At 40.2% G+C, this 72089-nt stretch overlaps 1 pseudogene; it reads left to right on the top strand.

Annotated features, from left to right (window-relative positions):
• Gm17820 (predicted gene, 17820) lies at positions 42998 to 47083 on the top strand (annotated as a pseudogene).

Here is a 72089-nt window from a genome sequence, read left to right as displayed (position 1 = left end):
GCAAAATTTGTTATTTGGTTTTATCCCCTTAACCAAAAGGGCTGGGTTTATATAAAAAATTTTAATTTTTTTTTTTTTGCTGGTGGGATTGCAAGTTGGTACAACCACTCTAGAAATCAGTTTGGTGGTTCTTCAGAAAATTGGACATAGTACCACCAGAAGATCCAGCAATATCACTCCTGGGCATATATCCAGAAGATATTCCAACTGGTAATAAGACACATGCTCCACTATGTTCATAGCAGCCTTATTTATAATAGCCAGAAGCTGGGAAGAATCCAGATGTCCCTCAACAGAGGAATGGATACAGAAAATGTGGTACATTTACACAATGGAGTACTACTCAGCTATTATAAAACAATGAATTCATGAAATTCCTAGGCAAATGGATGGATCCGGAGGATATCATCCTGAGTGAGGTAACCCAATCACAAAAGAACACACATGATATGCACTCACTGATAAGTGGATATTAGCCCAGAAACTCAGAATACCCAAGATACAATTTGCAAGACACATGAAACTCAAGAAGAAGGAAGACAAAAGTGTGGATACTTCGTTCCTTCTTAGAACTGGGAACAAAATACCCATGGAAGGAGTTACAGAGACAAAGTTCGGAGCAGAGACTGAAGGAATGACCATCCAGAAAATGCCCCACCTGGGGATCTATCCCATAAACAGCCACCAAACCCAGACACTATTGCAGATGTCAACAAGGGCTTGCTGAAAGGACTCTGATATAGCTGTCTCTTGCGAGGCTATGCCAGTGCCTGGCAAATACAGAAGTGGATGCTCACAGTCATCTATTGATGGAGCACAGGGTCCCCAATGAAGGAGATAGAGAAAGTACCCAAGGAGTTGAAAGGGTCTGCAGCCCTATAGGAGGAGCAACAATATGAACTAACCAGTACCCCCAGAGCTCCCTGGAACTAAACCACCAATCAAAGAAAACACATGGTGGGACTCATGTCTCTGGCTGCATATGTAACAGAGGATGGCCTAGTTGGCCATCAATGGGAGGAGAGGCCCTTGGTCTTTAAAAGATTCTATGCCCCAGTATATGGGAATGCCAGGGCCAGGAAGCAGGAGTGGGTGGGTTGGGGAAGAGGGGGAGGAGGAGTGGGATAGGGGATTTTCAGAGAGGAAACTAGGAAAAGGCATAGCATTTGAAGTGTAAATGAAGAAAATATCTAATAAAAATATATTTTAAAAAAGAAAATAAGCAACGAGATCCAGAATCTGGAAGTAATTACTTAAGCTTCCCCAGACACATCTAACAAGTCAGTTAACTTTTTGTGAAGACCTGTATGTTTATAGCAGCCAGCCGGGGGGGGGGGGGGTGGTAACAATGGAAAAAATAAGAAAATCAATAACACCAGGGTTTATTAACCTTAAAAATATGTTTTTTAATTAAAAAATAATTAATAAATATTCATGCTAGCCATCACATGGGCTTAGTGTTTCCTTTTGTTCATGGTATCTGCAGATTCAATCCACAGTGACCCATCCCACTGGTTAGCCATATGGGAATACATTAGACTCTGGGCAGGGCTGGAGATGTAGCTCAGTTGGTAGAGTATTTGCCTAGCCCCAGGTTCTGTTCTCAGCACCACATAAACCATGCAATGGTGGAGCATGCCTGTAATCTCCTTACTGAAAGATAGAGGCAGGAGGATGGGGAGTTTAAGGTCAGTCTGGGCTATATGAGACTATGTCTAAAAAGACAAAAACAATATGCAAACTTCATGGTGGTAGGAAAGGACTGTTTAGTTTATGGGGGTCAGAAAGGAAACTGAGAGAGGAAAGGACCAGAGACTCAATATCCCCTTCAGGGACATGTCCTCAGTAACTGAATTTCTTGATCCACTAGGTCCTGCTTCCTAAATCTTCTACTTCCTTCCAGTTCTGCCATGGTCTGGCTCTAAGCCTATCACATAGGCTTTTGAGAGACAGTCTAGATCCAAGCTGAAGCAAGGGAGGAGGAGAGCCTTGCTGAGTCGAGAACCCTTTGGGGAGGCTGAGAATCTGTGTATAGCTCAGATTTGGACAAGTCCTCTTCCAAGCCTCACCCATGCTGACTGGTGATAGCACAATAATCATCCTTATTTTCTGTCTTCTCTGCAATCCTATCTTGCATGAATTTCTAACTGGTCCCACTGCCTGCTTCTAGGCAGGCTCCCTCCTTTTGCCCACTCTGCATGCAAACAAGGGAGGGGGGTCTTCTAGCTACAGGGATGACTGCCATTCTAGCAGTACTTGACTAAAACTGCTATGGAACAGGCAAAAACATCTGTAATGTTTCCAGACATTGCTGTGTACTCTGGCAACCTTGCCTACTCCCCTTTCAAAGGTCTGTATTCCAGCCAAGCCTAACTATGCGAAGATCCACCAAAAGCACCTTCTGTGATGGTTTGCCTAGGGAGTGGCACTATTTGGAGGTGTGGTCTTGTTGGACTAGGTGTGTCACTGTGGGTGTGGGTTATAAGACCCCACTCCTAGCTTCCTAGAAATCAGAATTCTGCTGAACCTTCAGAAGAAGATGTGGACCTCTCAGCTCTGCCTGTACTGCTGTACTGTGCCTGCCTGGACCCTGCCATGCTCCTGCCTTGATGATAATGGACTAAACCTCTGAACCAGTAAGGCAGCCCCTAGTAAATGTTGTCCTTATAAGAGTTGCCTTGGCCATGGTGTATGTTCACAGCAGTACAACCCTAACTAAAACACCTTCCTCATGCTGCCCTTTTAGTCTGGAAGCCTTTCCTGCCCGGTCTTCTCCAACATCATGGGATCTTGCCTCAAGAACTGAAGGCTTCTCTTGCATTTCTCTTTATAAAGGTGCCCTGCACTTTTTTTTTTTTTTTACAAGAATCCTCTGACCCACACCACAGCATTCAACCCTGTCATTTTTGTAGGATACCAACAATTTTACAAAGATTATGTCAGGACACACCCACACATCTTGCACTATGAAATGTGGATGCTAGTGTCCACTTGCCAGGTCTGCTGTAGGGTGCTTCAGAATTAAGATTAAAACTTGAGTGGTAAGTTCGTAACTGGATTAGGATTCCAGATCTACTACCCATGCGTGGATTTGCATAAGTTTTTTGGCTTTTTTTCTTGGTTTCTTCCTCATGTAGAGAGCTGAAAGCAATGCAATATCATTTTCTTATAAGAATTACATGAGGTAATTTTCAGGAAGAACTGAGCTCACAGTAAATAAAGACTTTGCAAGTGAGAGGCAGTCGCAATACATACCAAATATGATATATGTGGTTCACCTTGTGAAATGTTCACAGAAATGAAATTTAATTTCCTTCTATATAGTTTAACAATCCAGATAATTTGCAATATGATTGCTCTGTTAATGAACAGCATTTTTGGAGGCTATATATGTTTTGAAGGTTTGCGTCTTTCCATCTGAAAGCTCCTATTTGCTTCCAACATTGATCAGAATCCTGGGTAAGATGCATCTAGTTGTTTCCTTCCTTGCTACAAAACACATGTGCCACCACTCTGACCTCAAAAGATTGAAACAGAATTACCAGACACTAACACCTCCCCAATACCTTATCACAGACTCCTAAAAATCCCCCCAAAACCCAAAGGGGTATTCAAGAAGCTGTGCTTGTCCTGGTAAAATTTTAGCTATTTTACTTGTCAGAGTCAAGCAACACTATGCTGGTTACAAAGTCATCACAGGGCAGCCATAGTCCACAGGAATGTATCTCTTGGTCTAGCCTCCATGTTTAAAGTCACATGGACCACAAGCCTAAGTCACCTAACTGTGGTGGTTTGAATAGGTATGGTCCCCATAGACTCATGTTCTTGAGTCCTTAGCCATAGGAAGTGGCACTATTAGGAGATGTGGCCTTATTGGAGGAAGTTTGGCCTTGTTATATGAAGTGTGTCACTGTCATCATGGAGGTAGGCTTTGAGGTCTTAAATCCTCAAGCTATGACCAATGTGAAACACATACACCCTCCTGCTGGCTGCCTTCAGATCAAGATATAGAACACTCAGCTTTTTCTCTAGTACCATGTCTGCCTGGATGCTGCCATACTGTATTCCAGACATGATGATAATGATAACTAAGTGTCTGAAACTGTAGGCCAGCCCCAATTAAATGTTCTCCTTTATAAAACTTTCCTTGGCCATGGTGTCTCTTTACAGCAATAAAACCCTAACTAAGACATCTAACCAATGCTCCTCCTTAGCTATATCTAGCATCTTAAATAATTTTCTTTTTTTCTTACATTTTACACATGTATATTTATGATTTGCACACACACACATACATATATACATATATATCATATAAATGGCACAAATATTTGTGAATGTAGAGGTCAAATATTGATTTCAAGGATCATCTTTAACAAACCCAGCAGCCGTGAGCTCTACCACATCCTTTTGGAGCTCCATATTTGTTCAGGTCCACAGCTCTTTCTGCAATCGCATATTGACACCCCACTCCCCAGCCCACAGCTCTGCCTGACTTCCAGAAGGCCTGCTTCCACCCAGGACAAACAGCTCAAACTTCTGGTACACATCTATACCTGCAATTGAGTATTTGCACTCCACACTAGCCCACAGTTTTGCCTGCCTTTTGGGAGACCTGCTGCCATCTAGGACAACCAGTCCCAGAGGCTTGCTACTTCCAGGGACTACCAGGCCAGCCAACACCCGAGACAATCAGATGGCTAAAAAGTACAAAAACAATATCAACAGAAGCCAGTGCAATATGGCACCATCAGAACCCAGCTTTCCTACTGCAAGAAGCCCTGCATATCCTAACACACTTGTAGAGCAAGACTATAACCTTAAACTTCTTCTTATAAAGATGAGAGAGGCCTTTAAAGAGGAAATGAATAAATCCCTTAAAGAAGTACAGGAAAATACAATCAAACAGGTGAAGGAAATTAATAAAACCATTCAAGACCTAAAAATGGAAATAGAAGCAATTAAAAAAAAAACACAAATGGAGACAACCATGGAGATAGAAAACCTACAGGCATAGCATCTATACAGACATCTGAACAGAAACTACAGACATAGCATCATCAACTGAATAAAAAAAATGGAAGAGAGAATCTCAGGTATAGAAGGAACTGATACATAAGTCAAAGAAAATGCCAAATCTAAAAACTTTCTAACTCAAAACATCAAGAAAATTTGGGATACTATGAAAAGACCAAATCTAAGAATAATGGGAATAGAAGAGGGCGAAGATTCCTAGTTCAAAGGGCCAGAAAATATTTTTTTAAAAAAATTGTAGAAGAAAACTTCCCTAATCTAAAGAAAGAGATGGCTATAAACATTCAAGAAGTGCACAAAACACCAAACAGATTGGACAAGAAAGGAAAACCCTCTCACCACATAATAATCAAAACATTAAATGTGCAGAACCAAAAGAGAATAGGAAAAGCTGCAAAAGAAAAAGACCAAGTAACATGTAAAGACTGACCTATCAGAATTACAACCAACTTCTCAACAGAGACTCTAAAAGCCAGAAGGTCCTAGATAGGTGTCTTGCAGATCCTAAGAGACTACAAAAATCAGCAAAATCTACAATACCCAGCAAAACTTTTAATCACCATAGATGGAGAAATAAAGACATTCCATGAAAAAAGCAAATGTAAACACTATCTTTCTAGTGATCCAGCCCTACAGAGGATACTAGAAGGAAAACTCCAGCACAAGGAGGGTAACTAAACCTAAGAAAACACAAGAAATTAGCCATCTCATAGCAAAACTAAAACAAGATGCACACACACACACACACACACAAACACACACACACACACACACACACACACACACATCAAAAGGACAGGAACTAACAATCATTGGTCATTAATATTCAAAATCAATGGATTTAATTCACCAATAAAAAGAAACCTAGACTAGATACATAGCAAGACTAGATACATAAACAACTAACAGACTAGATACATAAACCAGATCCATCATTTTGCTGCATAAAGGAAACACACTTCAGCCACAAAAATAGACACTACTTCAGAATAAAGGGCTGAAAAAATATTTTCCAAGCAAAAAGACCCAAGCAAGCTAGAGTAGTCATTCTAATATGTAATAAAATAGGCTTTCAACCAAAAGTTATCAAACAAGATGGGGAAGGACACTTCATATTCATCAAAGGAAAAATCCACCAAGAGGAAGTCTTAATACTAACAATCTATGCTCCAAATGCAAGGGTACCCACATTTATAAAAGAAAAGTTACTAAAGCTCAAATCACACATCAAAACTCAATGGATAGGCCATCAAAATAGAAACTAAATGGGAAAACAATAAAACAAACAGATGCTATGAAGCAAATGGATCTAACAGATATCTATAGAACTTTTCACCAGAAAACCAATATACCTCCTTTTTAGCACCTCACAGAACCTTCCTCAAAATTGACCATATAATCAGTCATAAAGCAAGCCTCAACAGATACAAGAAGATTGAAATAGCTGCATGCATCCTATCAAAACACCACAGATTAATGCTGGACTTGAAGAACAAAAGAAATAACAACTTGTGGAAACTGAACAACTCACTACTCAATGATCATTTGATCAGGGAAGAAAGACAGAAAGAAATTAAAGATTTTCTAGAATTCAATGAAAATGAAGGCACCACATACCTAAACTTAGGAGACACAATGAAAGTAGTGTTCAGAGGAAAGTTCGTAGCACTAAGTGCCTTCATAAAGAAATTGGAAAGATTTCATACTAGCAAATTAACAACACACCTGAATGCTCTAGAACAAAAAGAAGCAAAATAACCCAAGAAGAATAGATGGTAAGAAGTAGTCAAACTCAGGGCTGGAATAAACCAGTTAAAAACAATGAGAACAATATAAAGAATCACCAAAACAAGAGAGTTTTCTTTGAGAAAATCAACAAGATACACAAACCCTTAAGCCAAACTAGCTAAAATGCAGAGGGACAGTATCCAAATTAACAAAATCAGAAATGGAAAGGGAGATATAACAACAGAAACTGAAGAAATTCAGGAAATCATTAGGTCAAAAGCCTGTACTCCTCAAAACGGAAAAATCTAAATGAAATGGATGATATTCTAGACAGATACCACTTACCAAAGTTAAATCAAGATCAGGTAAATTTTCTAAACAGTATCATAACCCTTAAGTAAATAGAAGTCTCACAACAAAAAGGGGGGGGGGAGGCAGATGGTTTAGCACAGAATTCTACGGGACTTTCAAAGAAGTGCTAATATCAATACTCCAACTATTCCACAAAATAGAAACAGAAGGAACACTGCCCAATTCATTTTATGAAGCCACTGTCACTCTGATACCTAAACTACACAAAGACTCAACAAAGAAAGAGAAATTCAGACCAATTTCCCTTATGAATATTGTCATAAAAATACTCAATAAAATAGTTGCAAACTGAATCCAAGAACACATGAAAAACCTCATTCACCATGATCAAGTAGGCTTCACCCCAGGGATGCAGGGATGGTTCAATATATGAAAATCCATCAACACAGTTCCCCATATAAATAAATTGAAAGAAAAAAAATCACATGATCATCTCATTTGATGTTGATAAGCCTTTGACAAAATCCAACATACCTTTATGCTAAAGGTCTTGGGAGATAAGGGATACAAGGTGCATACCTAAATATAATAAAAGCAATATAGAGCAAGCTAATATCAAATTAGTTAGAGAGAAAATTAAAGTAATTCCACTAAAATCAGAGACAAGACAAGGCTACCCACTCTATCTATTTAATATAGTACTTGAAGTTCTAGCTAGAGCAATAAGAAAACTAAACGAAATCAATGGGATACAAATTAGAAAAGAAGAAGTCAATGTGTAACTATTTGTGGATGATATGATACTATACATAAGTGACCCCAATTATTATACCAGACAACTCCTACAGCTGATAAACATCTTCAGCAAAGTGACTGGATACAAACTTAACTCAAAGAAATCAGTAACTCTCCTTTATATAAAGGATAAACAGGCCAAGAAAAAAATTAGGGAAACAACACCCTTTACAATAGCCACCAATGATATAAAATATGTTGGTGTAACTCTAACCAAGCAAGTGAAAGACCTGTATGGCAAGGACTTCAAGTCCCTGAAGAAAGAAATTGAAGACGATATCAGAAGATAGAAATGTCTTTCATGATCATGGATCAGAAGGATTAACATAGTGAAAATGGCCATCTAACCAAAAGCAACCTACAGATTCAAAGCAATTCCCATCAAAATTCCAACACAATATTTCACAGACCTTAACAATCCTCAACTTCATATGGAAAGAAAAAACAAAATCCAGGATAGCTAAAACAATTCTCAATAATAAAAGAACTTCTGGAGGAATCACCAACCCTGATCTCAAACTGTAATACAGAGCATTAGTAATAAAAATTGCATGGTATTGGTATAAAAGCAGATATGGTGATTATTGAATTAAATCAATGATCTAGGAATAAACCTACATACCTATGGACACTTGATTTTTTTTACAAAGAAGCCAAAACTATACAATGGGAAATGGAGAGCACCTTCAACAAATAGTGCTGGTCTAACTGAATGTCTGCATGTAGAAGGATGCAAATAGATCTATATTTATCACCCTGTACAGAACTCAAGTCCAAGTGGATCGAAGACCTCAACATAAAACCAGATACACTAAATCTCATAGAAATCAAATTGGGAAATGACCTTAAAAATATAGGTACAATACATTCAGGAACAGAATACCAATGGCTCAGACTCTATAATCAACCGTTAATAACGGAACCTTATGAAAGAGAAAAGCTCTGTAAGGCAAAGGACACCATTAATAGGACAAAAATATAGCCTACAGATTGAGAAAATATCTTCACCAACCGTATATCTGACAGAGGGCTAATATCCAAAATATATAAAGAACTCAAGAAGATAGACTCCAACAAAGCAAATAACCCAATTAAAAAATGGGGTACAGAGCTAAACAGAGAATTTTCATCAGAGGAATCTTGAAGGGCTGAGAAGCACTTAAAGAAATGATCAACATCCATGGTCATTAGGAAAGTGCAAATCAAACCTTTGAGATTCTACCTTACCCCCATCAGAATCACTAAGATAAAAAACTCAAGTGATAGTACTTGATGACCAGGCTGTGAAGCAAGGGGAACACTCCTCCATTGTTGGTTCCCACCAATGTGCAAACTTGTACAATCACTCTGGAAATCAATCTGACAGTTTCTCAGAAAATTGGAAATAGTTTTACCTGAAGATCCAGAAAATGTGGTTCATTTACACTATGGAGTCCTATTCAGATCTTAAAAACAAAGACATCATGAATTTTGCAGGCAAATGGATGGAACTAGAAAATACCATTCTGAGTGAGGGAATCCAGACCTAAAGTACATGCGTAGTATGTACTCACTGAAAAGTGGATATTCGCCATAAAGTACAGGATACCCATGATACACCCCACAGAACCAAGGAAGCTAAACAAGTGAGGAAGCTTGAATCTTACTTAGATTTGGGAATAAAGCAGTCACAGGAGTCAGATTGAGGGAGGGAACTGAGTTGGAGAGGGATGAAGAGGGAATATGGGAGTCAGGATCAGGTGTTGGGAGAGACAGCTGAGAGGGCCAAAGGGCCAGGAGAATGGATGAAAATTTGTAGCTGCTGCAGAGATTATGAGAAGATCTCTAGGAAGTGCTAGAGACCTGGATCGGGGAGGCTCCCCGGATTCAATTTGGGTGACCTTAGCTGAGACTCATAACAACGGGAATATGGAACCTGAAAAGGCCACCTCCTGTAGCCAGGCAGGTTTTCCAATGAAGCAATAAGGACAGCAACCCACACACAAAACTTCCAACTGAAAATTTTTCATGTCTAAAAGAAATTCAGAGACAAAGATGGAACAGAAGATGAAGGCATGGCCAACCAATAACTGGACCAACTTGAGATCTATCTCACGGGCAAGCAAAAATCCCTGACACTATTAATGATACTCTGCTATGTTTGCAGGCAGGACCCTAGCATAACTGTCCTCTGAGAGACTCCACTCAGCAGCTGACTGAAACAGATGCAGAAACCCACAAACATCAGACAGATGTTGGGGACTCTTATAGAAGAGCTGGGGGCAGGATTTAAGGCCCTAAAGGGGATAGGAATTCCACAGGAAGATCAACACAGTCAATTAACCTGAACTCTCGGGAGCTCTCAGAGCCTAAGCCACCAACCAAAGAGCATACACGGGTTAGACTGAGGACCCCAGCACATATGTAGCAGATGTGCAGCTCAGTATCCATGTGGGTCCTCCAACAACTAGAGCAGAGACTCTCCCTAAAGCTCTAGTCTGGCTGTGGTATCCACTCCCCAGCAGCTCTGCTTTGGCTGACCTCAATGGGAGAGGATGTGCCTAACCCTGCCAGAGGCTTGATGCTAGAATGGAAAAATACCCAGGGGATGCCATACCCTCTCAGAGGAGAAGTGGAGGGAGTGGAGGGGTAGGGATTCTGTTCGGTGTGAGTAGGGGAGGGATAGTGATTGGGATGAGATAGATAGATAGATAGATAGATAGATAGATAGATAGATAGACAGATAAAAATAAAAGATAGACAGATGGATAGATAAAAAGAATCACCTTTAACCACATTTCCACCTTGTCTGGGTTTCTAAATCAGACCCAGAGCCTGACAATATGATGAATAGCTCTACCCAGCTTTCTCTGGGGATCCCTTATTTTTACCGCCTGAGACTGGAATTACAGACCGGTTGTCATGCTTACATAGTATTTGTTTGGAATTGGCCCTGAACTCCCAAAGCGTTTTTATGCATCTTTGTTGTCACCTCTTTCTTGGCCCTGAGAAAGAGCCCATTGGATTTGGAATATTTCTTACAATGAAGGGTCTGGGGAGGGATGTGTTTTGATGAGTATCTGTTATCTTTCTAAAAGGCTTTACTTTGAGAAGAGGAAAACTCATATTTCCCCAAGTGATCCAAAGCCCATGTACAAGCTTCATGTAAGAGGATTCAGGCTTCCTCTTGAGCCTTCGCTGAGTCTCATTGAAAGGATGCTACATAGGAAGACCAAGGCCTCCTTTCCTGATTAATCTGGAACAAGATATAGAAAATAATCATAATGCTCTATTCAGAATCTCCTGGGGTGGCAGCATCCAGCTCTGCATGCCTAACCCAGGAGGCTCCTGACCTCCTCTGTGAGCAGGTGATACCAACAAGTCCATGTAGTAGCTTAGGTAACTCAGCATCCTCATTCTTGACTCTTGCTGTTATGTCCTTTTTGTTGTTATGTCACTAGCTTCCACATGGTGATGAGAACAGGCCTAACCTGCCAGTGACACTGTCTTGATAACATGATTGACAGTTCTAAAGGTAGATGCCTGCCTAGCCCCCATTGAGTACATCCTCCATTTTTGAGTCCAACCAGAACTGAAGACATAGGTTACCCCAGGAGCAATCTGCTGCATGATATGATAGTACAGAAAGGCGCCCATATTATCTGATGGAAGAAGAAAAAGTGATGGTGGAAAAGGGGGGTCAAGCATGAGACAGAAGGTACAAATGAGGGAAGAGTAGAAAAGAATGCCCAGAAAGAACAGAAGAACAGGAAGAACCATGAGACACTGCTGCTGGCAACTCAGTACTTACTTAGATCTGTGGCATCAGATTGTTCAGATGGAGTTGCTCTAGTGAAATCTTACTCCCCTGCCTCATTGGAGGACACCAAAGGCTTTGAGCTTCAGCAACAGCAGCCAGAAATAAGCAGTGAGCTAGACTAAGCATTCTTTCTCAGTTTTATTTTTAGTGGAAGGCACCACACCTGTGAGGCAGCAGGACGCTCCAGATGACTGCCTCCCGATGGATCTGGCTTGGTTTCCATAACCTGGCCTTCCCTAACTCTGCCAGGATGAACTCTTCAGCATGTATTTCTGGGGTCTGTTTCTGGGTCTGGTCTCAGCCACTGTGACAGGTTGCTCTGCTGAAGGGGGACTCCAGAATTCTGCTAGCCAAGACTCAGCAGCTATTTTTGGTAGCCCTGGATTTGATCCCAGGGTTTCTCCTTCTAATGATCATTCTAAATTGGGTTACTTTTCTGGGTCTGCTCATATTTTTAAAAATATTCAATTAGTATTCTCATGATCCATCCTCTTTTAAAAATTAATTATAGGTATGTATATGCATACACTCTTAAAAACATGTGTTCAGGAGCCTGAGAAAGACAGAGAAGGTCATCAGATTCTCTGGATCTGGTGGTTGTGGGTGCTGGGAAATAAACTCATGTCCCCTTCAAGAGTGGCAAGTACTTGTAACTGCTAAGCCATTTCTGCAGCCCTGATCCTTCTTTTAAATCCCCGTTCTTCCTGGCAGAATGTATTTCTTATAGTCTTTCATTTCTTGCCACTGCCCCTAAAGAAACATTGGGAACTATAAATGTAATGACAAAAATTATCATGGCAGCAATATTTATCTAGAACCTTCTCTCTGGCAGGCACTAAGCTATGAGTTTTCTAGCCTTGTGCATGTTCTTCTCTCATAGTCTGGCAATGTTGTCTGGAGACATTCAGTTCTCATAATATGAGAGAACACCCTGAAAAGCATCTTGTCATGATGCAACTAGCAGTGATTTAGAAAAGCAAGTCGCTTTTAAATGCAAATCCCAGCTGATGAGAAGAAGAAAGAATGGCCATGGAGTAAAAGCCACTATGGCAAAGCTGAAATCCACAGTGTCCAGTGCTAGTGGCTTTGGCTACCAGAACCTGTCCTCAGATCTTTCTAACCAAGGCATTTGGAAATTAATAGCCACTTAGAAAAAAATCTAAGCCATTAGCTCTCTTTTTGGGTAAAAAGGTGAAGCTTCAATTCCAACTTCAGTATATTAAATAAGAAAGGACACTAAAAATTCCACAAGCTGAGTGATCATGTTGAGAAATGAGACAAGGAACAACCAATGAAATCCAAGGAGAATTGAAGAAAAGCAATAAAGAATAGGCCAACAAACATGAGCATGCCTTGTAGAGCAGCAGACTTTGAAGACACACAGTTTCAGTGAGAAGAGAAAGCTAGGAAACAACAACAACAACAACAACAACAACAACAAAAAGTGTCCTTGCTAAGGGAGTCTGCAAAGAAATTGACCTGTTTTGACCAAATTCTGGGTTGAGGACAAGAGACGCCCCTGGGATTTATAAACACAGGTCTCCTCCTAATCATATTCAAGCTAACAAGACAACTAAGAAACACAAAGCCCCAGCTTGGAAAGATACTTGGAGCACATGACAAAGCTTTGGACAATGGACACATGCTACATGGATCTATGCCCACTCACTGTCACAAGATGAGCACAGATAGCGGAGGCCAGTCATTCCTGTGCTCACAGCAAGCTCCACAGCCATCCCTTGGAGTACTACTCCTCAAAGCACGGTGGTGGAATCAACCAAGAAGCATCACCCGAGAGACCCCCAGGAACCACCAACTCAGGAACTCTGCAATGACACCCCCAGACAGGGAGTTAAGCTCTGCAGGTGACTTGTATTGGCATTTAAACATCAGAAAATTCTTCTCTGGTAAGCTGTAGATTGTACTTTATCTTATGTTCACCAAACCTTTTGTAAGGCATTTATGAGCTGCTCAGTGTGGACTTTGAGAAGGGAACTCAGGGCCTCTAGAAAGCATCAAGTGCTCTTAACTACTAGCCCATCTCTCCAGTCCCAAAAAGTGAAAATTTTAGAACACCAAAGTCTTTTATTTTAAAACACTGAAATGTCCATATTATCAATATCCTCTGGTTCTTTAAACAAGTACAGTTTTAAATAGAAAATGAAATTCTCTCAGCGATTACTTATAATCTATTTACATGATAATTAGCACAACACTAAGAGATACTAATTACTTTCACATGAATAGGGCTTGCATTTGCATAAATTATAATGCTAATAATCTTCTATTATCAGTCCAAAATATAGAAATGTGTGTGCTGTATTTTTTCTTGAGTAGAAGGAACCAATATCTTAAACAGAAAAATGATTGATCCTGCTACTTTGGTGGCATGGGTAATTTCAAAATTAGGTCATTTTGCTTGGAACACACTAAATCATTTGATCACCTTTGATTCTTCACACTCAAGTTTTAAGGTCTTACAGTTTTTTTATAGTCAACTTCATACATGTCTAAAATAGGAAGACTTGTTATTAAGATAATAGTTATTTTATAGCTTATTGTCACTAGAATTTAGGAGGCATCATGGCAGAGTTGCTACTTGTTACCATAGAAATTGGGGTTCCATTGTAGGGTTCTTAATGTCATTAATAGAAAAATTCAAGAATCAGCAGAGGAGCCTTGTGGGAACTCAAGAGCATCCTGCTTCCTCCTAGAGTTCTACAGGGCCCAAGAATAACCCAGCTTGAAAAGCTACCCTACCAACCCCCTTGCAGTCTGGTCCACTAGAGCTCAGCAGGCAAAGATGAGGTACATGGGGTTCCCTGAGCTCCATTAGCTAGTATTGGGCCCATCCTTCAGTTCTAAGGAACCTTACAGGACATCAAAAATGTTCTGCTTTCCCCTGGAGATCTTCAGGGCCCCCAAAATACCCAGCTTGGAAGACCACCACACCAATCCTCTAGCAGTCTGGTCTGGTGGAGCAAAGCAGGCAGATTAAGGTCCACGTGAGGCACAGACAACAGAGTTGGGTTCTCTGACCTTCATTGTCTGGCCTATGACTCTCCCTGCCTTCTTGAGAAGTCCATCATTGGGACCATCCAGCTAACACCAAGGAAAAACAGATGCCTAAAGGGCAGCATAAAAACAAAATCAACAAGAACCAAGGCAATATGGCATCACCAGAGTCCAGCTAACCTGCTATAGAAAGCACTAGATATACTAAGGAAACTGAAGCACAAGAAAGATCTTAAATCCAGTCGTATAAAGTTGATAGAGGCCTTTAAAGAGGAAATGACTGAATCCCTTAAAGAAATACAGGAAAATACATCCCTACAGGTGAAGGATATGAATAAAATGGTCTAAGACCTGAAAAAATAGATATAGAAGCAATAAAGAACACAAACTGAGGCAATCCTGGAGATGGAAAGCCTAGGAAAGAGAAGAGAAACTACATATGTAAGCATCACCAACAGAATACAAGAGATGGGAGAAAGAATTTCAGGCATAGAGGATATGATAGAAGAAATCAATACAGCAGTCAAAGAAAATGCAAAATATAAAAAGTTCATGACACAAAATGTCCAGGAAGTTTGGAACACTATAAAACCACAAAACAATCTCACACCAGTCAGAATAGCTAAGATCAAAAATTCAGGTGACAGCAGATGCTGGCGAGGATGTGGAGAAAGAGGAACACTCCTCCATTGTTGGTGGGATTGCAAGCTGGTATAACCACTCTGGAAATCAGTCTGGCAGTTCCTCAGAAAATTAGACATAGTATTACCTGACGACCCAGGAATACCTCTCCTGGGCATATACCCAGAAGACTTTCCAACTTGTAATAAGGACACGTGCTCCACTATGTTCATAGCAGCCTTATTTATAATAGCAAGAAGCTGGAAAGAACCCAGATGTCCCTCAACAGAGGAATGAATACAGAAAATGTGGTACATTTACACAATGGAGTACTACTCAGCAATTAAAAACAATGAATTCATGAAATTCTTAGGCAAATGGATGGATCTGGAGGATATCATCCTGAGTGAGGTAACCCAATCACAAAAGAACACACATGATATGCACTCACTGATAAGTGGATATTAGCCCAGAAACTTAGAATATCCAAGATACAATTTGCAAAACACATGAAACTCAAGAAGAAAGAAGACCAAAGTGTGGATAATTCAATCCTTCTTAGAAGGGGGAACAAAATACCCATGGAAGGAGTTACAGAGACAAAGTTTGGAGCTGAGATGGAAGAAAGGACTATCCAAAGATTGCCCCACCCAGGGATTATTTCCATATACAACCACCAAACCCAGACACTATTGCATACACCCCAAGATTTTGCTGACAGGACCCTGATATAGCTGTCTCTTCTGAGGCTATGCCAGTGCCTGGCAAATACAGGAGTGGATGCTCACAGTAATCTATTGGATGGAAAAAAAGGGCCCCTAAAGAAGGAGCTAGAGAAAATACCCAAGGAGCTAAAGGTCTCAACAACCCTAGAGGAGGATCAACAATATGAACTAACCAGTACCTCCCAGAACTGTGTCTCTAGTTGCATATGTAGCAGAGGATGGCCTAGTTGGCCATCAATGGGAGGAGAGGCCCTTGGTCTTGAGAAGATCATATGCCCCAGTACAGGGGAATGCCAGGGTCAGGAAGCAGGAGTGGGTGGGTTGGGGAGCAGGGCAGGGAGAGTGTATAGGGGACTTTTGGGATAGCATTTGAAATATAAATAAATATCTAATTAAAAATGAAATGTTAAAAAAAAGAATAATAGGAATAGAAGATGATTCCGAACTACAAAGGCCCAGAAATGGCCATAAATGTACTAGAAGTTAATAGAACACCATTAGACCAGAAAAGAAAATCCTTTCACCACATAATAATCAAAACACTAAATGTACAAAGCACAGAAAGAATATTAAAAGCTACAAGGGTAAAGGCCAAGTAACATATAAAAGCAGACCTCTCAGAGTTATACCTGACTTCTCAACAGATACTATTAAACATAAAAGTGCTTGGGCAGATTTCTTGCAGATCTTAAGAGACCACAAATAACAGTCCAGACTATTATACCCAGCAAAACTTTCATTCATCATAAATGGAGAAAACAATATATTTCATGAGAAAACCAAATTTAAACAATATCTTTCCATGAACCCAGACCTACAAAGGATACTAAATGGAAAACTCCAATCCAATGAGGCTAACTATACTCAAGAAAACACAAGAAATGTTTTCCCACAATTAAGACCAATAGAAGAGAAATTTGCACATGTGCGCACATGGGCACACCCACATATATAACCACTATCAACACCAACATCAAAATAGCAGAAATTAACAATCATTTGTCATTAATATCATTCAACATCAATATGCTCAATTCCCCAATAAAAGACACCGGCTAACAGAATGGATGACTAAACAGAATCCATCATTCTGCTGTATACAAGAAGAACATCTCAGCAGCAAAGTTAGACATTACTTCAGAATAAAGGGCTGGGCAAAGGTTTTTCCAAGCAAACATACCCAAGAAGCAAGGTGCAATAGCCATTATAATATCTAATAAAACAGACTTTCTACCAAAAGTAACCAAAAGAGATGGTAAATAACACTTCATACTCATTGACAGAAAAAAATCCACCAAGAGGATGCTTCAATTCTGAACATCTATGCCCTAAATACAAGGGTATTCATATTCATAAAAGAAACATTACAAATCAAACCAAACACATTAACAATGGTAAACTTCAATACCCCACTCTTACCAGTAGATAGGTCATTGACACAGAAACTAAACAGAGAATTAATGAGACTTACAGAGGTTATCACTCAAATAGACCTAAAAGATATCTATAGAACATTTTACCCAAATACAAAATAATATACTTTCTTCTCATTACCTCATGAAACCTTCTCCAAAATTGACCATAAAGTCATAAAGCAAGCCTCGACACATACAAGAAGATTGAAATAATCCCATGCATCCTATTAGATCATGATGGATTAAAGCTGGATTTCAACAATAATAGAAACAATAGAAATCCTAAAAATTTATGGACACTGAACAACTCACCATTCAATGATCACTGGGTCAGGGAAGAAATAAAAAAACGAAGACATTCTAGAATCTAATGAAAATGAGGGCATAACATACACACACTACAGGACACAATGAAAGCAGTGCTAAGAGGAAAGTACATAGCACCAAATGCTTTCATAAAAAAATTGGAGAATTCTCAACTAACAAATTAAACGTACACCTGAAAGCTCTGGAGAAAAAAAAAAGTAAATGCATCAAAGAGGAGTAGAAGGCAGGAAATAATCAATCTCAGGGCTAAAAATAATCAACCAGAAAGAATACAAAGAATTAAGAAAACTAAGAGCTGTTTTCTTCCTTCCTTCCATTCTCTCTCTCTCTCTCTCTCTCTCTCTCTCTCTCTCTCTCTCTCTCTCTCTCTCTCCCTTTCTTCCTTCCTTCCTTTCTTTCTTTCTTTCTTTCTTTCTTTCTTTCTTTCTTTCTTTCTTTCTTTCGAAAATCAACAAGATAGACAAACTAACTAAAAGGCAGAGAAACAGTATCCAAAATAACAAAATGAAATGGGAGACAACAGACACTAAGAAAATTCAAAAAATCATTAGGTTTTACTTTCAAAAGCCTGCACTTCACAAAATTGAAAAATCTAAATGAAGTGGATCATTTTCTAGACAAATACCACTTACCAAAGTAAAATCAAAAAAAGGTAAACTATCTAAATAGTCCTATAACCCCTAAGGAAATAGAAGCAGTCATCGAAAGTCTCCCAACCAAAAAGGCCCAGGGCCAGTTGGTTTTAGAGCAGAATTCTACCAGACTTTCAAAGAAGAGCTAATGCTAATACTCCATAAACTATTCCACAAAATTAGAAATAGAAGGAATTTTGCCAAACTCATTCTATGAGGCCACAGTCACCCTGATGCTTAAACCACACAAAGACTCAACAAAGAAAGAGTATTTCAGACCAATCTCCCTCATAAACATTGACACAAAAATACACAATAGAATACTTCCAAACTGGATCAAAAAACAAAGACAAAAACAAAACAATAAAACAAAACAACAAAAAACCAAAACACATCAAATATATCATCTACTGTGATCAAGTAGGCTTTATCCCAGGGATACACATGAAAATCTATCAATCTAATCCACCATATAAACAAACTGAAACAAAGCTACATGATCATCTCACTAGATACTTCTTGAAAAAGCCTTTGACAAATCCAACACCCCTTTATATTATAAGTCTTGGAGAGATATTCAATACAAGGCACATACCTAAACATAATAAAGGCAGTATACCGTAATTCAATAGCTAACATCAAATTAAATGGAGAGAAATTTAAAACAGTTCCACTACAATCAGGAACAAGGCTGCCCACTATCTCCCTGTCTATGCAATATAGTACTTAAAGTTCTTGGTAGAGAAGTAAGACAAAGATCTAGGGGACATACCTTGGAAAGGAAGAAGTCAAAGTATAGCTATTTGTGAATGTTATGGTAGTATACATAAGTGACTCCAAAATTCTACCAGAGAATTCCTACAGCTGATAAACACTTTGAGCTAAGTGACTAGATACAAAATTAACTCAAGGAAATCAGTAACTTTCCTTTAAACAAATGATAAATGGGGTGAGAAAGATACTAGGGAAACAACACCCTTCACAATAGCCACATTTAATGTAAAATATCTTGGTGTAGCTCTAACCAAGCAAGTAAAAGACCTATATGACAAGAACTTTAATTTCCTGAAGAAAGAAACTGATGAAGATATTAGAAGATGGAAAGATTTCCCATGCTCATAGACCAGTAGTACTGACATGATGAAAATGGCTATTCTACCAAAAGCAATTTACAGATTCAATGCAAGTCTGATCAAAATTCCAATACAATTATTTACAGTTCTTGAATGGGAAATTCTCAACTTCATATGGAAGAAAAAAAAACTCAGGATAGCTAAAACACTCTTGAACAATAAAAGAACTTCTGGAAGAATCGCCATCTCTGAATTCAAGCTATACTACAGAGCAATAGGAATTAAAAAAAAAAACTATATTGGAATAGAAACAGACAGGTAGATAAACGGAATTGAATTGATCACCCAGAAATAAATCCATATAGCTATGAGGGCTTGATTTTTGACAAAAAAACTAAACCCATACAATGGAAAAGGGAGAGCATTTTCAACAAATGGTGCTGGTCTAACTGATATTTGCATGTAGAAAAGTGAAAATGGACCCATATTTATCATCCTGCGCAAAATTCAAGTCCAAGTGGATCAAAGACCTCAACATAATACCAGATACACTGACTCTAATAGAACAGAAAGTAGCCTTGAATGCATGGTTACAGGAGACAACTTCCTGAACAGAGCAGCAATAACTCAGGCACTAAGATCAATTATTATTAAATGGGACCTCATGAAACTGAAAAGCTTCTGGAAGTCAAAGGACACTGTCAATAGCACAAAATTACAGCCTACAGATTGGAAAAATATCTTTACCAACCCTACATCTGAGAGAAGGTTAGTATCCAAAATTTATAAGGAACACAAGAAGTTAGGCACTAACAAAGCAAATAACCCATTTTTAAAATGGGGTACAGAGCTAAACAGAGACACTTCATTAGAGGAATCTTGAATGGCCAAAGTGAGGATGCTTGAATATCACTTAGAAGAACGAATACAATTGTCATAGGTGACAGAGATTTTTTTTACTTTGTTAGTTCTTTTATGTAAGACAGAAACAATGTTCCTTTGAACAGCGTATGCCATGACTTGCTTAGGGAGCACAAATAAAGACACCGTGTAGGTATTCAATGAGCATAGAAGAAATGAGTGACTGATCTAAGTAGGAGAAGAAAGGAATGTGTTATCTAGGCTAACTATTCTTAAACATTAAGCACTAGTTATTGGCCCAGGCCTTTCTTTTTTTCTTTTTTTCTTTTTCTTTTTCTTTTTTTTTTTTTTTTTTTTTTTTTTTGGTTTAGTTTTTTGAGACAGGGTTTCTCTGTGTAGACCTGACTGTCCTGGAACTCACTTTGTAGACTAGGCTAGCCTCGAACTCAGAACCTCTGCCTCCTGCCTGGGCCCAGGCTTTTCTTCAAGGCTAACCTTGTGCAGAAGCCAACACTGAAAAGAAGAAAAACAGACCTGCTTCAGCTAAAGCAAGGCATGAGGAGACATGTGACCCCCTATTTTGCCCCGTTTGTCTCTTCATGCCAGTCCCCCTTGATTTGAACTTGAGAACACAGTTTGAAAAATTACAGACCTGGCTATTAATCAAAAATGAGATATTCTTTATCTATGTTCTACACATTTTTCTTAACTCTACCTTCTTTGTTTACCAATAATTCAAATAAGATCCTTATTATATCATTTTCTAACTTGTACTATTGATGATACCTTGGAAGAATTTTGGTGGTGAATACATTTTTAGAAAAGCCCTCCGAGTTTTGTTCAGCTTATTCTCCTAGTGTTTTTCAAGTATACACTAACATTGTTCCAAGAGACAGCTTATGGCCTCCTATTTTTGGCTCTTCCTGTTTTGGTGTGTGTGCAAGAATTTCCAAAATAACAGTAATTTAAAAAAACGCCCCGATGCCTGTTAGTTCTTGAATTTAATCAGTGATTGTCTAGACTATATAATCTTACTTTGTCTCTAGAGTCTCAACCCCACACCCCCACTTCTGGTTTATTGGGCTGGAGTATATCTCAAGCACTTGTAGTTTTACATTTTCCCTGGGGTAGTTTTTATGCTCAGAAGACAGAGCAAGACTCCAACCCAAGTAATTTACCATAAAATATGAGTTTGACTGCCTATTTAATAGACATAATCTATAGGGCACGTGAGACCATTTTCCTAGACAGGCATAAAAAAATGGTCATGTTGAATGAGCTCACATCCCAGGAATCTCAGAATTGAGAAAGCAGGAGCAGAGCCTTCCTTCCCCTCCTGCTTCTACCTGCTCTGGAACTCTGAGGGTAGCAGAAACACCTGGAGTTCTCCATGCTAATGAGGTTTCTAGATAGCCCCAAGCCTTCTGCCAATGTGCTTCCCTTCCTGGGTATTCCTTCCTGAAAAAGGTATTTAATTCCTGGTTCACCCCAAATAAAGTGTATGCATTCACATCCACCATCAAATAAACCTGTATGAACAAGCAAGGATCGTCTCAGAAAGCTGTTTTATTAAGGATCGACTCAAGGAAGGCCCTAGTCTTAAAGAGCCATACCCAACAACGCCAAAGAAATGCCTTCTCTCCTCTAGTCCCTCCAGTATAGCTCATCCTGGGCTCTGCCTCTACTCTCTGCCTAGCACGGTGATGCCCAAGAGAAAGGTAGACCACTCCCTGTTCTTGACTCCCAGCGGTACACTGGTGGCACCCTGGTACCCAGAGAGGAGACCTAGACACCCACAGCATTCGTTCCAGACTCTGCTGTCTCCCCTTCCTGTCCAACGAAGGAGAACATGGACTGTGGATGCACCCCCACTCCACATTTGGAACTCGCCCTGCCTCCCACCAGCAGCACCCAGGCACCTCAGTGGAGAGGCAAGAAGCAGCACGACAATAATCCTTCTCTTGTTTAGGATGAAGATTCTATTCTTGACTATCTAAGGTTTGTCTGGTTTGGGCTTAGAAATCATGTTGTCATGATCACTGCATACTTTCCGTAGTAGGTATTAAATATATAAAAGTGATACATATTTTAAAACCCTAGTGTTCCTCTGTTTGAGTCAATGGACAATGGAAGTAATTCCCTTGTCACATTATTCTGTTTAGTTTTCAGTTTTGTTTAGCATTTAAAGCAGTGGTTCTCAACCTGTGTGTGAGTTGTCACTCCTTCGGAGAGTTAAACAACCTTTTCAAGGGTCACATATCAGGTATTCTGCATATCAGATATTTATATTATGATTCATAATAATAGCAGCATTATAGTTATGAAGTAGCAATGAAAATAATTTTATGGTTGGGGATCATCACATCATGTGGAAGTGTATGAAAGGTTCACAGAATTAGAAAGCTTGAGAGCCACTGATCTAATGTCTTTTTATGTGTCACGTCTGCTCTCGACCAGCAAGAACGACACGACCACCAGTCCTTCTAACAGCAGTTTATTCAGCAAACTTCAGTCTTCATTTTTCTCGCTTCATCTTTTTCCTCATCTTTCTCCCCTGAACCAAGTCACCTCACCAGGCACACAGCTTCAGCCAATCAGGGTGGCAGGGGCATGTCTCCACCAAATATGGGCTTGTTTAAACTGCCAGCATTATGGTGCACCTGTGCAGCTCTCACGATGGTCGAGGCTTATTTTCAGGTGTACGAGGAAGTCAGGTGCAAGTCATAAGACTTAGCTGCAGTCCCTGGCGCCTTCTTGGGACTGCTGCCACACCCGCTCCTCACATTTATGTATTCTCTGTCCTGATTTAAGAAATTGAGTCATCCAGGTTTGGTGGCGCATGCCTTTAATCCTGGCAGGCAGAGGCAGGCAAATCTATGTGAGTTCAAAGCCAGTCTGGTCTACAAATCAAGTCCAGGACAAAGCCAGTGGTATTATGAAGAGAAACCCTGTCTCAAAAAACCGATAAAACCAAACAAATGAAAAAAATAAGAAAAGAAATTGGCTCATAAAAGGATTAAATATCTTGCCAAGACCATACCACTGGAACTTGGAGGAGAGCTTTAAACTTGAGTATCTTTGCAGCTGAGGGCATGCTTTAGGATACTATTTAATTCTTTATTCCACCAGGTACCTCTTGTATGTCATTAGGTAACAAATTCTTAGCCCTCCCTTTTTCACATCCTCATCTATAACATAAGAATAATGGTTATCCTTCCTTACTGGTGTGCTGGGAAGATTGTGTGGATTAATATTTGTGAAACTGCAAGACCTTTCCTGGCATTCAGCAACAGGGAAATAAGTGCTAACAGAGCCCAGCCAAGCAGTCTGGTTCCTGGCTCTTATTCTTGCCTTTACTATCAAGGTTATTTTGTCTAGCCCTTTGTGCTTTAGTGGCTTGAGCAATCTTTCATAATTGCTGAGTTTAGACTTCTATTGGAAAAAAATTAATTACTTCAAGTAAATTTCTTCAATTGTTGTTTATAAACTAGCTTTATGTTTTCTTCAATTGTATTCATTTACATTTTCTTATAATTTATTTTCTATTTTATTAGCACAGACCGTGGATTTTATAATCATAAACTATGTGTACTCTATTGATCTTAGTTGTCCAAGTTTGCTTAATTTTCCTTTTACAAAATACTAGTTTAATTTTAGAGATCTTGTTTTGGAAACCCCCACCCCAATAAACTAGTTCTTGTATTAATTTCTGTAAACTGTTAATGTTTAATTTCACAAATAATGTCTGGTTTTTCATGTACATCTTCTTGAACAGAACACTTCATTTATCTAGTTTTAACTCAATTGTTTGGAATCATGGAAGGAGCCCAACACTTAATTCTGGGCATAGCTTGGCCATGTACTGTTGCTTTCATTGGTGTTGTGCCTAATCTGATTTGGAGGAATTACCTCAATTGCCACACCTCACGTTCTAAGTTACAATTTCCCACCCCACCTCTTTTTGCCCTCCTAGGCCACCATACTATTACTCTTCTGTTGTTGTGATTAAACATCATGACTGATAGGGACTTACAGAAGAGGTTATTTTGGCTTGTGGATCCAGAGGGAGAGAACACAAGGGCAGGAGGAATGGCAACAAGCCTCCAGGGCAGGAAGCTAAGAGCACAAATACAAAGCAGAGAGACAGAATTGATGTGAAGGAAGTCTGCCATCTCTCAAAGCCCACACGGAGCAAAGCTCTACCACCCAAAGGTTCTATGACTTCTCCAAGCAGCACCACCAACCAGGGACCAAGTGTTCAAATATATGAACCTATGGGTCACATTTCTCATTTAAACCTCCACAAGCTATCTGGTTACCTGGAATCTGTTTTGAAACAGATATTCTCTTGATATAGTATATCTCCTTTTACCATGGAATGTCTGTGCAACAATGGTGAGGAGATGAGATGGTTTTCTGATCTAGTAACAGGATCTAGACTTTGAATGAGACAACTGGTAGTCTTCCCACACTCATCAAAGAAGCACAAGGAGGAGGAGGAGGAAGAGGAGGAGGAGGATGAGGAGGAGGAGGGGGAGGAGGGGAAGGAGGAGGAGAAGGAAGAAGAGGAGGGGAGAATAAAGAGAGGAGATACAAGAACTAAATAAAGGCAATAGCTGCCGTAAACTTAAGAGTTGTGTAGGAACTACATAAGGAAGACTTTCAGAAAACTTTAACCAGGCAATACACAATACACATCTGGAATTCTAGCATCCAGGAGAACATGCAGGAGGTTGAATACATTCAATACAAGTTCCGGGCCAAGCTGGGTTATATAAACAACTGGAGGCTGGCCTGAGTAAGTCTTAAATCAAACAAATAAAACCAAGATACAACTAGTAAGAAAAATACCAAGAACTCTTCTGAGACAAGGAAGGAAGGAAGGAAGGAAGGAAGGAAGGAAGGAAGGAAGGAAGGAAGAAAGGAAGGAAAGAAGGAAGGAGAGAGAGAGAGAGAGAGAGAGAGAGAGAGAAAGAGAGAGAGAGAAAGAGAGAGAGAAAGAGAGAGAGAAAGAGAGAGAGAAAGAGAGAAAGAGAAAGAAAGGGCATAAGTGGAAGCAGAGACCTTTTCCTTTTACTGGAATAGGAAAATGTTTATAAGACTGTCAAGTTTCTCTAGATGAGTATGAAAATTTGCTGCAACCTCAAGAAAATATTAATTTTAAAAAATTGGAACAGCTGGTTCAAGATTTTTGTATAAATATAATTTTTTGGCCGGAAAAATTTTGCAAATGAAACACAATGAATTAATCAATTAGGCAAGTTCTGCCAGCTAATAAAGAACATGGTAAAGTTAATGTGATTAAGTTATATGAATAAGTCATGATAGAGAATCCAGACTAAATGCAAATTTAGTCTGAGACAAAGGTGACATTTCAAACCAACTGTGTTATTCAAGTAATAGTGATACCGCTCATGCAATTATGGTTTCTTCTTTAAAATGTGAATTTTGTTCTTGCAGAATTCTTCTGTTAGACATTTTATCGCATTTTATATTTTTGTATAAATGATCTTGTTGAGTCTCAGGAGAAGACACAGAGGAATAATTTGATATTAAAGATATAAAGTGGACAAAGGTCTTTTTCTTAGCATTTGTTAAGCACTGCTGCCAAGTGATTTTTTTTTAAAAAAATTACTTTGTATATATTTATTCAGGTAATCCCACGTTGTATTACATGCTCCCTTCCAGATGAGAAGCCAAAGCAGAAAAAATTAAAAATAAACCTGGCATTGGGCCCTGCTGCTCCACAGTGGAGGCGTGGGAGAGCAAGCCAGGGAGTCCTGCTCTGGGGCGTTTATTCTCAGCCTTTATTGCAAGCCACCTGCTGAAGCATCAGACAAGCTCCTGGGCCAAAAGACATGGGGCTACATCAGCTTGCTGGGCTGCAGCCTTTCTTGGACATAGCACATGGGCCATAGTCTATGGTCCATGTCTGGTTGGGACATCCTTAACCTAGAATGGAATTCCATGGCATGGGTATCTAACCTGGGTACAGAGAGCAAGATGGTTCTAGTAACAAAGGAAAAAATTGTGTTCACTTCCTGGAGATCAGTACTATGTGGGTAATACTTAAGAGTGGTTTGCAGTCTCTAGATGGTCCATCCTTTTGTCTCAGCTCCAAAATTTGTCTCTGTAACTCCTTCCATGGGTGTTTTGTTCCCAATTCTAAGAAGGGGCAAAGTGCCCACACTCTGGTCTTGGTTCTTCTTGAGTTTCATGTGTTTTGCAAATTGTATCTCATATCTTGGGTATTCTAAGTTTCTGGGCTAATATCCACTTATCAGTGAGTACATATCATGTGAGTTCTTTTGTGATTGGGTTACCTCACTCAGGATGATGCCCTCCAGGTCCATCCATTTGGCTAGGAATTTCATAAATTCATTCTTTTTAATAGCTGAGTAGTACTCCGTTGTGTAAATGTACCACATTTTCTGTATCCATTCCTCTGTTGAGGGGCATCTGGGTTCTTTCCAGCTTCTGGCTATTACAAATAAGGCTGCTATGAACATAGTGGAGCATCCCATAATCAGCCTCCAAACGCTGACACCATTGCATACACCAGCAAGATTTTGCTGAAAGGACCATGATATAGCTGTCTCTTGTGAGGCTATGCTGGTGCCTGGCAAACACAGAAGTGGATGCTCACAGTCAGCTATTGGATGGAACACAGGATCCCCAATGGAGGAGCTAGAGAAAGTACCCAAGGAGCTAAAGGGATCTGCAACCCAATAGGTGGAACAACAATATGAACTAACCAGTACCCCCCGGAGCTCGTGTCTCTAGCTGCATATGTATCAAAAGATGGCCTAGTCGGCCATCACTGGGAAGAGAGGCCCATTGGTCTTGCAAACTTTATATGCCTCAGTACAGGAGAACGCCAGGGCCAAGAAGTAGGGGTGGGTAGGGGGATGGGGGGGGAGGGTATGGGGAACTTTTGGGATACCATTTGAAATTTGAAATGTATATAGAGAAAATATGTAATGAAAAATAAAATATAAAAAGTAAGATTTTTTTCTCAATTGTAATAGAGTTTATATTTTGTTTGCATTTCTACATACTTGTTTACATAAATAAAACACAAGTGCACTTTTTAAAATAATAGCTTGCCATTAATAGGTCAAAATTGACTTAAAAAAAAAAAAGAGTGGTTTGCACCCTGGTGGGGTAATTGTGTATACTCGACAGGACCTTCCCCTGGAAACAACAACAACAACCAGAAAAAGATATGCCACCAGCAATGAGCTATTACTGCTGAGGCTCACAGTAAACCAGGAGATTCCTAGATCCAATCAACTTGCGTTTGTCAGCCTCAACCAGGTTGGCCGCAGAACTTTTCCACTTTGTTCTTTACTATTTATCCCAAATTAAATTCCTTCTAGATGGAAAAACTTTAACTCTAAACCCAAATATAAATTCCTAGGAGAAAACATGGCAATGTTTTTAAATTTAGAGAGAGAAAGATCTTTCTTTAATTTTTTACTTATATTTAAATATATGTATACATATATTTTATACTAAATATGTGTCTCTAATATAAACCTTTCATATGAAGCATGTTACATGATGTTTCTGGTGTTCCTTGGCTCCAACCCTCCAAGGTACCCTTCCTTCTGCATCGAAATCCTAACATTGGTATTGAGACTCAATATGATATCCTAGTGCCTCTGTGCTTTCCCCTTGGGGGTCTAAGCCATGCTGTCCCCCTATCCCTTATCTCTGGTCCACCTGCAACAGACTCACTCTCCTCCTCCAGCATCTTCTGTCTCTCCTTCTCCCTTTCAGGCAGCAGGCAATCCCACTTTACCACACCAACAGCCTTCAGTACCCCCCACCCCCACTACTCACTCCAAATCCACAGTGGGTTCCCCCTCTATGTCTTCCCACTGGATCTAGTTCAGCTCAAATTCTTCCTTTGTGGGCAGTTGCAGAGTGGATGGCCTGGTCAATGTATATTTCCCCTTTTTATTAAGTGAACTCTTTCAAATAGTAGAAAAAGAAAATAGAAAAAAAGAAAAACAAAGCAAAACTGGAGCCCTACACCTCTAACTCCTTGACTTTCATTTAAAAATTCCAGTATATTACCCAATCCTATAGTCTTACTTTCCACAACATATATATGATTCTAATTATCAGCCTACTTCCCAAAGAGCACAGGAGAGTTTTGGGTGCAAGCTAGAGCACATGCAGACACAGCACACCTGCTGCACATCTGGCTGGGGCTGAGGCATCCCAACAAGGTTTCCCAATGAGACTACACCACCCCAGGGGGCATTATAGCTAGAGGTCAGTTTACAACTTGGCTCCTGGCTCTTCTCCTTAAGGCTGCCTTTAAACCAGCAAACTTTGAGAAACTCCAAGAGGTCATCCAGGAGAAACATGGAAACTCGTCTCAATCCCTAGAATGCCTCACAAAGGCCCTTTTACAGAATACTAACCCAGACCCTGAAAACCCAGAGAGTAAACAACTCCTCAGGACATATTTTTCCCAGAGTTTCCTTGACATTATGATCAACTTTACGTACTTGTGGAGAGGACCTCTAATACCACCAGCAGAAGAATTGGTGCCAGCCATTAAGTTGTACTATGAGAGAGATGAAAAAGCCAGTAAATAGAAATACCAAATGCTGGCCAAGGCCATTCAAGCTGCTTTGGCTGGCAACTGCCTCCTAAGAACCTGGAGGACCACTGAGTCCCTGTTTCAAAGGTGGTCAGGCTGATCACTGGACCCAGGCCTGCCCTAACCCCTCTTAAGTCTGGACATGGACAACTGAGGGGCTCAGTCCAACCACTGTCATCTCCAATAGGGAACCCTGGGTAGTCATTATGGTATCAGAGTTACTCACCTACTTCCTCCTGGACACTGGGGCTACTTACTCAGTCCTGACAGAGTTTTAGAGACCCATCTCTCCTCAGTTCCCTATTGTTGGGGTAGAGAACAGCCTTACCAACCTCACCAGACCTCACTACTCAGTTGCATTTTGAGGGGGCATTCCTTCTACTCACTCATTTCTGGTGGTGTCAACTTGTCCTGCTCCCTTATTGGGAAGGAATCTTCTAGCTAAATTGGGAGCCTAAGCTCACCAGCAGCCCCTCTCCTCCTTAACCTAGCCTCCAAACCTACTGGTTCCAATACATCATTTCTTTTGTCAGCCTCCAAAATGGATGGATTCCCAAATCTGGGACATCCAAAATATCTCTGTTGCTAAACACCATTCCTCCATCATCATCCAATTACAGGACCCTATCTAATGCATCACCCAAGCCTAGTACCATTTTCACTCCAGAGCCTCTGGGGATTTAAGCCTATCATCTCTGATCTCCTAAGAAAACACTACTTCACCCACATCTTTCCTCTTTAACAACCTATATTTGCAGTTAAAAAGCCCATGGGGCCTACTGCCTAGTTCAAGATCTCCAACTCTTCAATTCTGCAGTGGTCCTCCACTATCCGGTTGTGTCTAACTCGTACACATTCCTTTCCACTGTCCCCTCAGTGACCTTTCATTTCTCAGTCCTGGACCTCAAGGATGTCTTCTTCTCTATCCCCCTTGACACACAGTCACAAAACATCTTTACTTTCACCTTAATTGACCCTGACAACCCACTTTCTACCCAACTCACCTTGACTGTCCTACCCCAGGTATTATACTAGGATAGACCACACCCATTTGGCCAGGCTTCCTTTGTCTTTCCACAATCTAAACTTATACAGTATGTAGATGACTTTTCTCCTGCAGTATGTTCCCTCAAATTAGTCAAATGGACACTTTTGCTCTTCTAAATTTCTTGTCCAGCTGGGACTGCAGAGTCTCACCACCTAAGGCTCAACTGTCCACCCTTCAGGTCAGGTCACCTACATGGAATTAACCATGACCTCAACCCATAAAACTTAGCTTTGATAGAAAACAGCTAGTCCGGTCCCTTGCTGATCTCTTTACCTAAGAGGAGATTTTATTATTCCTAAGAGTAGCTGGCTTCTAATGCTCCTGGATACCCGCCTTTTCCCTTCTTGCCTACCACCTATATGATGCAGCTCTTGTCTCCTTACATGACTTCTTTCTCATATTCATTACCAAGCCCTTTCAGAAGCTCCACCAGACTCTTCTTCATAGCCTGTCCAATGCCTCCTAGACCTAAACCATTCCTTCTTTCTTTATGTAACAGAAAAAATAAGGATATGCCCCTGGGGTCCTAGGCTACCAATTGGAGACTTCCTTTACACACATGGCATACGTAGTAGTAAAAAATTTAGATCTCACCACCCAGGGATGGACATTCTTCATATGAGCTTTAGCAGCCACCGAGCTCCTCACTTGGGAATCCAAAATACTAACTTTTGGGTCACCTACCACTCTCTTCTACAACCCATCCCATTTCTTAATTAATAAAGAGGTACAAACACTACCTTCCTCCAGGGTTCTTTCTCTCCAGGTGGCACTAGTAGAAGTCTATATACTTACTTCCCAACCAAGCCCAACTCCGGATATTTAAAATAAAATGAAATGCAGACCATTCCCCATCTCATTCCTGCACTGAAACCTTAGGGGAACTACTGCACCATCCCTCACACATGCATGAGGGCACATTGTCTCAGGCCATCTGTATCTGGTATGCAGATGTCAGCTCCTTTGTACGTAAGGGAGCCTGAAAAGCTGGTTATGCCATAGAGTCAGATACTGAGGTGGTTGAGGCACATGAACTAGCTGACCACTAATCAACAGGATAAACCAATAGCTTTCACCCAAGCCTTCTAATTGGCACAAGGACAATCCCTAACCATCTACAGAGACTTCAAATACGACTTTCACATCCTCTTGTCCCACACTGCCATCTAGATAGAGCATAGGCTACTTACAACAAAAGGAGGCCCAATAACCAACTAAGACCAAATTATTGCCATGATAAAAGCCTCCCATCTTCCCACAGTTATAGGAATTGTTCACTGCCAGTCCCACCAAACCAACAATTCCATCTCTAATAGCTAGAGCTGTGGTCCTTGAAGGTCCAGACCTGTCTCATCTACTGCAAGACATCCTTGCATTACAACCAATGTCTCCATTATTACTCCTTGACACCTGATAAATTCTGTCCTATCTATACCAGCTCTTTCATCCTAATAGCCAAGCCACGTCTCACTTCATTAAGACACACATACAGTCTACCCTGAGGGTTTGTATTTCTTAATGTCTATTCCTGACTCTTATAAAAATCTGTCAAACGTCAGATCCCAACTCCAGTTATCACAGTCCACCCCCCCACACACACTTTTCTTTTTCTTTCTTTTTTTTGATTTTTTATTAGATATTTTCTTTATATATGTTTCAAATGCTATCCCGAAAGTTCCCTATACCCTCCCCCGACCCTGCTCCCCTACCCACCCACTCCTGATTCTTGGCCCTGGCATTCCCCTGTACTGGGGCATATAAAGTTTGCAATACCAAGGGGTCTCTCGCTTCCCAGTGATGGCTGACTAGGCCATCTTCTGCTACATGTGCAGCTAGAGACATGAGCTCTGGGGGTACTGGTTAGTTCATATTGTTGCTCCACCTATAGGGTTGCAGACCCCTTCAGCTCCTTGAGTGCTTTCTCTAGCTTCTCCATTGGGGGCCCTGTGTTTCATTCTATAGATGACTGTGAGCATCCACTTCTGTATTTGACAGGCACTGGCATAACCTCATACGAGACAGCTATAACAGGGTCCCTTCAGCAAAATCTTGCTGGCATATGCAATAGTATCTGGGTTTGGTAGCTGATTATGGGATGGATCCCCAGGTGGGTTAGTCTCTGGATAGTCCATCAATTCATCTTAGTTCCAAAGTTTGTCTCTGTAACTCCTTTCATGGGTATTAAGTTCCCTTTTCTAAGGAGGAATGAAGTATCCATCCATTGGTCTTCCTTCTTCTTGATTTTCTTGTGTTTTGCAAATTGTATCTTGGGTGTTCTATGTTTCTGGGATAATATCCACTTATCAGTGAGTGCATATCTAATGACTCCTTTTGTGATTGGGTTACCTCACTAAGGATAATATCCTCAAGATATCCACTTGTACAAGAATTTCATAAATTCATTGTTTTTAATAGCTGAGTAGTACTCCATTGTGTAAATGTACCACATTTTCTATATCCATTCTTCTCTTGAGGGACATCTGGGTTCTTTCCAGCTTCTGGCTATTATAAATAAGGCTGCTATGAACATAATGGAGCATGTTTCTTATTATCAATTAGAACTTCTTCTGGGTATATGCCCAGGAGAGGTATTGCTGGATCTTCTGGTAGTATTATGTCTAATTTTCTGAGGAACCTCCAGACTGACTTCCAGAGTGGTTGTACAAGCTTGCAATCACACCAACAATGGAGGAATGTTCCTCTTTCTCCACATCCTCGTCAGCATCTGCTGTCACCTGAATTTTTGATCTTAACCATTCTGACTGGTGTGAGGTGGAATTTCAAGGTTGTTTTGATTTGCATTTCCCTGATGATTAAGGATGTTGAACATTTTTTTTCAGGTGCTCAGTATTCTTCAGGTAAGAATTCTTTGTTTAGCTCCATTTTTAATGTTTTGTTTTGTTTTTTTAATTTCTGGAGTTCAGCTTCTTGAGCTCTTTGTATATATTAGCCTCCTATCAGATTTAGGATTGGTAAAAATCCTTTCCCAATCTGTTGGTGGCCTTTTTGTCTTATTGACAGTATCTTTTGCCTTATAGAAACTTTGCAATTTTATGAGGTCCCATTTGTCAATTCTTCATCTTACAGCACAAGCCATTGCTGTTCTGTTTAGGAATTTTCCCTGTGTCCGTATCTTTGAGGCTTTTCCCCACTTCCTCCTCTATAAATTTCAGTGTCTCTGGTCTTGTGTGGAGGTCTTTGATCCACTTAGACTTGAGCTTTGTACAAGGAGATAAGAATGGATCAATTCACATTCTTCTATATGATAACTGCCAGTTGTGTTTGTCTGTCGATGTACCAGTACCATGCAGTTTTTATCACAATTCCTCTGTAGTACAGCTTAATGTCAGGCATGGTGAGGTTTTTTTATTATTGAGAATAGTTTTTGCTATCCTAGGTTTTTTATTTTTCTAGATGAATTTACAAATTGCCCTTTCTATCTCAGTGACAAATTGAGTTGGAATATTGATGGGGATTGCATTGAATCTGTAGATTGCTTTCGGGAGGATAGCCATTTTGACTACATTAATCCTGCCAATCCATGAGCATGGGAGATCTTTCCATCTTCTGAGATCTTCTTCAATTTTTTTCTTGAGAGACTTGACATTCTTATCATACAGGTCTTTCACTTCCTTAGTTGGAGTCACACCAAGGTATTTTATATTATTTGTGACTACTGTGAAGGGTGTTGTTTCCCTAATATCTTTCTCAGTCCCTTTATCATTTGTGTAGAGAAAAGCAATTGATTTATTTGAGTTAATTTTATATCCAGCTACTGCACTGAAGCTGTCTATCAGTTTAGGAGTTCTCTGGTGGAATTTTTGGGGTCACTTATATATACTATCATATCATCTGGAAATAGTGATATTTTGACTTCTTCCTTTCCAATTTGTTTCCCTTGATGTCCTTTTGTTGTCGAATTGCTCTGGCTAGAACTTCAAGTACTGTATTGAATAGGTAGGGAGAAAGTGGGCAGCCTTGTCTAGTCCCTAATTTTAGTGGGATTGCTTCAAGTTTCTCTGCATTTAATTTGATTTTGGCTACTGGTTTGCTGTATATTGCTTTTATTATGTTTAGGTATTGACATTGAATTCCTAATCTTTCCAAAACTTTTAACATGAAGGGGTGTTGGATATTGTCAAATGCTCTCTCAGCATCTATCGAGATGATCATGTGGTTTTTGTTTTTGAGTTTGTTTATATAGTGGATTATGTTGATGTATTTTTGTATATTAAACCATCCCTGCATCCCTGGGATGAAGCCTACTTGGTCATGATGGATGATCATTTTGATGTGTTCTTGGATTTGGTTTGTGAGGATTTCATTTAGTATTTTTGCATCGATATTCATAAGAGAAATTGATCTGAAGTTCTCTTTCTTTGTTGGGTCTTTGTGTGGTTTAAGTATCAGAGTAATTGTGGCTTCATAGAATGAATTGGGTAGAGTACCTTCTGTTTCTATTTTGTGGAATATTTGAGAAGAGTTGGAATTATGTCTTCTTTGAATGTCTGATAGAACTCTGCGCTAAACCCATCTGGTCCTGGGCTTTTTTTGGTTGGGAGACTATTGATGACTGCTTCTATTTCTTTAGGGGAAATGGGACTGTTTAGATCATTAATCTGATCCTGATTTAACTTTGGTACCTGGTATCTCTCTAGGAAGTTGTCCATTTCATCCAGGTTTTCTAGTTTGGTTGAGTATAGCCTTTTGTAGTAGGATCTGATGATGTTTTGGATTTCCTCAGGTTCTGTTGCTTCGTCTCCTTTTTCATTTTTGATTTTGTTAATTAGGATACTGTCCCTGTGCCCTCTAGTTAGTCTGGCTAAGGGTTTATCTATCTTGTTGATTTTCTCAAAGAACCAGCTCTGGCTTTGGTTGATTCTTTGAATAGTTCTTTTTGTTTCCACTTGGTTGATTTTAGCCCTGAGTTTGATTATTTCCTGCTGTCTACTCCTCTTGGGTGAATTTGCTTCCTTTAGTTCTAGAGCTTCTAGGTGTGCTATCAGGCTGCTAGTGTATGCTCTCTCTAGCTTCTTTTTGGAGGCACTCAGGGCTATGAGTTTTCCTCTTAGGACTGACTTTATTGTATCCCATAAGTTTGGGTATGTTGTGGCTTCATTTTCATTAAACTCTAAAAAGTCTTTAATTTCTTTATTTCATCCTTGACCAAGGAATCATTGAGTAGAGTGTTGTTCAGTTTCCACGTGAATGTTGGCTTTCTATTATTTATGTTGTTATTGACGATCAGCCTTAGTCCATGGTGATCAGATAGAATGCATGGGCTGATTTCAATATTTTTGTATCTGTTGAGGTCTGATTTGTGACCAATTATATGGTCAATTTTGGAGGACGTACCATGTGGCACTGAGAAGAAGGTATATCCCTTTGTTTTATGATAAAGTGTTCTGTAGATATCAATTAAAACCATTTGCTTCCTAACTTCTGTTAGTGTCAATGTGTCTCTGTTTAGTTTCTGTTTCCAGGTTCTGTCCATTGGTGAGAGTGGGGTGTTGAAGTCTGCCACTATTATTGTGTGAGGTGCAATGTGTGCTTTGAGCTTTGCTAAAGTTTCTTTAATGAATGTGGCTGCCCTTGTATTTGGAGCATAGATATTCAGAATTTAGAGTTCATCTTGGTAGATTTTTCCTTTGATGATTATGAAGTGCCCCTCCTTGTCTTTTTTGATAACTTTGGGTTGAAAGTCAATTTTATTTGATATTAGAATAGCTATTCCAGCTTGTTTCTTTGGACCATTTCCTTGGAAAATTGTTTTCCAGCCTTTCACTCTGAGATAGTGTCTGTCCTTTTCCCTGAGGTGGGTTTCCTGTAAGCAACAAAATGTTGGGTCCAGTTTGTGTAGCCAGTCTATTAGTCAATGTCTTTATTGGGGAATTAAGTCTATTGATGTTAAAAGAAATTTTTAAAAAGTAATTGTTGCTTCCTGTTATTTTTGTTGTTAAAGTTGAGATTTTGTTCTTGTGGCTGTCTTCTTTTAGGTTTATTGAAGGATTACTTTCTTGCTCTTTCTAGGATGTAGTTTCTGTCTTTGTGTTGGTGTTTTCCCTTTATTATCCTTTGAAGGGCTGGATTTGTGGAAAGATATTGTGTGAATTTGGTTTTGTCATGGAGTACTTTGGTTTCTCCATCTATGGTAATTGAGAGTTTTGCTGGGTATAGTAGTCTGTGCTGGCATTTGTGTTCTCTTAGGGTCTGAATAACATCTGTCCAGGACCTTCTGGCTTTCATAGTTTCTGGTGAAAAATCTGGTGTAATTCTGATAGGCCTGCCTTTATATGTTACTTTATATGTTACTTGACCTTTTTCCCTTACTGCTTTTAATATTCTATCTTTATTTAGTGCATTGTTGTTCTAATTATTATGTGTCAGGAGGAATTTCTTTTCTGGTCCAGTCTATTTGGAGTTCTGTAGGCTTCTTGTATGTTCATTGGCATCTCTTTCTTTAGGTTTGGGAAGTTTTCTTCTATAATTTTGTTGAAGATATTTGCTGTCCCTTTAAGTTGAAAATCTTCATTCTCATCTACTCCTATTATCCATAGGTTTGGTTTTCTCATTGTGTCCTGGATTTCCTCAATGTTTTGAGTTAGAATCTTTTTGCGTTTTGCATTTTCTTTGATTGTTGTGCCGATGTTCTCTATGGAATCTTCTGCACCTGAGATATTCTCTTCCATCTCTTGTATTCTGTTGCTGATGCTCTTACATCTATGGTTCCAGATTTCTTTCCTAGGGTTTCTATCTCCAGCATTGTCTCACTTCGGTTTTTCTTTATTGTTTCTACTTCCCCTTTTAGGTCTTGGATGGTTTTGTTTAAATCCATCACCTGTGATGTTGTGTTTTCCTGTATTTCTTTAAGTGAGTTATTAAAGTCCTTCTTGATGTCCTCTACCAGCATCATGAGATATGATTTTAATTCTGATTCTTGCCTTTTGGGTGTATTGGGGTGTCCAGGACTGGCTGAGGTGGGAGTGCTGGGTTCTGAAGATGGTGAGTGGTCTTGGTTTCTGTTAGTAAGATTCTTACATTTGGCTTTCTCCATCTGGTAATCTCTGGAGTTAGTTGTTATAGTTGTGTCTGGTTGGAGCTTGTTCCTCCTATGATTCTGTTAGCTTCTGTAAGCAGACCTGGAAGTCTAGCTCTCTCCTGAGTCTCAGTGTTCAGAGTACTCTCTGCAGGTAAGCTCTCCTCTTGCAGGGAAGGTGTACAGATATCTGGTGTTCAGACCTGACTCCTGGCTGAAGATGAAGGCCGGAAACAGGGCCTGTCCCAGAAGCTGTGTTGCTTCTGTTGTCCACACTCTCACCTGTGCAGACTAGTCTCTGAGGAATCCAGGACCCAAAATGGCTCCCTGACCTGAGCAAGAAGAGTCCTCCCGGGTGGACACCTCTCCTCTGGCGGGGAAGGTGCCTGGATGTCTGGAGCCCCAAAAGGGGTTTGTCCCAGAAGCTGTGTCACTTCTGTAGTCCACACTCTCACGTGCGCAGACTAGTCTCTGAGGGATCGGGAACCCAAGATGGCTCCCCAACCTGTGCTGGCAGTGCCCTCCCTGGCGGACACCTCCCACACACACTTTTCTTACTCATCAGTCCAGAGGCTCTCTCCCTGGAACCAACTAGCAGCTTAACTTTACCCACATGCCCACAGTCAAATGTGTTAGGAACCTCCTGGCCTTGATGGATACCTTGTCACTGTGAGTGAAGATATTTCCCACCACCAACAAAGGGGCTCAGACAGCTTCTGACCTACTCCTCTGGGAGAAAATTTTCTGCCTTGGGATCCCTGCCTCCCTTCAGTTGGATAATGGTCCTGTATTCCCCTCGTAGATTTCCCAAACCCTACCCAAACTCATTAACATCCCTTGGCATTTCCATATCCCATGCCATCCACACTCCTCAGTAAAGGTAAAGGTAGAATAAGCTAACAACTCCTTTAGAAAACACCTTTGTCAAATAATCATAAGAACTTCACTTTGATTGGGTAAGGCTTCTGCCTTTCTCGGGCTACAGGCTTTCCCCAAGAGACCTCTTTTCATCTCTCTGTTTGAGCTCATGTACAGATTACCGGTTTTGACCTTGTCTTTCACCCAAACCCTCACCTCTCCCTGATCACTATTCATAGCCTTACTCTATTATCTCTGCTCCCGGCTATGGAAATTTACCGACTACTACCTACCCCAACCATAGGCTCAATACCCAATCAACATTTGCTCCATTGAGAAGAGAAGATCAGGTCTTCTCTTCCCTCCAGATCAACATACCTCATCCCCTCACCCCTAACTGGCAGAGCCCTTTATGTAATCCCCATAGCTTTTAAGCTTGAGGTCTCCTTCACTGGATTTGCCTTAAGTTCTTGGTATTCCACCCCAAGCCCTTTACTCCTCTACCTCAAGATAACTTCCATTTCTACATATCAACCCTAATAGGACCCTGTTTCCCTAATGTCACCCAACTTGGTCACTTTGGAGATTGCTTGCTATTTTTTACTCTGGAACCAGTTCATAGCTGCCTCTTACAGATTCTCCTGTAACCTTGTCACAGAACCTTACTTACCATTCACCAATTGCCCTGAGTCCTGTGTTGCCACAACTCCCTACCTTTTTCATATGACCCTCTCTGCAATGGTCAACTACCCCAAGGTGTCAGGGACACATTTTATAATGGTGTTAAATTTCTGAGACTGCCACAAAATCTTAACCCTCAATATCCCACCTCAGCCCCAGTGCCCTGTCATCCCTAGCACCCCAATTCTTTGCAGTACTCAAGCCTACTATCATCTACCTGCTAGTTGTTCAGGACTTTGTGCACTAGAATTTTTGATCCCAAGGTGGGAGGTGATAGATAGAGAGGTACTCCTACTGATTCCAGTTGTGGACTTAATAGCTGCCTGACATTTAAAAAAAAAAGGTAGTTCAAATCTTGACACTTCTGGGTGTCACAGAAATAATTGTGGGTGTCATCACTAAGAGGACAGTGAGACTAAACACTTCCCTGACCTTGTTACTTCAGTTTTCTCCCCAGTTCATCCAGGACCACCAACTGGTGGACCAAAACACAGTCACCCTTCAAGGACAATTTGACTCCTTGGCAGTGGTGGTATTCCAAAACTGATGGGGACTAGATCTTCTTACAGCTGAAAAAGGCAGCCTTTGCCTCTTTCTCCAAGAGGAATGCTGCTTTTATTTCAACCAACTGGTTATAGTAAAAAACAAAATACAACAACTTCAATCTGATCTCCAAAAACCTAAGGAAGAACTCTATGCCTCCAACCCCTGTGCCTTTAAGAACCCCATGTAGAAGTGGATACTTCCCTTCCTAACCCCCTTTCCTTGTTTCCCTTCTAAGGTTAATTGTATCCTGCTTTATCAGCTGCTTCTCTACATTTCTCCAATGACAAATTGAGAAAAAAAACCTCTAATCTAAGAATTAATCCGTTATTGTTACAGGACTACCATCCACTGCTACAGAGCTGGACTCATGATTACCTAATAAGTCCTGATGGTGAGGATCAACAGTGCCCCAGAGATGTCAACATCCCCAGACAGCAGGAAGCAGTCTAAAGAGCACAACAGTCCCCAATCCTGCCTCATCAGTCTAAATAGTCCCTCATACTTTATAATAAGTAAGATGGAGGAATCTTGGAAATCTCCCTTAAGCACACTTTCAGTAACCCAGTGACAGCAGCTACATCATCACCATCCAAAATGTGATACATTTCCATGATCACCATGGAATTGTGTATTCTCTCTACATGCACATGCTATATCCCTTTATAAAAAGATAGTGCCCTACGTCCCACACTCTTTCCCTTCCACCCTGACTCAGAGGCAACCACTACATACCCCTGTCCCCAATAAACCTCTTGTGTGAGGCCTGTTGCATGGTGTGATTTTGTGGTGTTTCTTGGCTCCAATCTGCCAAGGTACCTTTTCTTCCACCACAAAACCCTAACACCATATGCATGCTTAGTGTAGGAGGAAGCCAGAAGAGGGTGTTGGATATCCCTGTGGCTTAAATTCCAGACAACTGTCAACCACTATGTGGGTGCTGGATATCAAACTGAGGTTCTCTAGAAAAGCACACAATGCTCTTAACTGTTGAGCCATCTCTCCAGCCTCATAGAACGAATAGAATGTGTGTGTGTGTGTGTGTGTGTGTGTGTGTGTGTGTGTGTGTGTGTAATTTTAAAAAATAGGCATTCAGCTTGAAAATAAAATTCCAAGTGATTATGCTTTTGTACCCATTAAATGTTATGATTAGGTTCAGCTATATAGCACAGAAAGTAACTACATACCAAATTAATTTTTCTCCAAAATAAATGCAGCACAGAGATAAGTAAGTTTGAGAGCAGAATGACAGCTTTCACTCTGTATAGCTCTCAGGAACTTGGTTCCTTCCAGCCACAAAGCATAACCCAAGTGGTGTGTGTGGTCTTAGCAACATGTGAAATATACCACAGATAACAAACTGCACAAGGGACAAAACAAATCAGCTGACCTCAGACAAGAGTCTCAGAAGCTGCTGTATGGCACTTCCTTTTCCATCACTTTGGTTACAAGGAAGTCTGGGAAATGTAGTCTTATTCTGAGGCACCATGTGCATAACTAAGCATTACATCCTCCTATTTGAGAAAGGCTGTCACTGGGATCTTATGGGATTAGCTAGCTCCTTTCTTCTCACTGACAATAAAATTTTACTTTCAGGAATAATTTCTAACAGATTTGTGGCACATTTATGTAAAAACACACCATACTGATTATTCTCCAGTGTGTGGGATCTATTCAGCCCAGCTCTTCCTGCCCTGCTTCACAGGCTAACCTGCATGGAATGCCTCTCTTGGGCTTGCTTCTGTTGAGATGGGGTGTTCATTCTCCTTGCTCCCCTACAATACTATCACCAGCCTCCAGTAACCCTGTATCCTCCCCTGTCCCTTCATGCCTAGAGTTGGCAAAGGTTTCTCACTATTGCTAGCTCCTGGGGGCTTAGTTGTTTATTATTGGTTCCATTAATCCTGCCAGCATTTGTGCAAATAGCCTCTGCATTATAAAATTCTCCAGTTAAGTTCTAAATATACCATCTGCTTCAGCTGGACTTTGGCTGGCCACATATGCATGGGGATTCTCATTGCAGCATTGCTGTAAATAGAATAAGCTAAAAACACATTAAATATTCATTTGTGGAGGACTGGCTAAATACCATGAGCTTATAGTAAGTATATTATGTAGCAATTTCAAAAGTAATGACCCACTATACAGTTAAACATTTAGGAATGTAGATCTCAAGTGTTCTGACCATAATTTAAAAAAAAATTAAATGTCTATATGAGCTAAGATAGAATACTCAATGAGAGGATGCAGCCCACTATGCTTCACACACACACACACACACACACACACACACACACACACACACACACACGAAGATCTTAGTCTTGATGAGTTTGCATGTGTGGAGATATATTTACATATGCATACAATAAATGTCATACTTACAGCTAGAAACCTAACTGGTGGTTCCTTCTGGTGAAAAATAATAGAGGAGTAAGGTAGGACTCTGCTAAAGGATCTTTTAAATTATTGAACTTCTGCTATGTATGTATATGCATACACATGCATACATAGTATATATACACACAAATTGAGTGTGTATGTAGGTTAGTTGGGGATAGTACTTTTCACAGGACACATGTGGGAGGCACATGAGCAACATGGTAGCATTCCTTTGAAACTCCTGTGCTATAATTGAAATTCAATCACGTCTCTTTGTTATTCTTTGCCCTTCCATGTCTTCTTTACCCACACAGGTCAGTGCTTTGACCTTCAAGGCTTCTGTGGGCTTTCACTGGTTCTCCCAGGCCACTGCCAGTAGCTCCAAACAAGAAGTGGTTTAGGGATCTGCCAAAGGGCAGATGGGGAGGACACTGGGAATGTGGAAGTGAGGCAAAGGGGATGCTGGATCCTTGAGAATAGAGCAGTGGCCTTTCCTGTCTGAATCACTCAGTGGAAAGTCTGGTTTTCTAACTGATCTCTGCTGGCTGCTTGTGATTGGCCACACTTAATGTTTGCTTTCCTGTATTATGACCTTTTATCCTGAGCTGGATTTTAGTTTGCTTGTGTAAGAACTCAGAGTGCCAGAGCTGCCTTGCAATCTCCCAAGAAACTTTTTTTTTTTTTTTAACTATTTCAAGGTTGGATCCCTTAGTAAATTAAACTACTGTTCAGGTTTCTGTACGACTGTATGCTTTCAGATTCCAGCTTTAGAGAACACAGTGATGGCTCCTAGGATAGACCAGAAGGACCTGACTTTAGCGAATGACTGGAATTTTGTCCTAGGCTAAATCAACTCAAAGCATCTGGCCTTTGTCCAAAGCCTTTCCTCTTTCCCATCCCGTTCCTTCTACATTTAGTGACATGTGTTAATGGAGTGCCTGCTTTCTAGAAACCCAGGCAAGACTCTAGAAATTAGGAGAGTGAGCAACCCCTGTTCTGCAGAAAGGTTGGGCCCCATAGAGGGGGGCATAAAAGCATAAGAGTTATAGATAAAGGGAAGGTAAAGGTTTTATATTAGGGCACAGACAGGGGGTGACTGGTTGTAACTCTGCACTGCACTGTGTGACTAGAGAGGCTTTCTGAAGAATGATAGATGAGGTAATGGCAATGAGAGGTAGAGGGGGAGTCCTGGGCTTTCTTCTTCACTGTTTGAACTTGGGCATGATTTTAGTCTAAGAGATGACATAAATGTGTATTTAAAGCTGCAGGGGAAAAATATAACGTGCATCAGGACACTTAGGCTGACTTAAGACTCTTGATATGAGATTAAAATGGGATTAATTTATTGAAGGTCGGTAGTGTCACCATCCTCTAGAAACTAAAAGCTAGAAGGCTGGGTTGAGAAGGCTTATCATGCTCATCCTTTGGGAAAGAACAAAGATGGGTTAACCATGAGATGGTTGCCTCAGGCTACATTCAAAATGTGGATATTAGGTTTTCTTTATGGCGTGGAAGAGGCTTAGGTCTGACATCTAATCCCCAGGCTCTTAGACTAAAATCATGCCCAAGTTCAAACAGTGAAGAAGAAAGCTAAAAGCCAAAACCAAATGAGTGTTTAAGAAGAAAGAAGCCCCTTAGGTCCTCCCTAAGTTACTGACACCCCCTCCTTCACCACCCATACCAGAAAGAGTGGTTATTCCCCAAAGTAGAAACTGACTATGATCATCTTGGAACTTTAGAACTTTAGCTTTCCTAACATCAAAGATGCAATAAACCTTTGGACAAATAGAGCATGGTGCATATACAGTTGCAGTCAGACCTGTGTAGCCCAGCTGGAGTTTAGAAGTATTGAAAGATACAGTCTACCACAGAGAACTTCACAGTCTAAAACAACAACTGTGTGTTTTGAAAAGTGAATTGTGCAAGCTTCAAAAAAACCCAAAGAGTATCTCAGAAAACTCATCTTGTTCAAGTTGTTGCCACACGTGTTGCCTGAGTGATAAACTTATAACTGTGCCTGCCTGTGCTCCAACAACCACACTTCCTCCCACACAGCCAGCCAGTCATCCTCCCACTCTGCCGCAGTCTCCTCCTCCTACCCCTCCTCCTCCTTCCCCTCCTCCTCCTTCCCCCTTCCTCCATCTCCACCACTCTTAGCACCTTTGCTGCTCAGAAAATCTGGTACCACTAAAGCACTTCAAGTTGATCCATTAAAGAAAGATGGACCCATGCATATAACAGTTAAAGATCTGCTCACTGTGAAATTAAAAAAGACACAGAGTATTGACAAAAGAAAGATACTTGTACCATCACCACCAGAGGAATGGACTTCACTAACTGTCTCTGATCTGCATTGTATTACCCTGAAACCTAACTCCAGGATGTCAGCAACTCGAATTAAAAATGTCTTAATTACTCCTGGTAAAAGCCAAATCAATCTCCTGAAACTGCTGAGAAAAGTCCAGTTAGAAAGGGGCCTCTCTTAACAATAAAGAAAACATGGAAACAGGAACTGGACTCACTCCAACCATGACTCGGGCCTTAAGGAGGAAATTACAGCTGGCTCATCCTCAAAGCCCCACTCAATCTCTGCCACTTTCTACAAGCAGCTTTGGTGAACAAAACTGAGAACAACTCGAACTGACTTCCTGAAGTGAAACATACAATGATAGACCAACCTCCCAAATGTTAATGTACGAAAATATGTATATGAGTATAATTCTTGTTAAAGACTCAGAGTGAGTATGTCTGGAGCCTGCCTACATATACTGTGACATAAAGGCATTTAGATATTTTCTGGCGTTCACGATGGTAAGGGGACCAGATGAGAAAATACAGCCTGCAAACTAATGTTTATTCCTAGAATTACCCAATTTAGGTTAGAGTGGCTGTTCAAATTTAATTCCATAGGGGATGGCAATATGGTTCAAAAAATAAAGACACTTGCCATCAAGCCTAGTGACTCAAGTTCAATGCCCAGGACCCAAACGCAGGGAAGAAAAGAACTATGTATATGCCCCTCCAACACACAAAATTAATAAATATGTTAGGAAATACTAACAGTATAAATCATTTGTTATATAAAGGAAGTTGTTGTAGTAAATATCCAACACAAATAAGCCCGGGCAATGAAAACACAACTCAATTAATATGAATGCATGCTATATAGTGCCTAGATTGGGCAGATCTACCATTACACTACCATCTTCCCCATAGAAGAGATCCCTTAGAACTTGCAGCTTCTCCAGGCCAGGTGCTTCTATTCCACTTTCCTTCTTCCTCCTCTGTCATTCTCACTTTCTCTCCTTCTCTTCCAAAACCTTCAGCTCCACCTTCCCCTCTTTCTCTGCCCAGCTCTAGCATTTATTTATAAATTAAGGTGGGAGCAGATTTACAGGAAATCATCTGAGTGCTGACTCATTCCTTCTTGGAAACCCCTCATGGGAAAACAGAATTAACATCAATTACAATTAGCCCCAGGACTATCCACAACAGGAAGTTATGACACTACGAACATAGTCTGAGTCTTTCTTCTTTTCTTCTTTCTTTCTCCTTTCTTCTTCTTTTTCTTCCTCCTTCTCTTCTTCCTCTTCCTCCTCCTCCTCCTTTTCCCACTGCTTCATCTCTTTGGGACTGAACCCAGGGCCTCACACATGCTAAGTGCATATACCCTGAACTCTACCTTCAGCCTTTAGTCCTTACTATTTTATCTTCTGTCCATGTTCCAGCAGACAAATACAATCTTCATGATTTCAGCATGGACCCTCTATTTTTCAGAATGCATGGCCAAGGATCCTCTGTGGCCTGTGGCAGCTTTATCATGAATCCTGGTTCCCGCTTTGCTCCTTACCACCCTAATATTTGAGTGTTACAGATAGAACTCAAGGCCATGAATGTGCTAAACTAGTAGAAATATCTCCTTAATATTGAATGAGGTACACTTACATTTAAAAACTATATTTAATTCTTTGCAGGGAGTTCAAGAACATAGTGTTTCCCTCAAATATTCATGGCCCTGGGTTCAAGCACCAGTACTAACACACAAACATACAGTTACACATACTCATTCATGTGATGGTTAATATCAGTTATATACTTCATATTATCTATAATTACCTGGAAGATGGCTTTCCATCTTGATTGGGTTAATTGAGATGGGATAATCTACCCTTAGGGATAGAGCACCCTAAGCTGTGGGTTCGATGTGACCAGCTGCTTTAAGCTCCTGCTCTCTTGATCCCTTCCCTTCAAAAATGGATGTGTGGTAGAACTATAAGCCAAAGGAACCCTCCCTTTTCTCAGCTATTTCATCACAGTGACAACAAAACTAATCGATCATTCATCATATCTATGTATATACATGTCTTATTCTCTGAAATTCACATTTAACTGAGAACCTTATATTTTACCTAGATACCTCATTTGTCTATTCCTGAAAAATTGCAATTTATTTCTGGGATCCCATGGTTTACTACATGTCTTTGTGACACTGAACACTATGTAGCTTCAGCCAGGATCCCATCACATATGCTCTAAGGGGAGTAGAAGGGTCATTTCCATTAAAGTGAGTGTCACTCAAGGTGCAGAAGTAACTATCTTTCTTTTTCAGTTCAGAGGAGTATCAGTACTTTGAACATGCTGGGCAAGTGCTTCTTGCAAGTGCACCAAGCCATACTCCCAACTCCAGGATCATCTCTGATGCTGTTATTGTACAATGGTAGGAAAGAAACCCTAGCATAGAGTTGTATTTCCAGAAATCCCATTATTTCTACTGAATGATATTACTTTGAGATGCAAATCATGGTGTTAGAAAGTCATCAGACTCGAAAGTAGCCCTGGGAACAGTGTTTAGCACCTAAGAGGCAGGTCTGTTTATGAGATCCATATGTATGTTTATAATATAGATATATAGAAGAGGTACATCTAAGAACCAGCTAGAAGGTTCTTTCTTTGTTTGTGGTTTGAGACAGGTTTTCATGTAGCCTAGTCTGTCCAGGAACTATTTAGCCATGGACGACCTTGAACTTCACATCTTCATTCCTCCACTTATTGCATGGTAAGATTAAGGTAAGCACCACCAAATCCAGCAGAGCTCTTTTGAAAACATGCTAGCTAGTTTGATATTATGTAGAAATAAGGGATATGATCACTGAAAATAAAGTAAGGGTTTGTAATAGAATGTCATTTGTGGGCAGTTGTAATGTTTACAATAGTAATAAACCACTATATACTGTACATTTGATCATTCTTATGGCATACAAGGCTCGTTAAAATAAATAAATAAAATAAATAAATTTAAAAATTCTAGGCTGGGCACGGCGGCTTCTGCCAGTTGTCCCAGCTACTTGGAAAACTGAGGTGGAGGGAAACCTGGGCAACTTGGTAAGAACCTGCCTCAAAAAAAAAAAAGTAGAAATCTTAACATGTAAAACATTTATAAAGCTACTATTGCTGTTGTATCAGTAGTAAGATGCACCCTACTTTAAATTATTTACTAATTTTTATCATAGAATTTATATGCTTTTTTACTATAAGCACTTACATACTCTGCATGTCGAATGATTTTATTAAACTGTTTATCATTAAAAAATATGTATATTAAAATGTGGCATAAGAACCAGACACACTAGACCATGACTTGAATCCCAGCACATGGTAGGCAGAGGCACTGGATCTCTGGGAAACTGAGGACAGCCTGGTCTATATGGAGAGTTTCAGGCCAGTCAGAATAATGTAGTGAGATTGCCTTAAAAAAAAAAAAGTGACATGAATGTTCTTGTTCCTATGAGGGGAGAGATTCAGAGACTTGAAATAAAAAGTTATGATAAAGTACTGATAAAATGTGCTAGAGTCCAGAGATACCATGATGGCCAGGGAGTGAGAACTATAACAGGAGGGGTAGGGGTTGTATGAGGAAAGTCTTTATTGCCCTGCTGGAACAGCCAGTTTGGGGCTGGGCAGGGATGGGATCAGTTGTACAGGTTAGAATGATTGTTATAGAAAAAGTGCAAGGGTGGGGTCAATTGTGAGCCTATTGGACCAACCCTGGGCAGAGATAGAGAAAGAAGAGATGCCTAGGAAATGCTGATACAGTAGAATCAACATTAGGCAATTACAAGTGAAGGAGTTGGCAAGGAAACAAGAGGGAATAATCAGAACTTCTAGCAACCAAATAGATAATGATGTTATATACTAAATGAAATTTTTAAAAAATGAGAAGACTAAATACATAAATAAATAAACCACTGAGGAGACTGTTTAATGTGAAGTTATTTGTGGGATGCATCAAACTTCATATTCTTATTCTACCCACCCCCTCTTCCTTTTCTTTCTCTTTCCAATTTTTGACTTTCCTGTTTCCTTCCTTCAACCCCAACCTTCCCTAGTTAACGGTTAATCTTTGTTTAAATATTGGGTCAAGCAATATTCCAGTCAGAATGGCCCTCATGATATGGCACTTCACTTCCTCCTCTCAGTGCAGGTTGAATCAGGCAGCATTTAGTGCCACAGCATTTGATACTCTATTCATATTCCCATAGCTACAATTTTTATAATTCATTCATAGGTACATTTCACCTACTGTGTTTTAATTTCTTTTCTATCTTTCATACACCTAGTATGTAGCACAATGCTTATTGGCATGTACTAAGCCACAATGATGGTTGAATGCATGTCTTCAGTGGGAGAAGGAAGACCTCTCTCTTAAATAGGGTGAAAGAGTTGGAGGGAATTGAAGGATGTGGCATTTAGTGACTGGGTGAGAATTTAAACTTATCTATCATTTAAGTTCTATATCTAATGTAAGTCATTTCTCAGGCAAAAATGGGTTGAGGAAACTGGTAAAGTATATTTTTTAAGTGGCAAAGTAGTAGAGATATGAAGGAGGTATTGTGAGAGGGAGACAGTAGATAAGCTGGGATATTTAAGAATCTTAAGTGGTCTTAAGTGGTCTGTAATGCAATGGTTATTTACTCCTTAGCTTAATGAACCCAGAAGTACTAAGGAGAAGGCTGACGGTGGGGTTAAGGTCTATAAGTAGATTCATCACATGACAAAGAGTGATGTATCGTGAGGTCTAGACTAGAATGGCAAAGGTGAAGGGAGCCACAAGGGAAAAAGTATGAGAGAAACTCAAATCAATGATGAAAGGTGAGAGTGGGAGCTGTTGGGGAAGAGAGTAGTGATCCAGAAGAGACCTGGGTGGTGGTGCTAGGGACCACCACTAGGTATGAGAGAAACTGAGGAGTAAGAGAGACACTGAGCTGCCTGAGTTCCTTTGAGAGAATAGGGTGTGATGTTGAGTGCAGTCACAGAAGAAGATCGCTCAAAGGAACCTGGAGGTTAAAACTGTGGGAACCCAAAGCTAGTTAACTTGGAAACTAAGCTGCACCAGGCAGTTGAAGTTTCCAGTAGTTGAGGAAGAGTAGGTAACAGAGTCTATCTAACTCCAAAATGATGAGTGGTATCCAGGGAATGAGTAGTTGGAGAGAAGACAGTATGGTCTTGTCTTTAAAAAAAAAAAACTTAAAAGTTAAAAGATAACTGAGATAGATATGAGCAGTTAACACCAAGAATTAGCAAAACTATTTTTAAAAAGCAACTTCCTGCCAACATCAAGGTCTAACTCTTTGTTGTCACAGAATTGTTGATGTCTCCACTGTGTTAGAAGTCTCCTGAATATTGGAATGTTACATCACGTTGATCTCCTTGATACATACAATTAACAACGCAAGCGTGATGACATCAGCAACGATCCCTGGCTTCTGTAGTCAGGTCAGCAGCTCATCATCCCTTACCTCCTGCAGAATTGCCAATTCTTTAAATCTACAACATCACATGGCTTAAAAAGTAGGTCGCATCATAACTCTTGGCTCAGAAACAATAAGAGGCCTTGGAACAGGAAAGAACTCATGATAAAAATCTTCCACTGAAACTTCTAAGAGTAACGAAGCCAAAAGAGAAAAAGCTAGCTGTAGTCTTTTTATCTTTAACCCATCCTCACTCAGCCTTTGTTACACTGTCCGTGCTCCTGCAGATGTACAATTTCCTCACATTGTTATCATCTAATAACAGAGATTTATAAAAGCAATATCTTGTACTATGTAGTATATTCTCAATCATGAAATGCTTCCAGATGGGTGTATTCTTTTTTATCTTCAAGAAGAAGTCCACAGTAGTAAGCACTTTTTAAAAATCACTTCAGACTCAGGGTATATTTCACTCCACACTAAAGTACCCACCCTCAGGCAAAGGTTGCCTCAACTGGTAGAGCAGCCAATGTGGTCCTCGATGTCACCACATTTTCTGTAGATTCCAATTCTTCTATCATCCAACTCTTTAGGCTCTCTCCATGGGATTCATACAGTTCATTCATGGGATTGATACAGTGGGCAGCCAATGTAGGCCAAGCAGGCGCCTCCCACCATGCTGAAAATGAAAAATGTCAAATTGACAGACAAAGGAAAGACCAGTCGGGGAAAGGGGAAGCAAATTGTTGCAACGTGGTTACTATGATAACAGACAGAAACACAAAGTATTTAATCACTCCATGGAGGGAGTAATTAACCAATGCTGATAGGCTTAAGCATCAGTTCAGCTTGACGTTGAAGAATAAGTGAATAATAAAAGCAGGACATTCTGAGAGGATGCACCTGGGCAAAAGTAAAAGCACGGGGAAAGGCATGCATCATTATAACCCTCCTCTCAGCTGTGTCTGTACCTGCTGGGATGGAGAGACACCTGGCACTCTTCCTTTGCAGACCTCTTACTGTTCCCAGCCCTATCCTGTTTCTAATCTGGTCATCTGCCTTATGATTTCATTGAGAAACCTAAACTACAGGGAAAAGAACTTGTAACATTGCTTCCTATTGCCCCAGCTTGTACCCCAGCTACAGCCATTCCCATGGACATTGCTTTGTCCATCATTAGTGGGGACAGACCTCTTATGTCTCAGCTCTTCCCTGGACAGGAGACAATCTTGCCTTTTCAGCAACTTTACTGCAAGCAATTCTGTCCCAAATCACCATCCTTATTACCCCACAAAAGTGTTGTCTCTCATTAAAAAAAAAAAAAGTCCTGCCTTGGTCTCAGTTCTACCTCCATCCCCATGTGTCTATCTTATTTTCTCAATTTCATGACCAATTTCCTTGAGAGCACTGTCCTACCCACAGTCTACAGGTCTCTTCTGCAAACCTCTGCTGACTACACTGTCATTGGGTTTCTCCACAGTGCTAATAAGCCTGATTCTGCCATGAGTGTATGAGCTTCCAACTGCATAATCCAACAGTCATTTTTTGGACCTAGTCACATCTGACCGAGCACAGGCATTTGGCATGTGCTCCCTCTTTGTAAAGCATGTTCTTCGCTTGACCTTGGGGATTGGTGCCTTTCTGGGAGCTTTCTCTCCTCCCCCTGACTTACTCCAGTTTCCACTGTTGACTCCCATGCTTGCCCTAGGACTCGTAGACCCTGTCTTTGCACTTCTTCTTTCCTTAGTCTATTCTCATCCCTATCTGATCTAACCTCATAAATACTCACACATATGTGCACATAAATCTTGCACACAAGCATACACCCACATGTGCACATGCACACACACTCACACACGTACACACAATAGAAATAAGTTCACACTCTTTATTAGATATTTTCTTTATTTACATTTCTAATGCAATCCCGAAATTCCCTATACCCTCCCTCTGCCCTGCTCCCCTAGCCACCCACTCCCAATTCTTGGACCTGGCATTCCCCTGTACTGGGGCATATAAAGTTTGCAATACGAAGGGGCCTCTTTTACCACTGATGGCCGATTAGGCCATCTTTTGCTACATATGCAGCTAGAGATATGAGCTCTGGGGGTACTGGTTAGTTTATATTATTGTTCCACCTATAGGGTTGGAGACCCCTTCAGCCCCTTGGGTGCTTTCTCTAGCTTCTTCATTGGGGGACCTGTGTTTCCATCCTATAGATAACTGTGCATATCCACTTCTGTATTTGCCAGGCACTGGCATAGCCTAACAAGAGGCAGCTATATCAGGGTCCCTTAAGCAAAATCTTGCTGGCATATGCAGTAGTGTCTGGGTTTGGTGGCTGATTATGGGATGGATCCACAAGTGGGGTAGTCTCTGGATGGTCCATCCTTTTGTCTTACTTCCAAACTTTTTCTCTGCAACTCCTTCCATGGGTATTTTGTTCCCTGTTCTAAGGAGGAATGAAGTATCCACATGTTGGTCTTCCTTCTTGATTTTCTTATGTTTTGCAAATTGTATCTTGGGTATTCTAAATTTCTGGACTAATATCCACTTATTAGTGAGTGCATATGAAGTGACTTCTTTTGTGATTGGGTTACCTCACTAAGGATGTTATCCTCCAGATGCATCCAATTGCTCAAGAATTTCATAAATTCATTGTTTTTTTTAAATAGCTGAATAGTACTTCATTGGGTAAATGTACCACATTTTCTGTATCCATTCATCTGTTGAGAGACATCTGGGTTCTTTCCAGCTTCTGGCTATTATAGATAAGGCTGCTATGAACATAGTAGAGCATGTGTCCTTCTTACCAGTTGGAACATTTTCTGGGTATATGCCCAGGAGAGGTATTGCTGGATCTTCTGGTAGTACTATGTCCAATTTTCTGAAGAACTGCCAGACTGACTTGTATAAGCTTGCAATCCCACCAGCAATGGAGGAGTGTTCCTCTTTCTCCACATCCTCGCCAGCATCCGCTGTCACCTGAATTTTTGATCTTAGCCATTCTGACTGGTGTGAGGTGGAATCTCAAGGTTGTTTTGATTTGCATTTCCCTGATAATTAAGGATGTTGAACATTTTTTTCAGGTGCTTCTCAGCTGTTCGGTATTCCTCAGTTGAGAATCCTTTTTAATGGAGTTATTTGAATTTCTGAAGTCTAGTTTCTTGAGCTCTTTGAATATATTGGATATTAGTCCCCTATCAGATTTAGGATTGGTAAAAATCCTTTCCCAATCTGCTGGTGGCCTTTTTTTTCTTATTGACAGTGTCTTTTGCCTTACAGAAGCTGTGCAATTTTATGAGGTCCCATTTGTCAATTCTTGACCTTACAGCACAAGCCATTGCTGTTCTGTTTAGGAATTTTTACCCTGTGCCCATATCTTTGAGTCTTTTCCCCACTTCCTCCTCTATAAATTTCAGTGTCACTGGTTTTATGTGGAGGTCTTTGATCTACTTAGACTTGAGCTTTGTACAAGGAGATAAGAATGGATCAATTCTAATTCTTCTACATGATAACTGCCAGTTGTGCCAGCACCATTTGTTGAAAATGCTGTCTTTTTTCCACTGGATAGTTTTAGCTCCCTTGTCAAAGATCAAGTGACGATAGGTGTGTGGATTCATTTCTGGGACTTCAATTCTATTCCATTGATCTGTCTGTCGATGTACTAGTACCATGCAGTTTTTTATCACAATTGCTCTGTAGTACAGCTTAATGTCAGGCATGGTGATACCATCAGAGTTTCTTTTATTGTTGAGAATAGTTTTTGCTATCCTAGGTTTTTTATTTTTCCAGAAGAATTTGCAAATTACCATTTCTAATTCATTGAAGAATTGAGTTGGAATTTTGATGGGGATTGCATTGAATCTGTAGATTGCTTTCGGCAGGATAGCCATTTTGACTATATTAATCCTGCCAATCCATGAGCATGGGAGATCTTTCCACCTTCTGAGATCTTCAGAGACTTGAAGTTCTTATCATACAGATCTTTCACTTCCTTAGTTAGAGTTACACCAAGGTTGTGTTTTGTTTTGTTTTGTTTTTGTGACTATTGTAAAGGATGTTGTTTCCTTAATTTCTTTCTCAGGCCGTTTATCCTTTCTGTAGAGAAAGGCCATGGATTTGTTTGAGTTAATTTTATATCCAGTTACTGCACTGAAGCTATTTATCAGGTTTAGGAATTCTTTGGTGGAATTTTTGGGGTCACTTATATACACTAACATATCATCCTCAAATAGTGATATTTTGACTTCTTCATTTCCAATTTGTGTCCCCTTGATCTCCTTATGTTGTCGAATTGCTCTGGCTAGAACTTCAAGTACTATATTGACTAGGTAGGGAGAAAGTGGGCAGCCTTGCCTAGTCCCTGATTTTAGTGGGATTGCTTCAAGTTTCTCTCCATTTAGTTTGATGGCTACTGGTTTGCTGTAGATTGCTTTTACTATGTTTAGATATGGGCCTTGAATTCCTGATCTTTCCATGACTTTTATCATAAAGGGGTGTTGGATTTTGTCAAATGCTTTCTCAGCATCTAATGAGACGATCATGTGGTTTTTGTCTTTGAGTTTGTTTATATAATAGATTATGTTGATGGATTTCCGCATATTAAACCATCCCTGCATCCCTGGGATGAAGCCTATTTGGTCAGGATGGATGATCGTTTTGATGTGTTCTTGGATTCGGTTTGCGAGAATTTTATTGAGTATTTTTGCATCAATATACATAAGGGAAATTGTTCTGAAGTTTTCTTTCTTTGTTGGATCTTTGTGTGGTTTAGATATCAGAGTAATTGTGGCTTCATAGAATGAACTGTGTAGAGAACCTTCTGTTCCTATTTTGTGGAATAGTTTGAGAAGAGTTGGAATTCGGTCTTCTTTCAAGGTCTGAGAGAACTCTGCACTAAACCCATCTGGTCCTGGGCTTTTTTTTTTTTTTTTTTTTTTTTTTTTTTTTTTTTGGTTGGGAGACTATTGATGACTGCTTCTATTTCTTTAGGGGAAATGGGACTGTTTAGATTGTTAATCTGGTCCTGATTTAACTTTGGTACCTGCTATCTCTCTAGGAAGTTGTCCATTTCATCCAGGTTCTCCAGTTTTGTTGAGTATAGCCTTTTGTAGAAGGATCTGATGGTGTTTTGGATTTCCTCAGGATCTGTTGTTATGTCTCCCTTTTCATTTTTGATTTTGTTAATTAGGATGCTGTCCCTGTGCCCTCTAGTTAGTCTGGCTAAGGGTTTATCTATCTTGTTGATTTTCTCAAAGGACCAGCTCCTGGTTTGGTTGATTTTTTGAATAGTCCTTTTTGTTTCCACTTGGTTGATTTCACCCCTGAGTTTGATTATTTCCTGCCATCTGCTACTCTTTGGTGAATTTGCTTCCTTTAGTTCTAGAGCTTCTAGGTGTGCTGTCAGGCTGCTAGTGTATGCTCTCTCTAGTTTCGTTTTGGAGACACTCAGGGCTATGAGTTTTCCTCTTAGGACTGCCTTCATTGTGTCTCATAAGTTTGGGTATGTTGTGGCTTCATTTTCATTAAACTCTAAAAAGTCTTTAATTTCTTTCTTTATTTCATCCTTGACCAAGGAATCATTGAGTAGAGTGTTGTTCAGTTTCCATGTGAATGTTGGCTTTCCATTATTTATGTTGTTATTGAAGATCAGCCTTAGTCCGCGGTGTACTGATACGATGCACGGGATAATTTCAATATTTTTGTATCTGTTGAGGCTTGCTTTGTGACCATTTATATGGTCAATTTTGGAGACGGTGCCATGAGGTGCTAAGAAGAAGGCATATCCTTTTGTTTTATGATACAATGTTCTGTAGATATCAATTAAATCCATTTGCTTCATAACTTCTGTTAGTTTCAATGTGTCTCTATTTAGTTTCTGTTTCCAGGATCTGTCCATTGATGAGAGGGGGGTGTTGAAGTCTCCCACTATTATTGTGTGGAGTGCAATGTGTGCTTTGAGCTTTACTAAAGTTTCTTTAATGAATATGGGTGCTCTTGTATTTGGAGCATAGATATTCAGAATTGATAGTTCATCTTGGTAAATTTTACCTTTGATGAGTATGAAGTGCCCCTCCTTGTCTTTTTTGATAAATTTGGGTTGGAGGTCGATTTCATTCGATATTAGAATGGCTACTCCAGCTTGTTTCTTTGGACCATTTTCTTGGAAAATTGTTTTCCAGCCTTTTACCCTGAGGTAGTGTCTGTCTTTGTCCCTGAGGTGGGTTTCCTCTAAGCAGCAAAATGTTGTGTCCTCTTTATGTAGCCAGTCGCTTAGTCTTTTTATTGGGGAATTGATTCCATTGATGTTAAGAGATATTTAAAAAAGTAATTGTTGCTTCCTGTTAGTTTTGTTGTTAGAGTTGGGATTCTGTTCTTGTGGCTATCTTCTTTTAGGTTTGTTGAAGGATTACTTTCTTGCTTTTTCTAGGGCATGGTTTCCATCCTTGTGTTGGTGTTTTTCCATTATTATCCTCTAAAGGACTGGATTCATGGAAAGGTATTGTGTGAATTTAGTTTTGTCATTGAATACTTTGGTTTCTCCATCTTTGGTAATTGAGAGCTTTGTTGGGTATAGTAGCCTGGGATGGCATTTGTATTCTCTTAGGGTCTGCATAACATCTGTCCAGGATCTTCTGGCTTTCATAGTCTCTGGTGAGAAGTCTGGTGTAATTCTAATAACCCTGCCTTTATATGTTACTTGACCTTTTTCCCTTACTGCTTTTAATATTCTCTCTTTATTTAGTGCATTTGTTGTTCTGATTATTATGTGTCAGAAGGAATTTCTTTTCTGGTACAGTCTATTTGGAGTTCTGTGGGCTTCTTGTATGTTCATGGACATCTCTTTCTTTAGGTTTGGGAAGTTTTCTTCTATAATTTTGTTGAAGATATTTGCTGGCCCTTTAAGTTGAAAATCTTCATTCTCATCTACCCCTATTATCCGTAGGTTTGGTCTTCTCATTGTGTCCTGGATTTCCTGGATGTTTTGAGTTAGGATCTTTTTGCATTTTGCATTTTCTTTGATTGTTGTGACCATGTTCTCTATGGAATCTTCTGCACCTGAGATTCTCTCTTCCATCTCTTGTGTTCTGTTGCTGATTTCTTTCCTAAGGTTTCTATCTCCAGAGTTGTCTCACTTTGTGTTTTCTTTATTGTTTCTACTTCCCTTTTTAAGTCTTGGATTGTTTTGTTTAATTCCATCACCTGTTTGGTTGTGGTTTACTGTAGTTCTTTAAGGGATTCTTGTGTTCTTTAAGGAAGAACCTATTTAGCAGTGTTTTCCTGTAATTCTTTAAAGACTTCTACCTCTTTTGCAGTGTTCTCTTGTATTTCTTTAAGTGAGTTATTAATGCCCTTCTTAATGTCATCTACCAGCATCATGAGATATGATTTTAAATCTGAGTCTTGCTTTTCTGTTGTGTTGGGGTATCTTGGACTGGCTGAGGTGGGAGTGCTGGGTTCTGATGATGGTGAGTGGTCTTGGTTTCTGTTAGTAAGGTTCTTACGTTTGCGTTTCGCCATCTGGTAATCTCTGGAGTTAGTTGTTATAGTTGTATCTGGTTAGAGCTTGTTCCTCCTGTGATTCTGTTAGCCTCTGTCAGTATCCCTGGGAGTCCAGCTCTCTCCTGAGTCTCAGTGGTCAGAGTACTTCCTACAGCAAGCTCTCCTCTTGCAGGGAAGGTGCACAGAGGTCTGGTGTTCAGCCCTGCCTCCTGGCTCAAGATGAAGGCCTGAAACAAGGCCTGTCCCAGAAGATGTGTTGCCCCTGCAGTCTGTACTCTCACCTGCACAGACTGGTATCTGAGGGTCGTGGGACACAAGATGGCTCTCTCACCTGCTCTGGCAGTCAGAGCTCTCCTGGTTGGACACCTCTCCTCTGGCAGGGAAGGTGCCCGGATTTCTGGAGCCGGAAACGGGGCCTGTCCCAGAAGCTGTGTGGTTTCTGCCTGTCCCATAAGGTGTGTTGTTTCTGTAGTCCACACTCTCACCTGTGCAGACTAGTCTCTGAGGGATCCAGGAACCAAGATGCTCCCCCAGGTGCTCCTGCAGAGCCCTCCCGGGCAGGGCAGACACCTCTCCTCTGGCAGGGAAGGTGCCCGGATGTCTGGAGCCCAAAACTGGGTCTGTCCCAGAAACTGTGTGACTTCTGCCTGTCCCAGAAGCTGTGTCACTTCTGTAGTAGGTACTCTCACCTGCACAGACTAGTCTCTGAGGGACCCGGGACCCAAGATGGCTCCCTCACCTCCACCTTTTTTAATAGAGATGTTTTCATGAAGTGAGAGGTGAGAGATACTTCAGAGATTCAAATAAACTCTCAGGTTTCAGTGGATTCAATGACAGAATGGGTTTAGAAAGGAAACAGACCAGGTTCAGCATGTAATATGATTACTTTTTAAAACTGAGTAAATTGTGTGTGGTGTGATTTCTGTGTGTGTGAGGACACATATGTGTTTGTCACAGTATGGGAGAGGAGAATCTTGTGGAAGTCCTCTCTTTTCCCGTTTGATACATGACCACTATGTGCATCACCATTGCCAGCTAGGCTTTGAGCTTCCAGGGATTCTCCTGTGCCCACCTCCCATTTTGTCACAGAAGTGCTGGAACTACAGTGGTGGTGTGCATTTGGCTTTACGTGGGTTCTGGTGACATGAATATTGGTCCTCATGCTTGAGCAGCAAGTACTTTTACCACTGAACCATGGTCCTAGCCTAGATGTTACTTTATATTTAAGCAATTCAACTAATTGCACTTGTGATAGATTCACATATTCTGAATTAGGATAAGACTTTCATGTGCTGGGAAAACAAAACAAAACAGTAAAACCAAGATGTTCATCAAGATATCAGAAAACAGAACCAGTAAGTAGGGACTTACTATAAGGACCGGCCCCCACAATTATGGAGCTGACAAGTGTCAAGCTGTACTCTGAGCCTATAAGGCATGGTTCCTAATTCTATATGCCTCTAGAAATGGGCATTAGGCTGGTATTCTGGGATCCAAGACCAAATCTGTGAAGGACTCTTGCAGAGTAATCCCAGCCTCTACCTCAGGGAGATCTGGAAACAAGATGGCTACTATGAGCCCCACTAGCTACAGAGTCACGACATCCACTAGACCACAGCAGCTCAACAGGTGCACTGTACTTGGCCACTTCACACTGGTGACTGGACCCTGAGTCCCTATTAGTGCAGTCACAGAAAATACTGTGCACACTTGTTTTCTGTCTAGTGGCTAAAATCACCTATTATTTCAATTCCATGGGGTAAAGTATGGGGCAACTCAGTCTGGCTCTGTCCTGTAGAGTTTCACTAGAAGGAAGTCAAGGTAGCGGTGGCCTGGGTTCTAAGCTGGAGGCTCTCAGCAAGAAGCTTCCCCCATCTTACTCAGTTTGGTAAGACCTGGGTGTCCTGAAGTTGGAGGACTAGATGAGGTGTCTGTTTCTTGGCACTGAGCTGGGGTTCTCTCTCAGCGAAACTAGTCACAGTGCCCTTTATAGGCCTCCCACATCTCAGCTGGCAGAAGGGTGCTCATGGGGAAATCCACTGCATCCCAATATTAAATACTGACTTTCTTCATTGTCTTTCAGACAGAGGCAAGTTCCTTTTTTAAATAGGCTGGCAGAAAAGGCTGGGCCCACCTGGACTGTCTGTGATTGAAGCTACGGTGCCATGTGACCACATAATCATAGTTACGTGTTCTGGGATTAGGATAAGACTCATATGCTGGAAAAGGAAAACAAAACAGTAAAAGGGAGACTTTCATTAAGATATCAGAGCAGATAGGTAGAGACTTACAGTAAAGGACTGGCTCCCACAGTTATGGAGCTGACAAGTGTCAAGCTGTACTCAGACTCTATATGGCATGGTTCCAAACTGAAGATAAATGATATGAAGAACAAGAAATCATATTTTGTGTGTGCAAAGTTAGGAAAAAAAAAACATGTTCCAGCTGGAAGGTAACTAGGTAACAAAGATTCTCTTTTCTATCCTGCTCCAGTCAGACGTATAACTTTTGGGATGAGGCTCACTGACATTAGGCAAGGCAGTCTGCAGTCCTGTCTCTGATTGAAGTGTTAGAATACCAAACTGCCCTCACTAAGAATGCTTAACCAAATACCTGCACAAACCTTCCACATCCTGAATAAGTGCATGTGACTGGCAAGACCTCTGCTCTAGTCACACACTGAGGACCAAGAAAGACAACCAATTGAGAAAGGCCTTTTGAACATTTGATTCTGCCCATACAACTAAACACGTTGCAGGGAACATTTCCTGTATTTATTAAGTGTAATGTACTCTGATTTTTTTGCATTTATTTTCTTTTTAATTTTTCCAGCTTTATTAAGGTATAATTACTCAATAGAAATGCTATATATTTACACTATGCATTTTAATGCTTTGACAATGTAGACTTATATTGTGAAACATGTTCTATTTCATTTTAAAGTGTGCTGAACTTGACCCACCAAATGATTTAATAAACTTCCACTAGCATTATTAGGAAGGTGGACTGATTTCAGGGAAAGTCTATTGTAGCCACTACAGAAAACTTAGGGAAACAACTTTTCTTTAGGTATCTATTTTTAAATGGTTGAAAAATGACACACTCTGTTGAATTCAATATGCACAATAGGGTTTTAGTTCAAACTCAAGACACAGTAAGAAAAATCTGCATCCTTTCCAGGGTTGGTCGCTAACTCTCCCATAAAATAATAAGTGGCCATTTGTGTTCCCCTTTTGAGCTCACATGAACATGAGAGCGCACGCGTGCGCACACACACACACACACACACACACCAGCTAAATTTGTAAATGCTATAGTATATAAAATTCATTTTGAAGAAGGAGTAAAAATAACTATCGGGGTGGGAAGAGGTGTCTATATGAAAAATGCAGACATGATTGAATGTTATAAATAAGTATTAAAGAATATAAAAATTGTCAGCTTCAGAGAAACTTGTAGCAAAGGCACAGCAGCTGTCTTTGATTCCAAAATTAGGAATTGCCATTATCAACCCAACCCTGTCCTTTCAATAGTCCGATGTTCCCTGCTTCAGTGACTGTCCCTCTTCATCTTCACCTTTGCTTCCCCCAGGCTGGGCTGAATTTCTGGAGAAAGACAGACATCAGTGAAGTCATCGAGTGAAGTTTCCTCCAGTCTTTCTGACAAAACTGCTGACACGTGAAAAAACTGAAGCGCTGGATGGGGTTATCTGAATAAGCAAGAGCCCTAACAATGAGTGTGGCATTGCCATCTAACCTTTAGGATCAACCTGAGCTCAGCTTTAATAATCATCCTTTTCTTGGTTGCTGCATCACTGTGGAGTTTGGACATTCAGATTTCCCTTTAAGCTCAGAATCCCAGAGTAAGATCCATAACATGTAGTCTTCCTTGTTCAGTTGCATAATAACATGAAGGGCCACTATAGAATATAGAAAGCCCAGTTTTAGGGACAGCTTGGAATTAATGTAATAAAATTTAAAACCTGTTTAAAGAATAGAAACTAGCAACCAGTGATTTGTGGTGGCTTTGATGCTTAGATCATCAAAACAGTTAATTTTTTTTTGTCTTGGTAAATCTCTTACACAGGAAAAATGAAACTTAATTGGTCATTTAATAAAGATTTGACAAAAACCTAATGTGAAGTATTTATAACTGAATAAATGTAGAAGCTATCAGAACAGACCAGGTCTTGTTCATTATATAGAAGAGCGAGCAGAGAACAACTGGGGGTTGGGAGGGACTAGTGAATGCACAGGGTAAAGGTCAGATTGGGAACTGGGCATCTGCTTACAGCACACATGGTAGCATCTCTGTCTTAGCTGTGGACCATAGCCATGGGAACAATGACATGTCTTTTAGCTGTGATACACTGTGACTGCTAGAGCGTTTCCCTTTCTATATCTTTATGTCTTAGTTATGGTATTTATTATTATGATGCAACACCATGACCAAAGCAACTTGGGGAGGAAAGGGTTTCTTTGGCTTATGTATCACAATCTATTGAGGGAGACAGAAACTAAAGCAGCGCAGGGACCTGGAAGCAAGAGCTGACACAGAGGCCATGAAGTACTGCTATCTGGCTTGCCTGCCGTGGCTTGCTTGGCCTGCTTTTTTATAGAAGCCAGGACCACCAGCCCAGGCATGGACACCACTTCCAATAGGTGGCCTTCCCAAAACAATCACGAATTAAGAAAATGTCCTATAAGCTTGCCTACACCTGGATCTTATGGAGGCATTTTCTCAATTAAGGTTCCCTCCTCTCTGACGTCAAGTTGACATAAAACTAGCCAGCATACCTTATATATCTATATGAAACTCTAGCATCCACATGTGAGAGACAACATGCAATATCTGTTATTCTAAGCTTGGCTTATTTCACTTAAATATAATAATCTCCAGATTTCTGCAAGTAATATAACTAACTTCATTCTTCTTTTGGCAAATAAAACACCCGTGCATGTGCATAAACACACACACACACACACACACACACACACACACACACACACACACACAAGTGAATTTTCTTTATTGATTCATCTGTGGACTGACTGATTCATTAAGTTACCTACTGTTAAACATAGCTGTGCAGGTACCTCTGTAAAATATTAAAACAAATATACTGAAGTATAATTGACATGTGGGAACCTGTACTTGTTTAAAGCACACAGTCTAAGTTCTGACACATGTCTATACCATGTGAAGATCATTATGTCAAGGTAAAGAATGCATACAGCACCTCAGAAACTTCCCCTATTCACTATATCCCTATTGCTGCTTATCTATTTCACACTTACACAACTGTCACCACTGTGCAATCAGGCAGCTATTTCTGTCATAATAGAATTTCTTATATTTTCTAGAATACCGTATAAATCAAATGATAGAATACATTCTCTCTCCCATTCGTAGCAATAGTTTATTGCTGGTTTTCATTAACAAGTCAGTAGATATTAGTATCATTTCCATATCTGCTTAACATAAATAAAACTCCTGTAAGCGTCCCTGTATGGACATCTGCTTTTAAGTCTTTTGTGCAAATACAAAGGAGCTTGGGTCACATGCTACATGCTTGACATTTTAAAAACCTGCAAAGCTGATTTCCAAAGTCCCTGTGCCCTTTAAACTGTCATCAACAGTGTAAGAGATTTCCTGGTGCCACACACTACTAGCACTTAATAATACAGTTCACATTTCAGATGCACAAGAACATTTGACTGTCTTATGTTTGTGTTTGCATTTGCCGTACCTAATGCTCTGTACAGAGTAACACCAAGGAAGTGTCAGTTTTCGTCCTTGTAACAATTCATGCTCTGGTCTTGTAGCTAAGAACCATTTCCCTAAACTATACACAGAGGTACTTTTGAGTACCTAAAAGACATTGCTCCATTCCACCCTAGGCTGCATCAGTTCTGATGAGAAATTTTTCATGTGTATGCTTTTCCTTTAACTTAAAAATCTTTTTCTCTTACCTTTGTATCTAAACACGGCAAGTACACTTTACCTCGGGATAGTCTTCCTTGTGTGTTCCTGTGTTTTGGAGTTCACTCAGTTTTTCATATTCTTTTCTAATGTAGGGGCTCATAATCAACTTAAAAAAATTCTTGTCTGTTACTTCTTTAATTATTTATCTTTGGTGCATAGCCCATGTGGGGATCTACCGGCACATGTCTTAGGCCACTTCAAGTCTCACTTCTGTGTATTTCATTGCTGATGTTTCCACTTGCTATGTCTTTATGCTCATTAATCTTTTCTTCTGAATACCTGTCTCCTGTCAATCCCTCCAATCATCCAAGGCCAGATGTTTTTCCATTTGTAGTTTTCAGCTCCAGAAGTTGAGTTGGGGTCTATTATGCACATGCATGTCTGTAACATGCTCAGGTTGGACTTACTTCTTGAACATATGAGGTACAGGTATAATAACCATTTTAAACATCCCTATCAACTCTATCATCTATGAAGTTGTACTTTCATGCCTCTTGAAGGCCTGGTAATTTTTTCTGGTAGCAGATAAGAATTTTCACTGTAGTGTGTATTTTCATGTTCCTATTTTTGAGTTCTTGATCCTTTTTCAGGGACACAGTTATTTGGAAATCATTGGCCCTTCTGGGTCATAGTTTTGGGCATTTTATTCAGAACAAGAAGAGCATTTAAAAGAGACATTTTCTCCTAGTATAGGGGCAGATGTTCATTTGAGATCTACCAATTATCATGTGTATTATGAGGTCTTCCACAAGGTCTGCTGAGAAGAGGTTTGGTATTTTCCCTCTAATCTTTTCAGGTGTGAATTCCTCTGACCTCAAAGGTTTCCTTTACATTGTGAGATATAAAAGTTAAAAGCCCCATTAAGCTACCGACTCTGTGGTCAAAATTCAGGAGACTCCTGAGCTCCGGCTGGATTCTCGTTCTCTCCGCCATGGTGTGGAAAGTGGTGCTTTACCCTTCTCCAGTAGTGGGAATTGTCTCATTATTTCCATTAAAGAAAATCACTGTCTTCTGTTGGCTGCTCTCTCATGCTGTGAGAGAGTGGATTGCTATTCTATATCTATCCTTGAGCTAGTTCTAGGAAGTATGTGAGTCTGTCACTACTACCAAATTTTGGTCAGAAGTGGAAGTGTTAATTCCAAATTACATTCTAATGTTGAGCCCTATTTTCTGGCATTTTTTTCTTCTAGGTGGTAAATTTTATGTGGGCATATGGGGAATGACAATTGCTAGACGTGGGGAAAAATTAAACAGAATGAACAGACAGATGGAGAAAATGATTTAAAAAAAAAGAAACAAAAATGGAAAGAATCTGAGGTGAAGCAAGAGCAAGAATGGGGTCCTGAGGGAGGGCACTGACAGGCACCAAAGCCTGGTCACACCCATCACTCACCTCTAACGGGTCTTAAAGCCTGCCCACAGAGGCTTTGGGTCACTCTCCCCAACTGCTTTAACCAACGCAGGAGCTTCTACTGACTTTCATTGGTCCTCTCAGAAGACCAAGAGAGACAAACCTGGTCATCGGTCATCTCTTTCTCAGAGAAACAAACAACAAAATTGTTGGTTAAGTGACAAACCAGCCCAAGTGCATGCTGGGAGATGAAGCAAACACACACTGTTCTACTCTATCCAAAGAGTTATCTAAGTACTGTGCCGAGAGAGATGGAAACACATTGGACATTAATTAGGAGTTAAGGCCTACAGCCCCAACATCTGGAATCTGTGATCTCCACTTCCCCATAACTACACTTTTAATAACTGGAAATAGGAAGACTGCCTGTGGGAGGCATCGGTCTGTGTATTAAGCAAGATAATACTTGACAAATTTTACAGTGTCCAATGCTTAATATAAAAGCTTTTGTGCACTGGAATAGCTCTTCTTCAGGCACACATTCACTTATTTTCTACTGGAAGAATGTCTTAAGTACAGGAGAGAGTCAGCAGCTGTGAACCAATCAACCAACCAACCAACAAACAAACAGAAAAGGAACAATTCACAGATGCATTTATTTCTACTCACTGTGCCATCCCAGCCCTGGATCCCTCCCAACTACACACAGCCAGAGGACGTGATAGTCACCACTTAGAAATTTCATATTATTTAGATAGCTATGCTTGGTTGAGTATTTGTTTGCACTGTCAAGTACTCACTAACCTCTTTGCACACAGTGTCATCTAATCTTTACATATCCATTTTATAGAAGAGGCAGCCAAGACGCAGGAAGTTAAATAGCTAGCCCAAGACTGCAAACAAGCCAAACAGTGTGTCTGGGATTGGTGCCAACTGCATTTCGGTGCCAACATTCGTATTCGCACCTAGTGTATCGTACTTCTTCCACATCTGCAAGGGAACTATTCTAAGGCTCCTCCATTTTGGAACACTTTGAACAACTCTTGTGCTTCTCAGGAACTGATCATTTCTGTTTCTCCCTTCCTTCCTGCCATCTCCTTCTACATATCCCACTTGTCCATATTCATTTGGCCCGGACTTCCAGTCATTTGCCAAGCAGACTCCTGCCATCATCCAAACTATCCCAACAGCTCTCCTCTCCACCCATCTAACACCCGAGTCTTAAGGTTCTGAGCCTTCCTTTGACTTTGGGCCACTTCAGAAGGATACTGTAGAATGGAGCCAGGTCACTAAAGCCTACCTCTCCTGATGATTATGAGACACTTGTCAAATACAAAACCAGTACAGACAATGAAAGGAAGGAAAGCGAAGTTTGGAAGATGTGCTTATGTGCTGAGATGTTTGTCTTCCCTTCATTTATTTATTTATTTATTTATTTATTTATTTATTTATTAGATATTATCTTTATACACATTTCAAACGCTATCCCAAGAGTTCCCTATACCCTCCCCTTGACCTGTTCTCCTTGACCTGTTCCTGCTTCTTGGCCCTAGCATTCCCCTGTACTGGGGCATATAAAGTTTGCAATACCAAGGGGCCTCTCTTCTCAGTGATGGCTGACTAGGTCATCTTCTGCTATATATGCAGCTAGAGACACAAGCTCTGGGAGTACTGGTTAGTTCACATTGTTGTTCCACCTATAGGGTTGCAGACCCCTTCAGCTTCTTGGGTGCTTTCTCTAGCTCTTCCATTGGGGGCGCTGTGTTCCATCCAATAGATGACTCAGAGCATCCACTTCTGCATATGCCAGGCACTGGCAAAGCCTCATACGAGACAGCTATAACAGGGTCACTTCAGCAAAATCTTGCTGGCATATGCAGTAGTGTCTGGGTTTGGTGGCTGATTATGGGATGAATCCCCAGGTGGGGCAGTCTCTGGATAGTCCATCCTCCATCTTAGCTCCAAACTTTGTAACTCCTTTCATGGGTATTTTGTTCCCTATTCTAAGGAGATATGAAGTATCCACCCCATTGGTCTTCCCTCTTCTTGATTTTCTCGTGTTTTGCAAATTGTATCCCGGGTGTTCTATGTTTCTGGGCTAATATCCACTTATCAGTGACTGCATATCATGTGTGTTCTTTTGTGATTGGGTTACCTCACTCAGGGTGATATCCTCCAGATCCATCCATTTGCCTAAGAATTTCATGAATTCATTGTTTTTAATTGCTGAGTAGTACTCCATTGTGTAAATGTACCACACTCTCTGTATTCATTCCTCTGTTGAGGGGCATCTGGGTTCTTTCCAGCTTCTGGCTATTATAAATAAGGCTGCTATGAACATAGTGGAGCATGTGTTCTTATTACCAGTTGGGAAGTCTTCTGGGTATATGCCCAGGAGAGGTATTGCTGGATCTTCCGGTAGTATTATGTCCAATTTTCTGAGGAACCTCCAGACTGACTTCCAGAGTGGTTGTACAAGCTTGCAATCCCACCAGCAATGGAGGAGTGTTCCTCTTTCTCCACATCCTCGCCAGCATCTGCTGTCGCCTGAATTTTTGATCTTAGCCATTCTGACTGGTGTGAGGTGGAATCTCAGGGTTGTTTTGATTTCCATTTCCCTGATGATTAAGGATGTTGAACATTTTTTCAGGTGCTTCTCAGCCATTTGGTATTACTCAGTTCAGAATTCTTTGTTTAGCTCTGAACCCCATTTTTAATGGGGTTATTTGAATTTCTGGAGTCCAGCTTCTTAAGTTCTTTGTATATATTAGATCCAAGAAAGAGAACTTCAGACCAATTCCCTTATGAATATCAATGCAGAAATAGTCAATAAAATCCTCGCAAACTGAATCCAAGAACACATCAAAACGATCATCCATCATGACCAAGTAGGGTTCATCCCAGGGATGCCGGGATGGTTTAATATATGGAAATCCATCAATGTAATCCACTGTATAAACAAACTCAAAGACAAAATCCACATGATCATCTCATTAGATGCTGAGAAAGCATTTGACAAAATCCAACATCCGTTCATCATAAAAGTCTTGGAAAGATCAGGAATTCAAGGCCCATACCTAAACATAATAAAAGCAATCTACAGCAAACCAGTAGCCAACATCAAACTAAATGGAGAGAAACTCGAAGCAATCCCACTAAAATCAGGGACTAGGCAAGGCTGCCCACTTTCTCCCTACCTATTCAATATAGTACTTGAAGTTCTAGCCAGAGCAATTTCACAACAAAAGGACGTCAAGGGGATACAAATTGGAAAGGAAGAATTCAAAATATCACTATTTTCAGATGATATGTTAGTATATATAAGTGACCCCAAAAATTCCACCACAGAACTCCTAAACCTGATAAACAGCTTCAGTGCAGTAGCTGGATATAAAATTAACTCAAACAAATCAATGGCCTTTCTCTACACAAAGGATAAACGGACTGAGAAAGAAATTAAGGAAACAACACCCTTCACAATAGTCACAAATAATATAAAATACCTTGGTGTGACTCTAACTAAGGAAGTGAAAGATCTGTATGATAAGAACTTCAAGTCTCTGAAGAAAGAAATTAAAGAAGATCTCAGAAGATGGAAAGATCTCCTATGCTCATGGATTGGCAGGATTAATGTAGTCAAAATGGCTATCCTGCCGAAAGCAATCTACAGATTCAATGCAATCCCCATCAAAATTCCAACTCAAGTTGTGACTAAGATAGAAAGGGCAATTTGCAAATTCATCTGGAAAAAATAAAAAACCTAGGATAGCAAAAACTATTCTCAACAATAAAAGCACCTCTGATGGAATCACCATGCCTGACATTAAGCTGTACTACAGAGCAATTGTCTTCCCTTCTATCTCCTGTTGGGTTTGACCTGAGGCTCAACTCAGCATTGAACTCTAAAAGGGTCATGGGACCAGAAATGGAGTGGTAACTTGCCTTCAGTAGACTTTTTTCCTTGTTGCTTCTCTCTTCTCTCCCCCTTAGCTCTGTCCTGATAGCAATTCTAGGTTTCAGGGCACCACTGTCTTATAAGGAACACCTAAAACCCAACAGAAAATTCATGACAGATGGAACCCAGTGAGTGTGAGGGGCTCTCCTTATGTTTTTCTGCTGTTCTCAAGCTACTCTGCCTTGGGGATGTGAGATGAACATAGAAAAGTGAAACAAAGCCTGACCAACAGTCTGAAGAAAAGCCTAGTTGTCATCCAAGCAGGAATGGGCCCCTTTCCATGTAGAGCTCTTGGGAGAAATGCGCCTGTAATTCCAGCTACTCAAGGAAAATGAAATAGGAATAATGCAAATTCAATTGTTTCAAATTAAACTCAAATGGGCAAGAAATGTAGGAATGTGAGCTCTGTAGTAAAGGCCTGCTAGCACTCTGGGACCCTAGACTCATTATCCAATACTGGGAAAAACTCCTAAGGAATTACAAAATGTTCTCAGAACTGATCAGTTTAATAGAGTCACAGAATATAATCCCTAACACTATTTAAAAAAAAAAACAGGCTAATTACTATCAATGAACAGTTGGAATATGAATAATTTTAAGTATAATTTTTTAAACACCAAACCTAAACAATTTTGATGGTATGACTACGACATGCCTAACACATACCTTATTAGATATTTGGCCCCAGAAGGTTGTACTTTATTAAGACATTCTAGTAGGACTTAGTTGGAGGAAGTATGTTACAGGGAACATTCCTCATGTCTCTCTGCTTCTTGCCAGCTGTAAGATGAATATCCACCTCTGTCACAGGTTCTCATAAATATGATGTTTTGCCCAGGCATGATGTCAAACATCCATGGATATAACCCTTCAAAATGGTGAGTCAAAATGGATCTTTTATTGTTCTGTCAGATATCTTTGTCACAACTGTGAAAAACTAAGACACATAAATCTAACAGGATAGGTTTAGGCTCTGAATGTTTCAACTACAGAACATGGATAAGGAAAACCAAACTAAACAAGAAGAGAAAGAGAGAGAGAGAGAGAGAGAGAGAGAGAGAGACAGAGAGACAGAGAGACAGAGAGACAGAGACAGAGAGAGAGAGAGAGAGAGAGAGGGAGAGAGAGAGAGAGAGAGAGAGAGAGACAGAGAGAGAGGTTCCACATACACATTCATGGGTAGAAGAATCAAAACTGTTAAAATACCATCTTTCCTCAAACTGATCTACAGACGAATTCCAACCAAATTGTTAAACTAATTGTATAGATATCAACAATATTCTAAATTGAAGTATAAAAAAGTAGAATAACCAAAGATTTAAGAAAGTAAAGTTGAAGACATTGGACAACCCACGTTTAACACGATTTGTAAATCTACAATCGTCAAGCATGTGCTGTGAAATGAGACACAGCCAGAATCGCTACACAATTAGCCAGCCAGTTTCAGACAGATGCACAAAGCAAATTCAATGCATTTTAAAAATAGTTTCAGCAATATTACTTGAACAGCAAACTATTTGAGGGCAAGGTTGATAATTAAGTAAACTTTGACCTGAATTTATAGATGATATAAAAATTAACTCAAGTGAGTCATAGGTGTAAATGTACTATATAACACTAATAAAAATGCTTAGAGAAAAGGGTAGGGAGAAGCCTTCAGAAAGTGGGTACAGAGCAGAAAAGGCATGTTCTCCGAGTAAGAGGGCAGGGAAGGCTGTGAGAAAAGTGAAGCTTCTGCTCTATAAAAGGCGCTCTTAAAGAGTGTGAACGGGCAGGCTGAACACCAGGAGAAAATACTTGGAGAAAGTTAAATATCTGACCAAAGGTTTACATTCAGAATAAGAAAAGAACTCTCTAAAATCAACAGCAAAATTACTAAAGAAGTTGGATGGGAATCAAACAGACACGTCACCAAATAATTGTTTCAGATGACAGGTTCTTACACAATAGTTGCCTACTTGCATTAGTCATTAGGGAATGACAGGGATGGCTGTTTAACAAAACAAAACTAAACTAAACTAAACAAAAAACCCAAGTGTTGACAAAGTCTTGAAGGACTGGGGTCCTTGTGGGCTGCTGGTAAACCTGCAACAGTCTGGGGAATATTTTGGCTTGTCCTCAAAACATTAAGTATAAAGTTTCCTTACCACCTAACAAGTCCATTCCTGTTATGCCTCCAAAGAAATGAAAGCACACACACACATACACACACACACACACTCTACAAACACACATATACACACAGAAACATACTTGTTCATCATTATTAAAAGATGGTGTTCTCAAAATGCGAGACCAACCCAATGTGTATTAGTTGTGGGTAGATAAAAATATAGTATAAGCATAAACAAAATATTGTCCGGCAGTGAAAAGGAACAAGTATAAAACCTAAAACATGAATATTGAAGTTGTGACATGAAATGAAATTCCAGTCCAAGGGGCTAGATTTTACTATCCATATACTCTATTCATATGAAGCTCTATAGAGACAGCAAAGATGATGGTGTCTGGGGCTTGGGAGAGACACAAATGAGAGATGACCACTTAACTGTTACAGAATTTTCTTTGGGGGTGATGAAATTCACTGAGACCAGATACAAGTTACTTTTTGCACAAAAATCTGTCAAATGTCACTGAATAATGGCAAAGTTTGTGCTATATAAAATATACCTCATATTTTTTAAAGTTCTGGAATTGAGGGTCAATCACTTTAACTGCAGTCTCATTAATACCTTCAGTTGGCTTTCTCTTTGATTTTCTCTACCAGCTCTGACAATGCCCAAATGGAGACTGGTTTTGCAGGGAAGAATCCATGGTTATTGTGCATTGCTCATCCCGGAGAGGCTCAACAATGAGGAACTTCAGCAGTTCCCCAAACCTCATCTAAGTGACAACCACATGCTCCTGACTTTATTTTTAGCACATAGGATTTGCTTTATTGCAAAAACTAAATCAACTGTCTGGCACAGAATAGGTGCTCAACGTGTTGCTAGTGAATAGACAGATAGTCACTCTCCATTCTACCAAATTAGTATCTACATCCTTTCATGTCTGTCTTCCTGCTGTTTAATACCCTTCTCCCATAGCTTCATTTTCCTTAACTTCTTACAGCCTTCAATAGCAACAAACTCCTCACCACGGCATTGGCCCCCTTCACAGTGACCACTGGACTTCTAGTTTTACTGATCCTTGAGCCCTTCCTCCTACCCTGTCTTGGCAAGCCCACGCTCATTCTTCAGTACCTGTATCCATGCCCCCAAAGCCGTCCCAAAAATCTCCAGTGAATTCACCTTTAGATCTGACAACATCTGGGAAGTTATTGGGAACACTTGAAAAAGGAAGATTCAGCAGGCATGCCAAACAGAAGTAGGAAGAGGAAATTACAGGTAACACTGTGGCATTATTTACTTTTCCCTCATGAGTGGACAGCAGGATGTTACACGGACTATACACTAGACTAAATGAAGAAAATGTGTAAAGCCACTGCCTTTTATGAAGGCCACCATCAAAGATATGGGCAAAAATAATGAATCATGGGACTATTGCTCTTCTCAATATTACTTTTATTTTTATTTTCCTTTGGAAATTAGTCCCCCTCCCCAAACCCACATTATTTAATATGCTTTTGATGGTTATTTAAAAACAATTTAAATGTTTTCATTTTAAGGTTTTAAATTTCTGAACCTTAAATGCAACAAATCTCTGCAGACAGGGTGCACAGAAACGCTCTTTGTAGCCCTCAGTAATTACAGAAGGAGCTCCTGGCCCTAGCTATGAGTTGCTGTTGATTAGAGAAGAGTGCCTGTGAGGAAGCTCCTCCATCATGTGTCCACAGTGTAGCTGCCTCTGAGGTATCCAGAGAGAGAGAACAAAGAGGAAGTATTGTCTAGATGCCATGGCTGGAGAAGGCCAAGCTTCTTGCTCTTCTAGATCCTTGGGATCAACTTGTTGTTTTGTAAGAGCTGAGAAGATTAGGAGGTTTCTTAAACCCAAACTTCCTTTTCATGTACAAATCCTCTTCAGGTTACTTTAATCTGGCTAA

This window comes from Mus musculus, chromosome 12 (genome assembly GCF_000001635.26).
Source record: "Mus musculus strain C57BL/6J chromosome 12, GRCm38.p6 C57BL/6J".
Classification (NCBI taxonomy): Eukaryota; Metazoa; Chordata; class Mammalia; order Rodentia; family Muridae; genus Mus; species Mus musculus.
Note: the sequence above shows the minus strand (reverse complement) of the source record. Positions and strands in the feature narration are given on the sequence as shown.